At 45.4% G+C, this 58,633-nt stretch overlaps 1 protein-coding gene across 1 annotated transcript; it reads right to left on the reverse strand.

Moving 5' to 3' along the window:
- Nucleotides 1-341: 341 nt before the first annotated feature.
- On the reverse strand, nt 342-21,184 carry Tollip (toll interacting protein). The gene is made up of 6 exons (XM_050137835.1): nt 21,021-21,184; nt 12,699-12,848; nt 11,751-11,933; nt 10,471-10,623; nt 9,218-9,308; nt 342-3,353 (listed from the first exon to the last, which is right to left on the reverse strand). The coding sequence occupies exons 1-6, from the start codon at nt 21,051-21,053 to the stop codon at nt 3,139-3,141; spliced, it is 825 nt and encodes a 274-aa protein (XP_049993792.1). The 5' UTR covers nt 21,054-21,184; the 3' UTR covers nt 342-3,138.
- Between the last annotated feature and the right edge of the window lie 37,449 nt (nt 21,185-58,633).

Below are 58,633 nucleotides of genomic sequence, written 5' to 3' on the forward strand. Positions count from 1 at the left end.
AAACTGAGCACCTGGTTCACATTGAGCCTCAGGCTTGTCTTCGCAATCACCTTCAGTGCTGCTCAGCACAATCCTGTACAAGGGAGTTTACTGGTTCCCTGTACTAGTATAAAGTGATCTTTTTTTTTTTTTTTTTTTTTTTTAATTTTTCGAGACAGGGTTTCTCCGTAGCTTTTTTTTTTTTGGTTCCTGTCCTGGAACTAGCTCTTGTAGACCAGGCTGGCCTCGAACTCACAGAGATCCGCCTGCCTCTGCCTCCCGAGTGCTGGGATTAAAGGCGTGCGCCACCACCGCCCCGGCTAAAGTGATCTTTGCTAAAAAACACTCAGGAACAAAAATGGTAAACATTTCCTTATAGGACTTTATTTTTCTATTTTATATAGACCACTTATTAAATAAGAAGGCTGAAAAGTAAAAATATATCATATAATCAAAGAAAAATCTGGACTTGAACCTCATCCCCAAGATAACCACAGACACAGAGTTCTGAGAACCATTCCCACCAACCTCCAGACAGTGTTTCAGATGACACCAGTATCTGTAAAGAGTGACCTAGGAGGGGAAGGGCAGAACCCAGTTACACAACACTTCTCTCAACCGGGTAGGCATCATTCACATGGTGAGATGAAAGCCAGTGGCCATGTCAGACCACAGACGTGCAGCAGGTTACAACTTCAGTCAACCAGCATGTCCAGAGAAGAAAACAGCCTGGGCCATACCCAGACCCATACCCAGACCCATATCCACCCTTAAGAGCTGGTTTGAGGGCAGGGGCTCCAGTGATCACCTTGTGAAACTTTGCTACCACCTTGAATATTGAAACTTGGCAAGAGCAGCAGTGTCACCCAGTGAGAGCCTGGTCCCCACCCAGAAGCCTGTCTACATTGCTATGGCCTCTGCCTCGGAGCTACTCCTTCCAGCTGTAACAACTTTTTATCTCAAGAAGACTCAGGATGGGATGGAAGGCCAAGCAAGCCACACTCTGATGTCTAGGCTCTGAGACAGTACTGCCAGCACTGCTTCTTCCCTTGCACTAGATGGGCTCTGTCACATGAAAGTCCAAGACAAGACAGCACAAAACCTATTAGAGTGGGGTCTCATTCAGGTTTTATAAAATGTGATCTTTCTTCAATCTATTAAAAAAATAAAATGTTCATGACAAAGGGAAGAGTCTTTGTTCAGCTCAAGCCTTAAATCTGTCTTAAAACCATCACTCTGCCCCATCTGAGCAAACACAAGTTAGTGAATGCTGCCTCTGAGTGCACTGGGGGGCCGCTCAGGGCTTGGTGGCAAATGCTGATGCTCCCCCAGAACCTCACATGAACAAAGTAGCCCTTGCTCAGCCCTTATCTCCTTAAGACAGAAGCTGATGCACATAGCCACACCTGAGACCTAGAGACAGGTGCTGAGATTCCTGCTCTGCAGAGTCTCAAGTCTGCTGGTAACACCAAGTGGACCACTTAAGGAGGTCCTGCCTGCTTGACTCATCCAGACTACAAGAGGGCATCTGTTTCTCAAGCACAAGGTCACACAACAGTCTAGCATGGAGACTTCCAGTGCCTGGCTGTGTTAAAGTGAGTGGTTCAATTTATTTAACAAACATTGGTCTTTCTTCTCCATTTTGCAGATAAAAAGAAAGGTTTAAAAACCTACAACTAAAGAAAAGTGCTTGTTACCACCATCCGGTGCTCACTATCACCACATATTGCCTTTAGGCTTACAAAAATAAATACTTATGAACAATACATTTGACAAAAAGCACCCCCATGGATGATAGAAAGTAGTATATTTTAGCTGACATTAAAACTTAATCTGTGTTTTTAGAGGGGGAAAGACCCAAACCGAAGCACTAACTTTCTTATTTTAAGTCTTTCACAAAAAGTCCCAACTACTACAAGTTACTTCATGCCCATATTGGTGGATCACATATCCAAAGGCAGGGTACAAACTCTTGGAAAAACAAGAAGCAACTGCAATGTAAGGCAAAACTGTAACATCATAAACATGATGATGCTTGCTAGCTTCTTAATGTTACCTGTACAGTGTATCGATTTTGAGAAAGTTTTCAAGGTTCTGAATCTTAGGACCAGGTGTCACCCATTCTGTCCCTAAATTGATCTATAGCCAGGTCATGGGCCCAAAGCTTTGCAACAAAATACAATATACGATGTCCACTAGACAGGTACAGGCACCTCTACCTCCATGAAGGTTTAATTGAAGCATGGGATTTCTATCACTCAAGCAGAGCTACAGTATGGGTCAACAAAGTCTGCTGCAGGTCAGTAGTGTCATGCTTCCTGAATGCCTTTTAGTAGTAAACACAGTGCCACACCTGCCCATCTCTCTCCTTCACTTGACTCTGGGCTGTATGATAAAAGCCTATCAACAAGATCAGCCCCTGGAGTAACTCCATAGTGCTGGTACTAAACAGAATGAGGTGGAAAGCAGACTCTAGCAGTGAGGGCCTAGGTGGGGCCTGTCTAGCTAAGCACCCGGTCTGGACACCTTCTATATTCAAGCTGGATTTCTGTGGCTGAAACCTAGCCAGACAGTGACAGGTGATCTAGACAAGAGGACAGACCTGCTAGATATGGCTGGGAAGTGTATCTCATTGGCCCAGGACTAGGTGAGGGCCCAGGTTCACATACAACACCAGAGTAAGTTCTAAAAATAACCTGCAAATAAGTGCACATGAACCTAGTGCACCATCAACAACCATCCCAGTTAGACTGAATAACTTCATGACATCCATCAACTCGGGAGGATGCTGTACAAACTCCAATGTCCTGGCAGGGGGAGCTGCTTTCTTTAAGAATGCTTTCCAGAACAGGGTGAGAAAGGGAAATGCAGGTCCCCAAACAACAGGACCACTGGTCTGTGCAGTAACAGGGCCATGCCACCATCACCCAACTAGAGACAAGGAGGGAGCTGTTCCCTACCAACAATGAAGAGGACTGCCTGCCTAGAACCAAAAATCCACATGCATCCCCAAAATAGGTAGGAAGGGGCAGCACAGATGTCCAAGGAAGGGGTACGTGGATGGTCTTTCATTGGAATCTTTTGGGGATGGTGACCCTGGAGAGCCTTGGGTGGGCAAGTCCAAGGGTCAGTGGTGTGAGCCACGGGGCACAGGCGGGTCTAGGACTCTTCACCCATTTGCAGCAAGGAATTGATGGCAGCATCCTTGTTCCCTCTCTGGGCTTCAAGCACAGAGCGGATTACTTCCCTGTCCATGTTGGGAAACATGTCCTGGATAGCCTTGAGGTCCTCCTCATTACAGCGGGGCTGAGGAGCCACAGCTGGTGGGGGCATGGCCACAGGAACCATACCAGGGCTGCAGACTGCAGGCATCCCTGAAAACAAAAGATGAAGTTTGGTTAAAAAGAGGGGGTCAGCCGGGTGTGGTGATGCATGTCTTTAATTGTAGTGGTTGAGAGGTAGCAGGTGAATCTCTAAGATCATGGCCAGCCTGGCATACAGGGTACGTTCCAGAACAGCCAGGACTAGAGAGAAACCCTGTTCCCAAAAGACCAAAAACAGTGGGGTTACAAAGCTGCAGTGCCGAAGGAAGAAACAATACATTTGACTTGCCTCAAAGGTAAAGGCTACCTTGAGTCTGACTTGGAAACAGACCCAACAAGAAGGCCTGTGGCAGATGGGCTGGGCCATCCTCCTTACCACTGAGGTCTCCTCTTCTGATGTATTTTCTTTCTGAACAAAAATTCAAGTTGGATCTTTCCAATCAAAAGTTACAGGAGCAAAATGACAATTTGGTAGCCATATGTGTTACTTCAAGAACTTAGAAGACTCCCCATAGACAGGAGTCCTTACTAAGAATTGGAACAGCAAAGTATTATTGCTTGTTTCACCCCACACTCCAAAGTCTGCTTCCGTCAACATTCTAATTTACTTTTACAACCTAGCAAAGACATTACAGTAAAGTGATATGGGGTGTCCTTCTGTATATGTGCTGCTTTTATTAGTTGATGAATAAAGCTGTTTGGGCCAAAGGCTTAGCAGAGTAAAGTCAGGTGGAAAATCAGAACAGAGATACAGAGAGAGTAGGCAGAGTCAGAGAGATGCCATGTAGCTGCCAAAGAGGATGCCAGAATGCGCCAGAACCTTACCAGTAGGTCACAGCCTTGTGGTGATACATAGATTAACAGAAATGGGTTAATTCAAGATGTAAGAGCTAGCTAGGAATATGACTAAGCTATTGGCCAAGCAGTGTTACAACTAATATAATTTCTGTGTGATTATTCGGGTCTGGGCAGCCGGGAAACATAAGCGCAATCTCTGTTTACAGTAAAGCTACATACAGTAGGTACTAAACATTTACATTTCAGAAAGGCTGTTAGCTTTTCACAATGAAGACAATACACATATCAGAAAATGCATCAGTTTTCAGCAGCCTAAGGTACCAGGGGAGCTAATTCTTTTTCCATGTGAGCAACGAAAGGCTGCTGGCAGAGGGTTCAGTACTGATGCTACATGGATCCCTGCACCCTGTGCTAGATGAAGGGGCACAAACTGAGAAACAGAAGGTTTCCTAAGTACCTTGTGGGCCAGGCCTTTACCTTTGTGCCTTTGTCCTGACTGACCTGGGTAGGCTGCAACCACATATCTTACAAGCTGTTAGCATAATGCCATGATGCTCAGCCTTTCAGTGATAACAAAGAAGGGGACAGAATGCCACCTTCACTGAGGATAGTAGACTGTATGTTGCCTGGCCCAGGTCTAAGACAGCAGTCTGTTCCTAAAAGGCCTCAAACAACCTTAATTGGATGGATAAGTGCCTGTACACAAACACAGCCACTACACAAGGAAAGTACATGACTACAAACAGCCCAGGTAGCACTAGAGAGATGGCTCACAACCAAAAATATAAACAGCAGCTCCCTTGGGGTTCTGTTCAGATTGTTTCAACATTTTTTCAGCCTAGCTGGGTACAGGGAAGAAAGGACTGAGAACTATTGTAAAACCTACAGACCAACTGCATGGGGTCAGCATGGGGGAGCTGTCTACAGCCATCTGCTCTTATAAATCAGCTCCCTGAGGAGCAGGTCAATACATACAAAGAAGTAAGACTGACCCTGGTATCTTTCTTCCTCCAGAGTGGATACCAGAGTTCCAATCCAAGTTTGACCTGTCACCATGACTAAGTGTGGACCCGTTTATCAAAACTTCCTTGAATTTGTGAGAGTAGATGTGGAGTGACTAGCCAACTTTGTAGGTAAAAGATGGACAGGAGCCCTGCAGCCTTGGGTCCCAAAGAATGTCCTTGTAGGTTCAAGTGGGTATAGGAAGAAGCCATACATATGGAAATAAACCCATAGCCCCACTCTAAAGCACCTTGTTCAATAAGGGCCAATCAATGGCATTATATTGTGATGTGACAAGGTCCTTCCTCTTCATCCATGGACACAAATTGATGGTGTAGGAACAATTCATTTCCAATAGAAGAACATTTAGCTACAAAGCACACATTATGGAGACAATGGGCAGGCACAATTCAGTGAAACAAGAGTCTCTTCCCCAATAAATAGAATGCCACTCAGAAAACAAAATCAAGGGAGCTTTCCATTCAAGAAGAACTGTTGACAGCACAGACAGCCTGGGCCCCACAATGGCCTCACAGCAACAGGCCAGAACTGACACCAACAGCCAAAGATCCTTGAGGCTTCTCCTGCTGGCTACTTGGGCTCAGGAGCAGGCTGCATAGCATGGGACATTTCTAAGTTCTCAAATTAGTGGATTCATAAACACACAGCTAACCTTTGATCCTCAGCCTTCAGCTTCAGCTCAATCTGGAACCTCAGACACAGAGAACAAAGTCTATGTCTCCTGATATGCAGAGGCAGCTGGTACCTATTGGCTATGCACTGCCCCCTGGGCTTATGGCAGGGAGGACCAATGGACAATGAGAACAGGCTAACTTGTGAGACTTCTCATTCCTCTTCTATTGCTCACAGACTTATTTCACCTCAGGATCAGGTGCTTGAGTGCAGTCCTTTTTCATGCATGGTCTGTGTGCATGTACTTAGCACCCTGAATAGTCAAGGGTGTGAGTCTTTCCCAAGAGAGCAAACTCTGCAGGACAGCAATTGGCGCTAATGTGAAACAAGAAGTATCATGTGACTTGACCTCACTTTTGAGAAGCCAGAGAGCAACAGGAATAAAAATGCACTGGTGAACTGCTGCTCCTACTTCTATGGCCTGAGATACCCTGAAAGTAGCTACATAAACCAGATGGCAGCCCCTGTCAGTCTCTATACAGGACACCCCAAGTAATCTGATAGGATGGCTCTGTCATCACAAACACATAGGAATGATAAGAACCAAAGCTGGGCATCAAGTTTCAGTGAAGCAGAATGCTTATTAACCCTCCCAATGATTAAGATAAATACAAAACAAACAAACAAAAAAAAAACCTCAAGAACTTTTCTAGAACTTATTCTATTAGTGGAAACCTGGGTTCAAAGAGAAGTGGCTAATTCCAGCATGGAGGAAGGAAATGCACAAAACAGCCAGAGGTTTCCTGTGTCAAAGTCAGGAAGCTCACACAGCTTGTGAGACATCAAAAAGCATTCAGACTGAAGGGCTGGCCAATCTGGAGTCACTGAGTGACAAAACAAGATAGTAACAAATTATAGTTCAGAATACAGAACAAACCTCAAGCCCACACTGCTATAGCTATCAGTGGACAGTTCAGTCTGACAAAAACACAGGCGGCAACTGTGACCTTGAATATAAGCCTTGGGCAGATACTAGAGACCGAAAAGGCACACTGTGAGCAGCAGTAACAAAAGAGCAGCGTTCTAAGCAGTATTCGGGTACACCTGGCTAGATAGACAGGGCAACACAAAGAACTGCAGGGCCTGTCACAGGTTTTGGGATGACCTAGCTCCACTAGCCCCATGGGCCTGAGCCCCTTCAGAGAACAAATGGGGATGAACCTGGCTGCAGTTCTGCAGTAGGTTCCCCTTGGGAAGTGTCCTCACTTCCTGGAAGCATGCTTACATGGGGACAAAGCAGACATCAGAGGCTGGTCTCCAAAGGAAAAAATATTCTTTTATTTCTGTGGCTGCCTTTCCATCAGTAGGAGACTGCTTCTAACTTTCAAGATGTACATCAAAAGCAAGGATTAAAGTCTATTTATAGAGGAGTCTTCCCTAACAAACATATTCTAGAGCAGTCTAGGGGCATTACAGAGAAGGAAGGACAGGAAACTGGTCAACAACTTTTATCTTTTATTCAGAACAAGTTCTGATGTCAGTAACTGGACATAAGTTTGTCTCTGCTGCCTCCCTACCCATATGCCCACCTAAAGATATGCTCAAGTTCAACCTGTTTGCCTGCAGATAGGCCTTACTTGGAAAGAGGTGTACCCTTGTTAGGATGAGATCATAAAGGAGCAGAAAAGTCCTTGTCCAGTGAGGATAAGAGACAGAAACACATAAAGAGGGTGGTGACCACAAGAGTCTAAATAAAAACAGACTGGGGAGATGTGGCCAGAAACCAAATAATGCCAAGAGCTGGAAAAGGTAAAAAGGGCCCTCTCTGGAGCTTCAGAAGGGATTGTGGCTCTCGTTTTAGACTTCTGGCCTCAGAAACTGGGGGAACATACTTCTGCTGCACAGTCCCCACCTGTGACCCTTTGTTTCTGCTACAATAGGGTACCCTTTTTGCTCACTGCATTCCATTCCACTTGGCTCTCCCCACTCAGATCTCCAACTCAGGACAGCTCAATGACAAATTCTGTACAAACCAGTGATGCATTGCACAGAGCACTGATGGGACTGCATTCCAAAAAGAAACCTGGGAATCACTTTGGGAATCCAATCCTCAGACCTCATGATCCAGTCACTGAACTGGGGTCAGGACTCCAGAGAACACACATTCTGAGACCCCATTCTCAGATTTCTAAGGTTCTCTCATTGAATAACCACACTGTTTTACAGTCCTGGGTCATGCTCCATTTAACTGGTTTGCCCTCTATTACAGGTTGTATATTCTGGTCTCTGTGGACTGGTAACAGGGGTCCAGAGGCCTGGTGACGTACCCTCCCTCTCCTTTGCAGAGTGCTGCCCTTAGTTCCTGCAGGCAGATTTCTCTCAGGCAGAAGGCCTGAGCTATGTCAGGGCTGTTTTCAGGCTATATGTGGGTGGATCTTATTCACAAGTCCTGCACTATCTTCTCTAGCTCAGCTAGCATAGGGACTGAAAGGTTAACAAGTCACTCCATTCTGGTTGTACAGGACTCTCAGACCCCACAGTGCTGAGCCATAGCACCTCTATGCTGTCCCAGCTCCAAGATAACACCCACCCTGAGCACTAGCAACCAGGGACCATGCAGACCAGTTCCCACCCAGGACCTCCTATCTCCTCTTGCCCTATAGATCCAGCCATCCCCAACTGCCTTAGCCTTTGATCTCCTTTGGGTAGCAGGATCACCACAGTCTGCTTAGGCTACAGTTCCCTGGACTCTGGCAGAGAATGGGGGTCACTGCAGGCCTGCCCTGATGTCTACTCTCAGAGCCACAGTCTTTCCCGCTGGCTGAAGCAGCTATGGTCTCACCCGGCCTGTCCTGTTCTAGTGGGAGAGCCAGTTGGGTACTAGGCACTGTGAAAGTCAAAGAAAGACTAGAAAGAAAAAAAAAAAACATAAAAGCTACATCTTGACTTTATGACCCAAGCAGATGTTAATTTACATGGGTAAATACTTTCAAATGAGTCATGTTTTTTAAGATGCAGTATGCCAGCTGGGTACTGGTGGTGCATGCTTTTAAGCCCAGCACTCAGGAGGCAGAAGCAGGCGGATCTCTGTGAGTTTGAGGCCAGCCTGGTCTACAGAGCTACTTCCAGGACAGGCTCCAAAGCTACACAGAGAAACAAAAGAAAAAGATGCAGTATGCCCTGCTTAACAGGAACCAGGTTTTCTCATTTCAGTGACCACATAAGAAAATGTACAGGACCACATTTCTACACCCCCAAAAACTACAACTCACCTCACATGTGCCAGCAGTAGGGAAAACACCATTTCCTATGTATGCATAAATAATTCAGGTATGACACTGGAGTCAGTTTCAGAAGGCTCTTCATTTGAAGTAGCCATCTTCACACAATTCTACCCTACCTAAGCTTCAGAGGGATGCTGGGCCTCACCCTCCTCAGTCCTACTCTGTCTCAGGATTGCCTACCAAAGAAGAGGCACACACCTGCAATGGGCACATAGCCGACACCCTGCTGGTACACAGTTGGCATCAGAACCACAGGCTGAGGAGGCATCATCATGGCAGCTGGGAGGGACTGAAACACAACAATGAAAAATATGGGGGTCAAGGAGGACCATATCATATGTAAATCTTGTTACTTCCATTTGCACAGTAACAGTCCTAGCCACAGCCCAGGCATTAACATCAAGAACACGGTGGAGTCCTAAGGCAGAATGTAGTGGCCTTGGCCACTGGCTTCATCTGCACCAGCACTCCAGCACACCACCTCCCCTTGGCTGGAAGACTTGGGCTAACACATGCTATAGAGTCACAGAACTACAGCTACTGAAATGCGATCTAGAATCGCTCTGGGCTAGGGGGACAGCTCAGTTAGGAAAGTGCTTATAAGCATAAGGACCTGAACTCAACCCTCAGCTCCCATAAAAAGTCAGTTTGGGTGGCACATTTCTATAATTCCATGGCGAGGGAGGCAGAGAAAGAAAGATACCCGAAGCTCATTGGCCAACCAATCCAGTGGAATAAATGAGCTCCTTTCAGTGAGAACAAAAGTTAGGGTGTCTATCATTGACCTCCTCTGAGCTGCCACCACCACCACTCTTCACACAAAGCTCACTTCGGCGTCTATTTTGGAGACTGCATCGGTATCAGTAGCTTCTCACAGAAGTACTAACTGTTTTGTTTTGTTAAAATTTATTTATTCATTGCGTCTTAGTATTTTGCCTGCATGTATGTATGTGCATCATATGTGTACCTGGTGCCAGTGAAGGTTAGGTTAGGGGATCAGATTCCCTGGAACTGGAGTTACAGCTGGTTTAGCCACCATATGGTCCTGGGAATCAAACCTGGGACTTTCTACAAGAGCAGTCAGGTTCTGCCCTGTTGAGCAACCTCTCCAGCCCCAGCTCAAATAATCTTGAACTGTAGGTGAGCTAGTACAAAATGGACCTATGTTACATAAAATGCCTGTTAAAAATAGGTAACCAACACTGAACACCAGGAGACACATGCAGGATGGTCAAGCTGAGGAGGGCTGTATACAGGGTGCTTTATACGCCCATGTTCTCATAGGCTCAGTAGCAACTAAAAGGAAAAGGGCCTGGGTAATACAAAGGAGAGAGTAGAAGCCCAGACCCCCAACCCTGCCTCCCATGACTTCCCAAGGTTCTGGGAGTCATAGCTCCCTCAGGGAGGTACCATACTTCTTTGAGTATGGCCTCTCCAGACAGTGGACTCACCGTGTAGGACATGACCAGGTTGATCATGCCCTCCTTGTCATCACCCTGCCTCCCACTCAGGCTATACCACTCGTCCTCTACTTGGCCTTGCTTCAGGGACTCAGGGATGGTGATGTGGGTCCAAGCTATGCGGTCGTCCATGGAGAAGGCTCGCTGAGGAGGACAAGAGTGAAGTGACTTTGTCATGGCCCACAATGACCCATGTTATGGAGACTAGTTTTCCCTATGGCTGTAACTTGACCTGGACTGTTATTTGCATCTTCTGTCTTCTTGACAGGACAGGGTTTCTCCTCACTGCTCCAGTTTCCTTCAGGGAGCTTCCCATTAAACTACAATCCCAGACCTCCATGGATCATCTGTAACCTGACCACCACTTCTACCTTCTGAGTGACCACCATAAGACCAGGCCAAAGGATGGGAAAGAATCTCTAGGCTGTCTTCCTGGCTCAGGGATGAGTCCTGTCTTCCCCAGTTCTTGTGGACCTACTTCTAATCCACCAGATATAAGCTGCAAGTCTCAAGCCAAGTAGGTACAGAAGAGGCAAGAGCTCCAACCCATCATTCACAGCCCCAAACCTCCTTTTCATAAGTTCCTACTATTGTGAGGACACAGAAGGAGAAAGGGACAAAAACAAAACAAAGCAAAACAAACTAAACAAACAAACAAACAAAAAAAAAAAAAACAGAGGCAGAGAGACAATACAAGGAGGAGGTTGCATCCTCCTAGCTGGGCTGCCCATGCCCAACTCCTCTCTGGCCCACAATGTTCTCATTCTCTTCCTACCACCCTTTGCTCTGGTTTAAGGAGACAGGAACATGTTTCTAGATCTAAGCTACCAGAAAACACCTGAGTTTCTAGACTGCCCTCAATAAGCTGCATATCTAACTACTGGCATGGCCATGGGACATTGCTGACAGAGCCTATCACTCATGCCTGCAAAAACAGTGCTCCCACCACTGGTGGAGCCTGATTTGCTTGAAATTTGACCTACCTATGAACAGTTATTTTCATATTCTGCCCATACTTGTATCACTGGTGATGGTTCCCAATGGACACTGTCAAAGGAGCTGAGAGAGAAAAGCTGTATCTTGTCATCCAGTCACAAAATGCCAGGTGTCCAGGCAGGTTACACCCTGTCACCTGGCCACTAAATGCTAGGTACACAGGCCTGAGCACCAGTAGAGTAGTCTTATGACCACAACTGCTAGGTACACTGCAGCACCCCCAAATCTACTGGATCCCAAACTTGGCAGATCTGTGACACTGGGATGTCCCTCACCTCATCGAAGATCTCAAGGTAGAACGAGTCCACACCTGGGGGCACGGTGCACTGGATGACCTTGTTCCAGCGAGGGTTCTTGGCACCATTGTGTGCTGTGGGAGTTTCATAAACAGCATAACCCAGACGCAGGCGGCAATAAGGGTCCATGCGAGTCATGCCGTAATTCTTTGCCAATTTTGCCTGAAATAACATCAAGTTTAGAAAAGGAGGCATCTACCAGCAGAAAGGAAGGCAAGTGCTTACCAAAACTGCTTATCTCATAGGTTATTTCCCACTGCATGAAAAAACAGCCTTCAAGTTCACCTAACCTTACCAGTAACCAGCTCCTAAACGTGGTGCCAGTCACTGCTGGACTCACACAATTCTTGGAACCTGGCCACCCCTGGCAGTGAGCAATTTAGACAAGACCTCTAATCTAACTGTGCACTGATTGTGCACATGTTAGGCCTTAGAATGCAGCTTAAGTTGAGCAGAAACCATAGTTTGCAGGGCAACTGTAAACCTCAGCTGCTCCAAAGGGGTTAGGGAAATCATCCTCATGGAGGACAGTACCCAGCATGGACCAATAGTGATTGATTGTAAGTATCTTAGACAGATCCCTGGGAAATCAATAAATATCACCAGATATTTTTCAGGAGTAACTAGAATCAAAAAAGTTCTATTTGGCCGGGCGGTGGTGGCACACGCCTTTAATCCCAGCACTAGGGAGGCAGAGTCAGGCGGATCTCTGTGAGTTCGAGACCAGCCTGGTCTACAAGAGCTAGTTCCAGGACAGGCTCCAAAACCACAGAGAAACCCTGTCTCGAAAAACCAAAAAAAAAAAAGTTCTATTTGTCCACATGGGAAATGAGTTGTAAAGGCTGAACTCCCCAGTCCCATGCCCAAGCACAGCCTACCACCTCTTCTCCTCAGTCCCACAGTCTTCAACAGGAAATTGAGACCGACCTGTACTACAGTAATGCTGAGGCGGCCCACAGTGCCAACTGCTCCTCCATACTGCAGCTGCTGGGCTGCCTGGGCATCCAGCTGGATCTGCTGCTGCTGCTGCGTGGGCGTTATACGGAGGAAGTCCTGGGGGAGCTCACCAATATACACCTTCCGGAGAGGAAAAAGAAAAGAGTAGAGTCAAAGCATGTAGCTGAGCAATCTCACAGGACAACCTACTTGCCTTGAGCCAGTGTCACTCAGGCCCTGATGACCTCCATGCACACACTACTTCCTATCCTGCCTAGCTGTGGGCTCCCACTGATATGCATCAAATAGATTTCCAGTTTCTGCAGGTTTTTCAGCTCACAGCACCTGGAAAGCACCTGTCTCTGAGTGTTCTGGGTGCTCTTTTCAAAGATCCCTGGAAAAGGCAGATATGATGGCTCACTCCTGCAATCCTAGCACTTGGGAGACTGAGCCAGGGGAGTACTGTGAGTTCAAAGTCAATCTGGGCTACATAGTGAGTTCCAGGCTACCTTGGGCTATACACAAGACCCTGTGTCAAAAAATAAATAAAGCAAGCAAGCAAAAGTCCCTGGATCCCTGAGTCTGGGCCTTTATCATTTCCCCATTTATGAATTTCCAGAAAATATAGACTAGTCAGAAGTTTAGAACCAACCAAAAATATAGCCCAGAGTTCTCTGTGGGCCACCCCTGAGCAGTTGGTCTGATGATGTTCCCACTGCTCTTTTCTAACTTAAAAAACAAAAAAAACAAAAACAAAACAAAACAAAAAAACTAACAATGCCTCATTGTCAGGTAAGGGATATGTCTGTGAGTGGTAACTAGTCAGCAGCAGGTCCCTCTGCACCTCTGGGGTCACTTAGTTCAGAGCCAGGCTCTCACAGGCAGAGGCTTCCTGGAAAGTAGCTGTGGCCAGTGACACCCTCTCCTACCAAGAAAGGTACAGCTCTCAAAGCCCAAAGCCTCTCTGGGATGGACAGCCTTTCCCAAGGCACATCACACAGACTTCCAGGGAGAGGGAGACCAGGAAAAGAAAGGGTGATGGCACAAGAGTCAAGAACCAGAAACACTTGGTTTCTCCCAGAGGAATTCCTCACTCGTACCTGTGCTAGTTGCAAGTAGTTTAGAGGGTGCACCTCCAAGAAGTATAACCAGCTTTATCTATACATTAAAAGTGGGTTATTAGCAAAACCAGACTTTCTTCAGCCAGGTTCTTGGGGTTAACCTATATAGGTCAAGTTCTTGCCATAGGAACAACTACCAATTGTATGCCATGTATTACAGCTGTAGGACCATAACAAGGCACACCTGTGTCTCCTAGGGATACACCCAGAAGGGCAGACAGGCCAGTAGGTATTACAGTAATAGGTCATGATACAGGCAATCATGGGAGCAGCTTCAAACATGGAAGTCAGGAAAGTCATGTGGAGCAGGTCAGGGTTGTTTTATTTACTTACTTATTTATTTAAAGTGTTTCTTAACTGTCCCTTTCTTGGGACTGGAACCTCCAGACACTGTGATTTCATATTATACTCTTTCAGGCTTTCATTAAAGAGAAAGAGACTATTGGGGGTGGGGAATGGCTAGGATAAAATGTGGCAAGAGGTGCAGCTATGAGGAAGAGCACTTGCCAAGCACACACAATGCACTAGGTCCAAAGGTTTAATACCCTTGCCCTAAAAAGATCAAATTCAAATGTGCTATTTTTCAATAAGGATTTAACCATAAAATTATAAATAGGAAAGGAAAATTTTAACAATGTGAGTTTAATAGTGTTACTAATGAGTAGAAAACGACCTTATGGTAGAGAAAGCTAACTCACCCTGCCTTAGCGAGGTGAACCATCATTCAAACAAGGACATGACATACCACCCTGAATAATGTACCTCCTCAAAAAAAAAAAAAAAAAAAAAAAAAAGCAGCCAAAGTAGAGATGGTCAAAGGCAAAGGCAAGGTGCTGAAGGTGCCCACAGCAGGGAAGGAAAAAAGCTGAATCTGGAGCATGGACTGAAGCCAGTTTCATGGCAGTAACAACGGTCTGTGGCAAGGGCATTAGAGGAAATGGAATGATAAAAGGGGAAACTTTTCTCTATAGATTTTCCTTAAATATAAAATTATTCAGTTCACAAATTTAGTAGAAAAAGTTTTGTCTTAACCCAAAGAGGGAGCAGGAAGAGATGGAAAGACTTCAGTCCAAACCAGATGACAATCAGGTTATACAACCAATACTTGCTTGTCCTGGGAGGGAAAAGACAAGCCTGCCTGTTGCTGCAGATCCCTCATGATTTGTCTAAATGAGGACACCTCATGCTATACCTAAAGGAAGCCACCACTGTCAGCATAGTAAGGAATGCTTCAAGAGCAAAAGGTGAATCCAGGCATTGGTGCAACTCCTGTAAAGCCAATGACTCCGTGGGAAAATACCATCAATAGACAGCTACTTTTAGTGAAGCTGTAAAATACAGGGCTAGTGCTAAAATGTATTCTTGCCAAATATTCGTGGAGGAAATGTTTGGCCACATGAAAATATATTTTTTTATCAAGGCTTAAAGACTTAGGAATATTAAATGATGAGTTCTGTTAACAGACTCAGAAAGGATCTTTTTTACAGTTTTACTTAAACTAAGTACAAACTAACAAATGATTTTAAGCATGTGTGTTAAACAATTTCCAGGCACCAGTCCCATGGAAAAGCTGCAGGAGTGTAAGCATAGGTATGCTCACTCCTTGTGGCTCAGGAAAGAGAAAAGAACCACCAAGCAATGTCTGTCTTCCCTTGTCAGAAGCATCTGTGTGCCCCAGACCCATACTCCTCAAAAGAAATGGAGTATTTCTGTGCCCTAAAACAATGCAAGGAAGCCCCAGGACCCTGTCCAAAAGGAGGGGCCAGTATGCAGGGCACACTTGGCTTCACCCTCGGCTCTGTGTAGCACTTGATGGCAAGTAAAAGTAGGAACAAACTGACTAATTTAGTGAATGAGGGCAAACACAACACCCAGTCCTTGCATCTGAGACACAGCCTATGGAATTTCCCCACAGTCAGAGAAGAAAGTTGTCTCTCCTAAGGTTGTCCAAAGGCTTTTGGCCTGCCCAGCATATCTGGGACAACAAAAAGGCAAGAAGCCACTACTCTAGAGTTTGGGGGGGGGGGGAGATAAACAAGAACACAATTACTTCAATGGGTGGTTGTACAAATGCGTGTGTGTGCATCAGTGTGAGGCAGTGGCACCAGAAAGGCTAGAGGAAGCAAGGGAGGATTTTGAATAAGCACCAGTTCACAGTTTAGTGCACCTTTGGTAGCTGGGCAGAGGTGGATCTGTTGCCTGGTGCCAAGGCCAGGAGAACTTTCTAGAGTCAGAGATCACAGAGATTCCTACACACAAGACTAGCTGGTGCTGTGTCTCCCCACAGTCACCAGAGCCAGCCCCAATCCCTGCCTTCAACAGGTACCTAGCAACTACCATACAATCCACCTATACCCAGATACACCGTCTCTCTGATGTTAAAGCAGAAATGGTATCTGAAAAGGATTTGATCACAGAAATAATTATGTTTTCTGAGAAATGAAAAATAATTCATAAGGACCCAGAATCTCACTAGTTCATTTCCCACACACTGGGCCTGGTGCACTCTCCATACATAAACTTGGCACATCCTCACAAGCCCTGACAACAGTTCTATAAATGGTAACTGGATCTCAGTCAGAACAGAACTGCACTTAAAGGCATTCAGCGATTTACACTGAAACTCTGAAGAGAAGTAAAATAGTGACTGGGATGACAGCGGGGCAGACTTAACAAAAGACTGAAAAGCTCCTGCCCACTGCAACTCTTCACAGAGCCCCCAGGAGCTACAGCAAAGGATGTTAAAAGATTCTTACTTCAAAGTAAGGCAAAGGGATCCTGACAATAGACTAAAGAGGATTGGGAAGAAAATGACACATCTCAGATCTGAGCAAGTACTGGCTACATAAAAACACTGCTGCTCAAAGGAAAGGAGAACCATCACATATGGCACAACAGCACCAGCTATGGTTTTTGCACAGATTAAGAGAAAGAGAGAGAGATGCAACCAACTTCATATCTACAATAGTGTATGTTGAAACCCATAGGGTAACTCCCTAGAGAAAAGAAATACACCAAACCTTTACCAAACTAGTGAAGAAATTACTACTGAACTGAATTTTAAAAGATCTATGTTCAATGAATCAAAGCAAGAATAGAAACATGTAGGACAAATGGAAGCCTAAAGTGTTAAAAAAATGTATATATTATCCTATATAAAATAAAGCTATTTAATAGATTCTAATAGAAACTGATACTTCTTAGATTTGACTTTTAAGGATACAATTGTATGATGCTGTAGGTAGATCCCTCTTAAACATAAATGTTGAATAAAATGTAAAGCAAAAAAAAATGAAAGAAAAACCCTGTCAAATAATTACTAAAAGGAAAAATAATTACTAAAAGCCATACTATCATACAAAGTAAAAGGCAAGAGGTCAGTGGAGGTCACTATGTGGTGGCTACAGACTGATGTAGGAATGCTAGACTTGTACCCAGGCATAGCCTCATCTCAGAATCCAGAGCAGATATTCCCAGGGACCCAGAGATACAGGCCTAGTGGCCATCTAGTGAGCACAACCTCTTGCTCAGGCTCTGCTCTGTGAGGATGCATGGACACAAAGGCTGCTAACTCACACAGGAGGACTGAAAGCTATTGGTATGCAATAGCATTAAAAAAGAAAGCCAACATGTGCCCTAAAGAAGTGAACTCCTTCCTCCATTACTAGAAAATAAGAAGCCTATATTTTGCCTTACTTTAAAAACTGTTTGGGGACGACCCAGGCACCTCTGGCTGATGGGAAAATCTTATCTTTAACAACAGACCAAGTTACCAAGTGTAGAACATATTATCAAATTCAAATACCACCCTTTGGGGGCTGGAGAGATGTTCAGAGGTTAAGCACAGTGGCTGCTCTTCCAGAGGACGCAGGTTTAATTCCCAGCACCCACATGGTTCACCTCCAGGGAATCTGATCCCCTCTTCTGACCTCCATGGGCACCAAGAATGCACAAGGTACACTTACATATACACAGGCAAAATGTTCATACACATAAAAAAAAATCTAAAAAATAAAAAAAATCATCTTTTGCCATCTCTAATCAAGTCACTGGCTCAGCCACAATTATCAGAGAAGAACAGGACTGATGGGCTCTAGACAGGCATGGGCACTAAGGACCACCCACAGAATGAGGAGGGCCAAGGCTCACTGGTTAACCAGCATCTCAAGCAGGACAAGTTAGCAACTGCCAGACTCCACAGAACACATCTGTAAAGAAGGACCTTCAAAATGTCACCCTCTACATCTATCTGGTGCAGCCTCCAGGCAAGCAAGACCTTCTGCATGCGTCCCCACAAGAAGCAGAGTCCTTAAAGTCACTTGGTGCAGTAAAGGATAGGTGTGTGGACTAGGTAGCAAAAGGGGTAATTTCAAAATACCAGCATTTTCAAAAGCGAGATGGATACAGGTTAGGGTGTAGTGCCCTATGGTGGCTACTTAAAAACAAAACAAAAAACTAAAAATGTAGGGAGAGGTTAAGAGCATTGCCTGCTCTTCCAAAGGTCCTGAGTTCAATTCCCAGCAACCATATGGTGGCTCACAACCATCTGTAATGAGGTCTGGTGCCCTCTTCTGGCCTGCACCACAGACAGAATAAATAAATAAAATTAAAAAAAAAAAACTAAAAATGTAAAATATTAATGTCCCAGGGAAAAACATTCCTTTACGACTATGTGGAGTGTTGGCTGTCCTCCTCACACCTGCCCCCCTAAACTCTCAACCAAGAACAGAGAATTCCCCACTCCCCTTGCCCAGATGAGTGTTCCCTGCCTTCTACAGCCTGCCAGGACACTGTCAGCCCTTCCCTACTCATCAGAGGTGAAGGGTAGTTGCAGAGACAACTGCCCAAGCCTAAGTCCAGGCTCCTGGGATGGGATCTCTGAGCCAAGGTCTAACTCCCTGCTGGGTCTACACACAGAAAGCTTTAGAACTCAGTACTGAACAAAGTACTTTATCTATGTTTGGAAGCCAGCATTCTGCTTATCTTTACAGCTCCACAGCCCTGAGGATGCCACGAATAACAGAGCACTACCACACTCTGACAGTTCTACTAGACCCTGACAACTGGCTTAAAAAAAAAAAATAACAACAACAAAAGCAAAAAACAAACAAACAAAAAAAACCTTTGCAAATATTAATGAATCCAGAGGCATATGGGTAGATTATTCTAGGTGAAGGAGTCAGTGAAAAGATGAAAACTGAGAAAGAAATGCACTCTGAGAAATGCCACTTGCCAGATGAAGGCCAAGACCTATTCTGTAAAAGACCTGACCATGACCCATGCAGCCCTCCCACACCAAGTTCATACCTTCCTGCTTTCAATGGTTCGGAGCACAGCCCTGATGGTAACCGTTATTCTCTGGCTTACATGGGTCATCATGCATAGCTGTGTCCCCATGTTGCACACTTGTAGCTCACTATCTCTCCAATTGCTCTAAATATTGTGGCTACTAACACTACAATGAAGTCTGCACATCCCACATAAAGCCTGATATACTGGTCACTGATGACAATTTTCAGAGCCCAGACCCCCTTAAGGTTACAAGTCATCAAGAGTGCTCCTAAAAACCACTCAGCTGCCTATATTTATTTCTATGACAATGTGGTCCCTAGAACACTGGTCAAGTGGAAATAGCAAACGTCAGGACTTGACTGCACAGATTCTGTTAGTATGGACGTCACCTGACACTCCCAATTACTCATCACAGTGTTTTAGTCCTGCTCTGTACACACCGCACCAGGGTTTCCCTCAGCAGCTTCTTACTCAATTAATGACAAACAATGAGCTCACCACAGAAGTAAGGACACCCTCAGACCACACAGTAAGGAAGGGTCCACTCTGCCTGGCCGTGTGTCCACTTAGCAGGGGACATGAAAAGGGCAAGTACTGGCTCCCTTCCTCTTCTAGCAGCCACTACCAATCTTCTGTAGTTTGCTGAGACACAGTGAGGATGGAGAAGGATCACTGAACATGAAGGTAACTCCAACTCTAGAAAGCTCACTACCGACTGAAAGGGGGTCAGGGGGTCTGGCTTCAAAGCCCTCCAAAACAAAACAAAACGTACCTTAAAAGCATCTAAGCAAGCCTAGGGCTTTCTTCAAAGTCAGAAATCAGTCAGCTGCCCCAAGGAATTATCTGTTACACACACACACACACACACACACACACACATACACAGATGTATGTCAACACCAAGCTGTCAGGGTGAGGGACTTGGGAAACTTGCAAACACATTCAATATTAACTTCAGAGAAAAGACGGTGGATGGAGCCATCAGAACTGTGTTCTACTACACAAAGCCGCTGTTAGCCAACAACATTCGACCCACACCTGTCTCAGAGCTACTGGGAGGGCAGCCACACGAGGGGTAGGGAAGACAGGCAGTGTCGTGGAGCCCACGGCAACCCTGAGGAGACATCACTGATGGCTCTCCTAAGTTCTCTGCCCCCTTCTCACTGACAGATGAACAACTGAGGCCTGGAAAGGCGGCCACTAACTGGGCTCAAGAGGCAGTACCCTATTCGCTACAGGTGCAGCCAGAGGAGGAAACAGGCACAACTAAGGGCTGACTACGAAGTGGGATCTTTCACCACCTCCGAAACCAAGGTGACCAGGTCATCTCTCCTTTTGGGGGACCGAGGGTGTCCGGCTCCACTCCTCTGTGAGACCATGGGAACCAAGGTTCCTATCAGTTTGGGAAATTAACGGGGTCAGGACCACTCTCCACGCGGGGAACCAAGAGTGTCAGGGCCCATGTCCATCTGGGAGACCAGGGGATTGGTTCATCTGGGAAGCGAGGGGTTCAGGGCCTTTTTTCCACTTGGGGAACTAGGGATGTCTGGGTCCCTCTCAGTCTGGGGAACCAAGGAGGGTGGGAGCCACTCTCCCTTGGGTTGAACAATGGGGTCAGGGTTCCTCTGTGTGGGGGACTAAGGAACTGAGGGCCCCTCTACATCGAGGGGCCCGGAGGCTTCAGGACCCGTGGGCATTCTGGGAACCATCAACCTCTCGGCCTTCTTCCACCCGCGAGACCCTCAGGACCAGAGTCGCTACTCTGTAGGGTACCCGAAGGTGAGACCCGCGCAGCTCCGGGACCGTCGAGCAACTCGCGAGGGTCCCCGCGAGGAGCTGAGAAGAGGAGCCCGATCCCAGACTCCGCTGCCCTCGTCCGGCCCTCGCCCAGAGAACTCACCGGCCCGCGCTGCGTGCTGACGGTGGTCGCCATGGTGCTGCGGCGGCCCTGTGCCTCGCCGACTGCACGGAGACCCGCCGGAAAAGCTCTTCCGCCCCCCACCACAACCTGCGTCGCCGACCGTTGTCCCGCGAGGCAATCTGCGCCTCAGTCAGCTGACAGTCGCCCCGCCCCGCCCCACCCCGGCCTTTCCAAAGCGCAGGCGCTTCTCAATGGCTGACCCCGCCCCTTCCGGCTCATTCGCGCATGCGTGCTCCGGGCTCGGAGGGGGGCGGGTTAAGTCTTCCTTGTACGCCTGCGCAGTGACTCACTCCTGGAGTCTAGTAACCCCTTAAGATGGCTGCCAGACTATCTGCGCATGCCTGAGCCTGAGCATTTCCTAGCGTGTGCCAGCCTGTTCGCCCACAGCAGGCACCCAGAACGGGGACGTTCGTCTCCTCTCCGTCGAGTCACCACAGCGTCTAGTCCCCTAACTGAAGATAGCTATATGAGACCACCACCTGCAGGTGCCTGATCCGCTAGAAAAAAGAAAACTGGTGTTTGGCAGCTTGAGAAAACAGATGGCGGTAAAACCAGCTACGCTCAAGCCCTTGAATTACCTCAAAATGCTGTGGAAGGAAGAACATTTATATTTAAATTTTAAAAAAAGAAACCAAGCCGAAGGAGAGGCAAGAGTGGGCTGGAACACTTCCACCTGCCTTGGATTTTTGCTAGATGAATGGAAGAGATGGAAGATGGAGCCCTAGGAAACCCAGGCCACCCACTCTTGCCTCTTCAGAGCACTCTCCTCAGAAGGACGTCTGGCCAGATAGACTCGGTGTCGTTCCTGTTCGGAGTTTTACCCTATGATGGTTACCCTCTGCATGTGTGCTCCTGTAGACTCTAGTATGCTTCATCACTCACCATCTTCTCTTGTGTTTCTTTCATCTCTAAGATCATACATTCTACCACAATTATCAGTCTCTTCCTTGATATCACATAGACTGCATCTGGACGCTGTCCCACATGGACAACTGTCTGTCCAGTTTGCACTGGTCTCCAGCTCTCGTTGCCCCAAATGTTATCTCTCTGCTGATGAAACTCAGATAGAGGAGGACTCAAGACTCAGCACCCAATGTGGCAGACAGAGTTTAAGAAACCCATGATCCCTTCCCATAACATTTCCCAGTAAGTCCCCAAAGTCAATCCAATGACACAGTCTGTCAGAGCAAAATCACAACCTTTGCTCTCTGTTGACTTAAAGCTCTCTTAATGGTGGTGGTCATCTGGCAGGACATAACCTTACCTGTTTCTACTAGATTTTCTGTAGATGGCAGCAGCTCTGGTGTGTGGTGGGCTGAGGTAGAATTTGCCTAGGTTACTTTGCAGAAGCTTGAAAACTACCTCTGTTGTGACTACTAACTCTCCACTCAGTGGAGAGGTGTTATGAGTAACAGAAAAAGGAAAAAAGGGCTTAGCATCTCTGTCTTCATCATCTTGTATTTGTCCCCTTTGTTACCTTCATCTTGACTCAGATTTGTAGAATTTTTCTATTGATATAAGACCAAGGCAACCTAAGGTAGAGTTTATTTTGGACTTGTAGCTAGAGTCCATGATGGTAGAGGTAGCAGAGGTAGCAGATAGCGGGTGGCTGGAGCAACAGCTGGGAAAGCAGGAGACAGACAGCACATTAGGAATGGCATCAGTCTTTTGAAAATTCACAACTTACCCCCAGTGACATACCTCCTCCAGTGAGGCCACACCTCCTAATCCTTCTCAAAAATACCAACTGGGGATCAAGTACTCAAACCCAGGCCAGTGAACTCACCTAACTACAAGGTTCTATTCAATTCTTCATGTAGACACATGGACACTCTGGGAAATGTGTTGTTGCTGAGTATAGTGGCACATATCTATTGTCCTGACAAGCAGGAGGTTGAGGCAGGAGGAGGATTGGGAATTTGAGGAGGCCAGCCTTGCTACAAAGCAAGGGGGGAAAGCAGCTATGTCCAAGACTGCTGTGTCCAGGGCTACTTTGGACTCAACCACAGTGACTCAATTATCTTAGGTCCCACGACCTTTTAAGGCTCAGACCAAATCACGAGAGCAGGGTGTTTAAGCAGGACACTAGCTCTAAGCGTGAGTGAATGATTACTTCCAGGATTAAGACAACTGAGTAAACTTCAGGGCCAGAGTAATTTTTCAGAGGAAGGAAAACATGCCCACGGACAATGAAAAGTTACCAAAGTTTAGTCTTCTCTAGAAAAATAAATAAAAGCCACTGCTTCCTTGGTTGAGTGAGCAGCACAGTCACCTCTTCAGGTGGCATTAAGTCCCTCTGCTCAGGAGCTGAAGTCTCAGTAAAGCTTTGCCATTCTTGTTCATCGCTTTGCGTTTGGTGACATTGTTTTTGCTTCTATACTATAAGATCAAATCATCTGATGACAGGTAGTAGTTATATAAACATATAAGATTATCAAAAGCCATCCAGTGTGTCCTTGTGATCTGTGTGTTTTGATGTATGCAAGTTTTACCTCAACGATTTAAAAAGTTGGTGACAAAACATCCCCTATGCATCTGACAGGGTTGCTAGTCTCAATTTATGAAAAAGTCTGACCAATTTATAAGAAAAAAAGTAAAAAAATCAATAAAGGAAGGAAGAAACTAGTTGGAAGCAATATGATTGTCTCCATACCCATTGTTGTAAAATATTTGCCATGGGCTCATGTGTTTAGACGTTTGATCCCCAGTTAGCAACCCTGTTTTGAAAGGTTGCTGAACCTTTGGGAGGTGGAGGAAGTGTGTCATTGAAGCCAGGCTTTGAGGTTTCTAGCCTGGTCTTACTTTCTGTCCACTCTCTGCTACCAACTGATGTGGGAATGGTTTCTTATTAATAAAGAAACTGCCTTGGCCCATTTTATTGGATAGAAAATTAGGTAGGCGGAGTATACAGAAGAGAATTCTGGGAGAAAGAAGGTTAGAGGAGGAGTCGCCATGATTCTCCCGCTCCAGACAGACGCAGGTTAAGATCCTCCCTGGTAAGCCAGCTCGCGGGCTACACAGAATATTAGAAATGGGTTAGAACAATATGTAAGAGCTAGCCAATAAGAAGCTGGAACTAGCCGGGCCAGGCAGTGTTTGAAAGAATACAGTTTCCGTGTAATTATTTCGGGCATAAGCTAGCCAAGCGGCCGGGGTGTTGGGGACGCAGCCCTGCAGCTTCTATTTCAACAACCAACTGCCTCCCTCTCCTGCTGCCCCACCTTCCCCTGACACAGACTGTACCTTCAAACTATGAGCTGAAAGAAGCCCTGCCTGTCTTTTCATTTTGTCAGATGCATGGTCACAATAATGAGAAAAGTAACTAGCACACAACTCTATAAATTCTTAGGAATAAGAGTTATCAGGAGGGAAAAAGGAAGCCCAAGAGAGGTACCTGGCTTCAACAGAAGCACTGACTGCTCCATCCAGAGAAGCATGTTTTGTGAGAGCTCACAGAGGAGCTTGAGTTGCAGAAGCCCATGCACTGTGAATTCATGGCTTAATATACAAGAAGACCTGAACTATAAAGTATTTTTCTTTAAAAAATAAAAGAAGGATTTTAAAGACTCAAATATTCAGGTGCAAGTAGGTGCCAAGTATCATACTTAAGCATAGTTCAAGATTGTTTTTAATCAAACACTTGTTTACCAGAATATGAGCAGGGATAAAAATATATGGGGTAGTTGGGCATGCCAGTCCCTAGCACTCAGGAGGCAGAAGCAAGCTGATCTCTGTGAGTTGATGCCATCTGGTTTATGTAATGAGTTCTAAGCCAGCCAGTGCTATAGAGTGAGACCCTATAGCAAAAGAGGGGAGTGGGGAAAGAAAAAAAAAGCAGAACCATGAGGCACTAAGAACACGGTACAGAGGGATATAAAACAACCCCAGGCACCTCTATTTCCACCTGGGGAGCTGACTTAGGAGTTTGCAAACAGACCCAGGAGGAATTGAGCCTTGGGTGGAAAGGTGTATAAGGACCATGCTGAGCGGAAGCCCCGGGACATTCAGGAGTTCACCCATGACAGGACGCAGAGGCTGATGCTGATAGGTACTAACTGACTCTCTTTTTATATTATCCAAGCATAAGAAATAGATTGTATAGTTCATGTAGCAATATGAGGTGCACTTGAGATGATTGGAATTATAGGAGGCACTAGCCAGGTGTCTGGCATCTCAAGATGTTGAAATTTAGATTTTACTTTATTGAGCCCAGGAGCTGAAAGGGAAGGGGTCAGTCTCAAGCTCCAGATTTTTCACTGGCTGATACTTTGTATCTGAGACCAATGAAATGAAGAATTTTGGAGGGGTGCAAGTTTTGACCTACAGAAGACAAGGTCAGGAATTTTTAGCAGTTGGAGGATTTTAAAAACCACTGTTTTGTGACGAATTTGCTTGCTGGTAGAGGTTTTTGCTGGCAGCCCTTTCTGCAGAACTATATATTAACAACAGCTTTGTTTTCACATGTATCTTGAATTTGTTATCTTATTTCTAACATGGTGAGGGGATTGCATCCTTTGTTGGTCTAGTATGTTCAATAAGTCTACAGGCCCGGTTTACAAAAATGTCTATGTGTATCATAGTTAGGGTTTCTATTGCTGCAATGAAACACTATCACCAAAGAGCAAGTTGGGCAGGAAGGGGTTTATTTGGCTTACACTTCAGCATTGCTGTTCATCATTGAAGGAATTCAGGACAGGAACTCAAATAAGGCAGGATCCTGGAAGCAGGAGCTGATGCAGAGGCCCTGGAGGGGAGCTGCTTACTGGCTTGCTTCCCATGACTTGCTCTGTGGCAGGTAGTGTGGTGCAGGTAGTGTGGTGCAGGTAGCATGGTGCAGGGTCATGTGGGTCCGTGAAATGAAGACTCAGAGATACTTTGAGAATGAACTTAGCCTTAGCGGTTGCAGGGGCTTCTAGTCTCGGTGGACTGAAGCAATTTCCTTTAGCCCATAACTTTCCCCCTATGTTTACAGAACGTTTCTTCCTATGTTTCCACTTTAGCCACTAGATTTCCATACCTCAAAACAACCTGAATGAAGGCACCAAAAGTACAATGCCAAGTGCAAATACCTGATTCAGGAGGTAGCACAGTTTTTTCCTAGGTTTTCCCCTAACCAAGTTTTGCACAGGCTTTGTGTTCATGAAAAACTCTAAGACAAGATCCACATAGGGCAATAAAAGGTATCTGTAACGCAAAGGATGGAGTAGGGCTGGGTGATAACTCCCGGAGCTAGGCCAGGTATGACCCAGTGGGGGTATAGCTAGTGGGGGTGGGGAGTTGGGGTAGGGAGTGTTGTCTGCTAACCCTCTGATGCCAGGCTGGCAGGAAATTCTGCCACATTGCTCAGCCCACCTTATTATAGAACCCAGGACTAGCAGCCCAGGAATGGTACCACCTACCATGAGCTGGACCCTCCCCCAGTGATAACCAAATGAGAAAATGCCTTATAGCTGGATCTCATGGAGGCATTTTCTCAACTGAAAGTCCTTCCTCTGATGATTCTAGCTTGTGTCAAGTTGACACACAAAACCAGCTAGCACAATGGGTATTTGCTTGCATGTATGTCTATGCACATGTATGCTTGGTGTCTGTGAAGATCAGAAAAAGGTCCCCTGGGATTAGAGTTATCAGCAGTTATGAGCCACAGTGTCTGTTCTAGGAATAGAACCTGGGTCCTCTGAAAGATCAGCCAGGACTCTAACTACTGAGCAATCGCTCCAGTTTCCTCTAAAGATATTTTAATACACCATGTGCCCTTGTGTCCCCAATCTACTTTGATAAATTCCTAGGTGGTACTCTTTTACTTGCACAAATAAGTGACTTCTCAGGCTCTGTGTTATAGGTGGTACTGAATAGGCAGTATTGTCTGTGTGCTCAAGAAGTGAAGAGTTTGCCTGTTCATTTGCACTCAAAATGGTGCCAAACGCTGCTTGGAAGTGGAGTCACCCAGAGGGCACATAGCCTGTGGTTCCCACTATGGTATTATGGTAAACGTAAGCAAGTTAACTGAACAAGGCCACTGTGTGACATGAGAACAATCAGTCTGAATACTGTCTGTGCTTTTTGTTGTTGTTAATTTGACAGAAGCTAAAGTCATCTGGGAAGAAGAACCCCCTCAACTGAGAAAACATTTCCATCGGGTTGGCCTATAGGCAAATCTGAGGGACATTTTCTTGATTAATTATTGATAGTGTGCAGAATGGGGCAGCCTACTGTGCGTAAGTCCTTGACTGGATAGAAAAATAAACTTAACAAGTCATGAAAAGCAAGCCAGTAAGCAATGTTCCTCCATGGCCTTTGCTTCAGTTCCTGCCTTCGGGTCTCTTCTCTGTTTGAGTACCTGACTTGGCTTCCCTAGATGTTGGAATATGATTAGGACCTGTAAGCCAAATAAAGCCTTTACTTCTCAGGTTTGCTCTTGGTCATAGTGTTTATCACAGCAATAGAAAGCAAGCCAGGATATCGTTCAAGCCAAATAAGGTTTTCATCCCAACTAATATGACAGTCATGGGGTCAGACTAGCCTCAGCTTCATAGTCTTATTCTTTTTTTTTTTTTTTTTCCAAAACAAGGTTTCTCCTGACTGTCCTGAAACTCACTCTGTAAACCAGGCTAGCCTCAAACTCAGAGATCTAACTCTCTCTGACTCCTGAGTGCTGGGATTAAAGGTGTATACCAACATTGTCTCATATTCTTTTTACAAGAGAATTTCTAGAATTCTAATGATAGACTTGACTCTGATTCTTCAGAGTATCCAATCCAGAGCAAAATCCCATTCCCAAACCGTCTCCCATAAGTCTGATACCATCTTTATTGGGAAAAGACTAATTCTGGTGTTGCACAGAGGAACACATGAACAGAGTGAGAGAATTTGGCAAGGTGATTTCTTTTTGCAAAAAGAGTGTGCCAGAACCCAAACAGAGATATTGAGCACACTCACCAAAATGATCTCTGTCATTTATTCCCGACATAGGTGTCATTCCATTGGTGGGAGCTCAACTTTACATCCTGATGCCATTGGCTAATAGATGTAAAGGGGAAAGGAGAAAGTTTGGGAAATAATGAACTTTTATTGGAGTGATTACTTTTGGCAGAAAAATATTTTTCATGTCTTTGTTATTCATTACATGTTATTTATTTTGTGTGTGCACATGTATACAGTTGATAGTATAAACAGAATTAACTGCTGGGAAAGGAGACTCTAACTAGCTGAGCTACAATGCAGAGAGAAGAGGATTCTTGAACTGTTAAGTCACCCGCAAGAACTCCGGGATTGCAGCCTTTATATTAGAGTGAGCTTTTCAGTAATACAATGGCTTTTGAGGTATCTTTGATCCTCGTAAGTAATTCATCACCCATACTGCTGTAAGTAACCTCAATAAAAACTCATCAGTTCACCAAACTGAAGTTTGGTTCAAATGTCACGTCGGTCTATTGTGGGTTCTTTTTCTGGTGCAAGCAGGTGTGTGTGTGTGTGTGTGTGTTGTGTTGTGTTGCATCTCCCAAGGGAAAATCTGTCTCACAACTGTGAGTATATGCCTGTCATCCTGCATGTGCGCATGTGTCAGAGGACCATTTGTGGGAGTTGGTTTTCTCCTACTACAGTGGTCATAGGGATCGAGCTCAGGTTAGGCTTGGCAGCAGGCACCTTTACCAGCTGAGACATCTGGTTAGCCCACGATACTGCCCTCTTAAAGTCTCTCTTCAGTTTCCATGATCTGTGTTGTCCTGCACAGAAGTGAGCCATGACCTTGCTTTGCTCAACTGCAGGTGTGCTCTTGGAAGTGGCCAGAGGATTTTGGCATACCCAAGGCTGAAACTGCCCAGTCCTGTCTGTACAGCTTCCAGAAAAGTCAGAAGTGACCATCCCATCCTCTTAATTAGATATATTTTTTTGTCATAGCAACTAAGTGGTTTAGTCCCGGTCTACTCCATCTATTAGTCCTCTGCTTATGCCGAGTCCCATGTCATCCTTGAAGGTAGTTTGTCACATAAGATGCCAATCCCAATGTCTCACTCACCCCAGCAAGGAGTATATCCATGTGCTCATCACTCTGTACTGGAATCCCACTCCAAGAGTCTGTTTCCTGGGACCACTTCTGCTACCAATTACTGTATTAGTAGGGATCCCAGCAGGGAACAGATGGCATGCCCAGAAAGATAATTAATGGGGACACTCCGTCCTAGCAACCACAAAGTAATATGCTGATAAGACACCTAGAAAAATCCGCAGATCTAAGGATCTGTCAGAGAAGTGAGGTCACAGGCAAGTGCCTCCACCAGATACACCAGAAAGACAGACAAGAAAACAAAGAATTGTAACTCAGCAAAGCAGAAGCCACAGGAGAACCTGGCACCTAGTTGATGAAGTGCAGGAGGCCCAGCTTGCCAAGAGAACCTGATGTGAAGCTACGTGCTTTATGAGACTCACCCTCCAGGGCTCTACCCAGTTCTCCCTGGGGAGATCTGAGAAATACCTCCCCAAGCATCCACAGTAAGGTAGAAAGATTCTGTTGTAAATTGTGCCACAGGTTCTGCTTTTGTTAAAGTCTGTCCCCATGAGAGAATAGTTTACTAGTACTGACTCAACCAGGGTGTTACCACTCCATCTGGCCTGTGTGAAACCCTGCTCTGCCTAGTTTCCCATAAGAGAAGAGAGACACCTAGTTTCAGATCTGTCAATGTCACACAACATGAAGTTGTGTGGGAACCTAAGAAGCTCTGATGAGGTTGACAGCTCTAGGCCACAAGCTCACTGACACAGAGCCCTCAGCACAGGACCGGTCTCTTGGCAATGGGTACTTCCAGTACACTGTGCCACCTTTTCCAACAAAGATTACAGGGCACACTAGAAAGCAGAGAATACCACCTGGGTGAGAGAGAAAGAGAAAGAGGGAGACAGAGAGACAGAGCAAGCATAGCCAGACCTAGATACAGTAGGAATGTTCGGATACTCAGAATTCAAAACAACTATGACTAACTAATATCAAGTTGTAATGGGATCCGGAAACATGAAAGGGGTGGGAAAGGTAGGCAGAGAAAGGATCAAAAGAAAATAACACAGAGAAAAATTATCATAGAAGTGAAAATTGCTCTATTGCTGTGGTGAAACATGATGACCAAAACACAAGTTGGGGAGAAAAGAATTTATTTGGTTTATTCTTCAGCATTTCTGTTCATTACTGAAAGAAGTCAGGAGCTGATGCAGAAGCCATGGAGAAAAACTGCTTAATGACTTCCTGATCATGGCTTGCCCAGCCTTTCTTATAGAAACCAGGGGTGGGAGGCAGCAAACTCTACAAGAGCAGGACTGAGCCAGTTACCTGAGCTGGAACGGGCCTGGGACAGTGAACTCTACAGGAGCAGAAGTGGATCCAGATCAGGGACATTTGCAGAAGCAGGAATGGGCCAGCAACCTAAGCCGGAGTAGACCAGAAACAACAAACTCCACAGGAGCAGGTACAGGGGAGCAACTGCTGAGTGAGTGGGCCAGAGCCGGGTGTGAATCTAGGACCTCTAAGGGAGTAAGCCTGAGCCAGGACCTCTGTGGGTTCAGGCGTTGGTCTGGGACCTTTGAGGGAGTAGGCAGGAACCAAAAACCTCTGCGGGTACCGACGTGAGTCTGAGACCTCTGAGGGAGTAGGCCTGAGCCAGGTACTCTGTGAATCCAGGTACACACAAGTCTGGGACCTCCAAGGAAAAGATCACAGCCAGAGACCTTTGCAGGACCAACCACAAGCCAGGGACCTCTGCAAGAGCAGATCCAGACCAGGGACATTTACAGAAACATGTCTGACCCAGCAACCTAGACCAGAGCAGGCCTGAGACAGCAAACTCCACAGAAGCAAAAAACCCAGAATAGCCAAAACAATCCTGTACAATAAAATAATTTCTGGAGGCATCACAATCCCTGACTTCAAACGCTACTACAGAGCTATAGTACTGAAAAACAGTTTGGTATTGGCATAAAAACAGACAGGAGAATTAATGGAACTGAATCAAAATCCCAGATATTAATCCACACATTTTCTTTCTTTTTATTTTATTTTTTATTGATTTTAATTGAACTCTACATTTTTCTCTTCTCCCCTCCCTGCCTCTCCCATCCCCCCTTCAACCCTCCTCCAAGGTCCCCATGCTCCCAATTTACTCAGAAGATCTTGTCTTTTTCTACTTTCTACTTCTCGTGTAGATTAGATCTATTTAAGTCTCTCTTAGTGTCCTCATTGTTGTCTAAGTTCTCTGAGATTAATCCACACACTTTTAAACACCTGATTTTTTACAAAGAAGCAAAAAATCAAATAGAAAAAAGCATATTTAACAAATGGTGCTGGCATAACTGGATATTAACATGTAGAAGAATGAAAATAGATCCATATCTATCACCATGCACAAAACTCAAGTCCAGATGGATCAAAGACCTCAATATAAAGGCAGCCTTATAGAAGAGAAAGTGGGAAGTATACTTGAATGCATTGGCACAGGAGACCACTTCTTAAATATAATCCCAGTAACCCAGACACTGAGAGAAGCAACTAATAAATGGGACCTCCTGAAACTGAAAAGCTTCTGTAAAGGAAAGGACACGGTCAACAAGACAAAATGACAGCCTACAGAATGGGAAAAGATCTTCACCAACTCCACATCAGACAGCGGTCTGATCTCCAAAATATACAAAGAACTCAAGAAATTGATCATCAAAAGAACAAATAATCCAATAAAAAATGGAGTACAGATCTAAACAGAGAATTCTCAACAGAGGAACCTAAAATGGCCGAAAGACACTTAAGGAAATGTTCAACATCCTTAGTCATCAGAGAATTGCAAATCAAAACAACTCTGAAATTCCATCTTACACCTGTAAGAATGGCCAAGATCAAAAACACTGATGACAACTTATGCTGGAGAGGTTGTGGGGAAAAGGGAACACTTCTGCATTGCTGGTGGGAATGCAAGCTGGTACAGCCCCTTTGGATATCAGTGTGGCAATTTCTCAGAAAATTAGGAAACAACCTTCCTGAAGACCCAGAAATACCACTTTTGAGTATATACCCAAAGGATGCTCAATCGTGCCACAAGGTCATGTGCTCAACTATGTGCATAGCAGCATTGATTGTCATAGCCAGAACTGGAAACAACCTAAGTGCCCTCAACCGAAGAATGGATAAGGAAAATGTGGTACATTTACACAATGGAGTACTATATAGCAGAAAAAATAATGACATCTTTAAATTTTCAAGTAAATGGATGGAGCTAGAAAACATCATTTTGAGTGAGGTAACCCAGACCCAGAAAGACAATTATTATATGTACTCACTCACAAGTGGTTTTTAAACATAAAGCAAAGAAAACCAGCCTACAAATCACAATCCCAGAGAACCTAGACTACAATGAAGACTCTAAGAGAGACATATATGGATCTAATCTACATGGGAAGTAGAAAAAGGCAAGATCTCCTGAGTAAATTGGGAGCATGGGGACCATGGGGGAGGATTGAAGGGGAGGAGAGAGGTGGGGAGGGGAGCAGAGAAAAATGTAGAACTCAGTAAAAATCAATTTAAAAAAAAGAACCCGGGATGGCCCCACCCACCTTGGGCTGGGCCCTTCTTCGTTGACTACTAATTGAGTAAATGTCTTACAGCTGTATCTCATGGAGGCATTTCTTCAACTGAGGCTCCTTCCCCTCTGATGATTCTAACTGTGGTGGCAACTGAGAAGGTGTGGATATTTCTGATGGGGAAACCAAGAGAAGAATAAAGAGTGAAAGGAACAAGCAACATCTGAAGCACATGGCTGAAAATTTCCCCAAATCACTGTCAGATATCAAGCTACAGACACAGGAAGCTCAACAAACATTAGGCAGGATAAGCACAAAACAAAATCAAAGAGATATTTCCTAAAATTCTTGAAAGTGGAGGAAAATCCTTCACACAGAGAGCAAAGATGATAATTATACACAGTTTTGTTTCAGAAACTGTACAAGGAAGAAGACAGTGATGTGGAATGAAATTCCATGCTGGGATTGAGTCTGAGTTCTAAAATCCCCCAGAAAGCAACAGGAACACCCACAGCGGCCCTGCCCTGCCGAGAACACTGAAAGAAGTTCTTCATTCTCTTTTTAGCCTAGTTAAATTTTGAAGTGCTGGGAATGAAACCCTGGTTTGCATGCATGGAAGACAAATACTGTACCAAGTAGCCTATTTTTCTTTCTTTCTTTCTTTCTTTCTTTCTTTCTTTCTTTCTTTCTTTCTTTCTTTATGGAGGAAGGATATTGGTTAATTATAATAAAGAAACTGCCTTGGCCCATTTTATTGGTTAGAACATAGGTGGGTGGAGTAAACAGAAGAGAATGCTGGGAGAAAGAAGCTGAATCAGAGAGTCGCCATGATTCTCCCACTCCAGACAGATGCAGGTTAAGATCCTCCCTGGTAAGCCACCTCGTGGGCTACACAGAATATTAGAAATGGGTTAGAACAATATGTAAGAGCTAGCCAATAAGAGGCTACAGATAACGGGCCAGGCAGTGTTTAAAAAAATACAGTTTCCGTGTAATTATTTCGGGGCATAAGCCTGCCATGTGGGAGCCAGGGCTGCCAGAACACAGCCCTGCCATTCCCACAACACTTTCTTTCTTTCTTTCTTTGTTTTTTTTTGGGGAGGGGGTTGTTTTGTTTTGTTTTGTTTCGAGACAGGTTTCTCTGTAGCTTTGAAGCCTGTCTTGGAACTAGCTTTTGCAGACCAGTCTGGCCTAGAACTTACAAAGATCAGCCTGCCTCTGCCTCCCGAATGCTGGAATTAAAAAGTGTGCACCACCACTGCCTGGCGTGACCTATGTTCTTAGCCCCAAAATACTGATGCAAGTTCTTCAGGTGGTGGGGGGAGTGATGAAGTCAGGAATTCAGGCCCCTCTAAAGGAAGAAGACCCAAGAAGAAACTAGGGAAGGCTAAATAAAAACTTCCTTATTTTCCTTATTTTTAGTTGATATTTAGTTTAGGTAAGAGTTGTCAGTCCTGGTGAAACACATTGGTAATCCTAGCACTTGGGAAACTGAAGCAGAAGGATTGTGAGTTTGAGGTCAGCCTGGTCAGAAAGGAAGGAAAAAAAGGAAAAAGAAAAAAGACAAGCTTAGACAAAACCAAAAACAAGACTGGTAAGTTTATTCAAATATAATTATGATGGTGTCTTTGAGGATTTCAGTCTATATGTAGTTTTTATGAATGGCAGCGGCCATGCAAGTTTGGGAGAGGAGTCAGAATTATCTCGTTTATCGTGTCCATGCCATCTGTGAGGCTGTCTTATGCTAGCTGTAAACATTTGTCTGTTGTGAACTACAGGGCAACCACTAAGAGTTTTTTCTAAGTACAATTAATATACATTTTAGTTCTCAATTTTTGTAACAAATACATAATAGAAACAATTTAAGGGCAGAAAAAATTATTTTGGCTTAAAGTTTAAGGAGATAAGGTCTACCATGGTGAGAAATAGTGGAAGACTAGTATTCTCCAAACTGCTCTATAAAATTCAATTTCTCAAAAGGGCTTATATTTATTAGAAATATATATATATACATATATATGAAATCTCAAAAGGGATATATACACACACACACACATATATATATACATTCACATATACGTGTGCACATACATAAAAATAAATATCTTCTGATAAAAACAGAAAAACAATTCCTAATAGAGTTGGCCCAATAAATAGTTGAATTCAATATCTGTATCATGTTTGTGAAATATGACCAGGAAGTCACCTCTACAGTGACTCATTTGGGAAACAATAGGTATGTTGAAAGCGGAGCCTCTTAGTCAGCCAAGTATGGCAGAAAGGTACCCAGCAGACTAGGACAGCCTGACAGGGCCCCGAGTAGCAAGCAGTACATCAGAAGGTGGAGTTCATCGGGAAGAAGAATGGGCTAGGTGGGCCAAGAAAAGAAGTTTCCCACGTGGGTAGGGAACAACAGTAGGAGCCATCACAGGCACAGCGATGTGCTCATGACAGATCTTCAGGAGTGGACAGATGTAAGCAAAAGTGTAGCTCTACACATGTGAGCAGGGAAGTGTCTGCCCATACAGGTGAGTGGGTGAGATGGCCTTCTGTCTAGATGAACCAGTGAAATGTCAACCCATCCAGGTGAACAGGGAAGGTGATGCCCTTTACAGGTTGTTGGAAAAGAATATTCTTAGTGTCTTGCAAAAAAACAGATGAACCAAGTCAAAGTAACTTGGCAAGACAATTTTTACTCTTACAAAAGGATACACCGAGACCCAAACCAGATGAGTAAGTACAGTGGGGCAGGGAGCTGGCTTAGTTCTTATCCTAACCCAAGTACTGACTGTGTCTCATCCCATTGGTGGACGCCCAACCTCACAGTCTGACACAACTAGCTAATTCACAATCAGCATGAAGGGAAAGTGTGTGACAGAGAGTCAAGTTTCAGGAATGTCTAGTACCTTGAATAAACAGGAATGTACACAAGAGTTTCACAAGATGGGTGGGTTTATAGAATATGGGCCCTTGGTGGGCTAGCCATTGTTTGATTTTAGAAAAAAAAAAGACTTTCTCACAAGGTGAACAGGGAAGAGGTCATCGCCTCATCATCCACTACTAAATGTCAAAGGGAATCAATGGAGGGCATCTCATCTTGATTAGTGAGAAAGATGCCTTCCCATTCTGGTGAGCAGAGATATTGCATTTGGCAAAACTACACAAGAGGGTGTAGTGGAGGCCAGGAGGCCAGCCAAATGTGTCCCTGTCCTTAGTGTCCATTCTGTAGGAGTTCTGACTTGAACATCAGTAGTTTCTGCGAATTGCCTGCCATTGCTTAGACATCTGATGCCAGTACTCAGAGCCTCATGCTTAAGGAGATGATGAATCTTTATGCTGCCTGCAGAAGTCTACTCTGTCTCATATTTTTGTTTCTATCCCAGGCTTACAGTGGCACAGGTGCCTTTATGTTTATGGGACAGCAAAGCATTCAGAGAGCCCGGATACATTTCCTGCGTATCTTTAGGTTGCATACACGGGTTCTCACTACATAGCCCAGGCCTACCTGTGCTCAAGATCCTCAGCCTTCCTGGTTCTGAGATTACAGGCGTGTGACCCCTTGCCTAGATCAGTGGACTTCTTCAGTGCTGAAAATGTTGCATGGAATTTTTGAATACTTAACCGTGTTCCAGGCATTGCTCTAACTCAATCCTGTCGTCTCAGCGAATGGACAGCACAACCATGTAGCAGTGTGTTTTGAGGTCATCTGCATCAAGCAGATGAAAGATGAATGTTTACAATGTCCAAATTCAATAAATAATTCATACTCGCACAACATGCCACCAACTACTAAATATCAAAAGGAATATAAAGAAGTAACAGCTAGATGAATCTGTGTTGTAAATTGATAGCATAGAGGTGAATCCCAAATGCTTCCCAGATACATCAAGGGGCTCTCAAACTCACCGATAAGAAGATAAATTATGCAACAATGAGAATCCACTTGTGTTTATCAGAATAACAATTAGAGAGGGAGGGTGGCTAGCACGGTGGCTGCTGTGGAGAGGGGAGGATTTGGGGGAGCGACAGAAAGCATAGAATCTCTAAAACACGATATAGGCTTGCTTAAGGAAGTCAAAGACACCCTAATGAGCTCCCTTGGAGTCTGTTCGGTAAACACTCTCACAGGGACTCACAAGGGAACACACTTCAGACTGTTGCACCGTTGTTTGTGTAGCAGGAGTTGGTAGCTTAATTATCCCTCTTTAGAGGCCCGAATAAGCACAGTGCTATGGGTATTCACTATGGAACACTACAGCAGGGAGAAGCAACAAAGCAGATGTTTACAGAGCAACTTGCATACTTTTATTTTTAATCCAGGAAAATAGGTTAGGCAGCAGTTTTCAGGGCATTGAGTATCAGGGGAGGAAAGTCAGATCTCCCTGTGAGACAAGCAGCAAGCAATGAGAGCCCTATAATTGTCCCTGTTTACTGCCTGGAGAGTTTCCAGGCTATGGCACAAAGGGAAACTGAGGCAAAGACTGGGACTCCCTCAGTTGAGAAGACCATAAAGGCTTGGATTTTCTGAGGACAGAATCACGGGGCAGAGTTCTTCACAGAGAACAAGCAACAGAGATCTGCAGAGACTCTCTGAGACTCAGTACAGATCAACACAGGCATCTCATGCAGTTACCCCAGGAAAGAAATGGAGTTAACATCGTGGGCTCACAAGGGGCAGGAAAAGCTTCTCCACTGTCAGTTAGACTAAGAGACCACATAGAAGGAGCTCAGAAAGGTAACAGGCACCTTCCTAAGAACCTATGAGTTGCTTCATAACAGAAGATAAAAATCCTGAAGTTTATACACTAGGTTCAGAGCTTTGAAATACTTGGAGCCAAAACTGATGGACCCGCAAGAAGTGAAACAAATGCCAAATTATATCTGGAGATCTTAACACCCCTCTCTTAACATTCAATAGAACAAAGAAAAAGGTGGTGAGGGTGTAAAGGACCCCAACAGCACCGTTCATAAAAAAATGTCAGTTTATAGATTAGCCAACAACAAACAGAACATGTAAGTTGCATATCAAACATTTACAAAAGCAGACCATATTCTGGACCAAAAAACAAGTCTGAAATCATAAAATTATAAGAAATATATTCTCTGGTAAAAATGGAATTAAACTAGAAGTCAGAATATGAGAGAGCACAAGAGAACAGGAGAGAGGAGGAGTCTGGGGGTTCAAGAGATGTTTCAGGGTTGATACAGAGCTTGCTGATCTTGCAGAGGACCTGAGTTCTTTTCACAGCACCCATAAAACAGGTAGCTCACAACTGTTTGTAACTCCAGCTCTAGGGAGATATAGCACCCTCTTCTGGCCTCCTTGGACACTACACTCATGCACATACCCACACAAAGACATACCCATGCTTGTAATTAAAAATAAAATAAAAATCTTTGGAAATATTTTTAAATAGATCTTGAAAGAAATCAACAACCAAATCATGCACCCTGAGAAGACAAGTGGAGTTATATACATCTGACAGATTGGGAACAAGAGAAAGAAAACATAAGTTATTAATACCATATGTGAGCAAGGAGACATCACTACAGCTTAACAGAGCTGACTCGTAAGAGATGTCAGAGATAACTTTTCTTGAGTTAAATGTAGCAAAATAAAGCAAATTCTTTGTTGTCTCTATTGTTGTTTGTTTGTTTTTAAACAAGGTCTTATGAGGCCCAGTCTGTCTCCTCAAAATCCCTAGAATGCTAAGAATGGCTTTGAACTCATGGTCTTCCTGTCTGCACCTCCTGAGTGCTGAGATTACTGGTATGTACCATCATGTCTAGCTCAGACAAATTCTGTGAAAGAAGCTACTGACTAAAGCTTTCTCAAAGGGTAATTGACAACATGACCAGCCCTTGCTTGTTAAAGAAGTCTAAAAACCTTTCCACTGAGAAACCTCAGACCCAAATGGTTCCCATGGTAAGTTCTAGAAATAGTTTAGAAAGAACACTAGCTCTACAGAATATAGCAGAGAAACACTTTCTGAATTACTCTGTAGCCAGAAAACCAGTATCATTTTTGAACCTGGATGCCAAGGTATCATTTTATAAGATACAGTCTTGTTATGTTTTCCAAGTACATATGTGTAATCAGAATTTCTGTCCTACCTGGTCCCACAGTCATTCAGTCCCAAAGAAACACACAGAGGCTTATATTAGTTATAAACTGTTTGGTCTATTAGCTCAGGATTATTATTAACTAGCTCTTACAACTTAAATTAACCTATAATTCTTATCTATGTTTAGCCACATGGCTTGGTACCTTTTCTTCAGTGCATCATTTTCATCTTGTTTCCTCTGTGTCTAGGTGGTGACTAACTCTGCCTTTCCTCTTCCCAGAATTCTCTTAGCCTGGTTGTCCCACTGATACTTTCTGCCTGGCTACTGGCCAATCAGTGTTTTATTAAACCAATATGAATGACAAATCTTTACAGCGTACAAGGGCATTTCCCACAGCACATATGCTTCGTGTATTTCAAGCTTGTCTCCAGCTTGAGGGCAACCTCTTTCCTCAGATTTCCAAATGCTAGATCACAGGTGTGTGCTTCTACAACTGGCTAGGAAAAAAAAAGGTTTTAACAAAAATTGCCTGGATGTGGTGTCACACGTCTTTAATCCCAGCATGCAGGAGGCAGAGGCAGGTGAATCTCAGTGAGTTCAAGACCAGCTTTGTCTACCTAATGAGCTCCAGGTCAGCTAGGGCTACCTAGTGACACTGTCTCAAAAAACTGAAACAAAAGCATTTAGGGATGAAGGGATGGCACCAAAGACCTGGATTTGGTTCCTAGCATCCACTCAGTTGACTCACAATTGCCTTTAATTCCCACTTCAGGGTACCCATTGCCCTCTTCTGGCCTCTAAAGATACTAGGTATGCACACGGTGCACATATATACATGCAGGCAAAATATTCATACACATACAAATAAAAATAAATAAATCTCTTAAAAATTAAAATCATCTTGATAATTGCAAGTATTAATATATAGAAATGTCAGAACATGACCAGAGAGTGTCATCTTTCTCAGGTATGCTGGAGTGATTTCCATCTAAAAATCATCATTCAGTGTAATCTCTCATATGCTACACTAAGAAGGATGATAGTTGGCTGAAGAGATGCAGAAAGAAGCTAGAGGAGAGTAAGAAAAAGCAACCCATACCTGGTTAGTAGTTAATTTTTTTTTTTTTTTTTTTTTTTTTGCGGAGTAGGATTAGAAAGGACGCCTCCTGTCTGACACTGAGCAGCAAGCAAGGCAGGTGGCAGTGAACAAGGGACATTTTGCCCAGGTGCAAATGCCACTTCTGCCACTCTTATTCAGGGCAATAAAAGAGGTCAAGCTCAGACTAAGTAGACAAGAAAAAGAAGCACACGTTGTCTTAACTGAAAAATAATAGGAGCAATTATCTCCATTCACAGATAAAAATATATGTGAGAAAACCTACAAAATAGTTATTAGAATTCATGAGTTTTACCAATTGCAGAATTTGAGAAAAGCAAAAACTATTGTTGTGTTTCTGTAGCAGTAATATTCAGAAATTAAACTTAAAGGTACGATTTACAGTAACTTCAAAATTACTCAGATATAGGCTGACCAGATGGCTCAGCAGGTTAAGGTGTTTACTGTTAACACTGATGACGTGAGTTCAATCCCCAAGACCCACAGGGTAGAGAAAAACTGGCTCACACAAACTGTTCTACAGTCACACCCCTTCCCCACACACATGATAAATAAATACAATTTTTTAAAAATTAAAGGGAACAAAAAGACACTGGAGACAAGAAAAATATTTGCAAATTATTGATCAAATAGAGTTTTCATGCAGAATATATCATTAGCTCTTTATAACCAATAGCAAAAAAAAATCAACATCTCAACTAAAATGGGCAAAAGATGTGGACAATGTATAGTGGCACACACTTGTAATCCCAGCACTAGGGAGGCAGAGGCAGGAGGATCATGAGTTCAACGCCATTCTCTGCTGGCTGTCCTTCAAGCTGTGGACAAACATTCTGTTCAGAGGCTTGGACCAGCTTCATCCGTCAAAGCCTCGATTTGAACTACAGCACTTCGTAGCATACGTGGCTTCTCATAGGATGGTCACAAAACTGTCCATGCTTCCTCTCGTGTCTCTGGGATGCCTCAGAAGTCCCACCCACCTGATAGCAGAACTGACCCTTTGCTTTAGCCTGCAGGTTTCTGGGGCTGGTGGCCTCAACAAAGCCATGTCACAGACTGAATCCTGTCTGTCCCAAATTTGTGAGCCGAAGCCCAGACCCCTAACACCTCAGAACGTCACCGCATTTGGAGACAAGTTGAAGTCGTTTGAGTGAGAAATGTCCTCCATAGGTTCTGTCATTTGAACACCTGGCACCCAATTGGCCATGCTGTTTGGGGAGGTTTAGGAGGTATGGCTTTGCTGTATAGGAAGTAGTCACTGGGGGTGGGGGTAGGGCTGTGAAGTTTTAAAGCATGACGCTCTCCTCAATATTCTCTCTCTCTCTCTCTCTCTCTCTCTCTCTCTCTCTCTCTCTCTCTCTCTCTCTCTCTCTCTGCTTTGTCCTTACAGTTTAAAATGAGAGCTCTCGGTTTCCTGTTCTTGCCATGCCTCCCCACTGCTATCATGGACTCTTATTGCTCTGAAACCAGAAGCCAAAATAAACTCTTTCTTCCTTAAGTTGCCATGGTCACAGTGTTTCTACTACAGTAATGGAAAAGTAACTAATCCACGCTCTTGGTGGGCTTCTTCATCTCACTCTTGTACATTGTCTGCATTGTAAATTGGCCAAGATATTTTTTCCAGAACAATGACAAAGGCACAGTCACCACTTGGGGGAAGGGTGTTATAGGAATTCTTGTCTTGGGGAGATGCAAACAACTGTCTACCCTGTCCTTATAGAATACAGATGACAAGCTGAAGTATGCTTCCACCAGAGTCCAGCTTGATTAACCTGTGAGTGTATTAGACTTACTTACAGAGCGTGGGTGAGCAGGGTTACAGGGTGTGGGTGACCCCAGATCAGCCACATACACACACTGGAAAATCTCCCCCTGGCACAGATGACGATGTCCTCTTAGCTGCATAAATGGGATCCTCACTTTGGTTAATCTTTCACAGTCTGTATGTTCCAGGACCTTCAGAGACCACAAATCCAAGAATAGAGCTATGCAGAGCTGGTTGGGAGGTGCAGGAGAGTTCCTGGGATTAGGTAAGGGTCCAGGGACTCTCCCCACAAGCCCTCCTCTTTTGGGAGTATCTATACAATGCTGACAAAAAAGTTCTTTCAAATGTCCTAGCCAGCCATGGAAGGACAGGCTACAGGGGAAGTTTTGCCTCTAGGAGTTGGTCCCTAGAGGACAGACTCATTCTGCCTTTAAATTAAGAAACAAGAGACACCGAGATGGAAAACTACAGCAGTGCCTCTTAAAAAGGTTCAGCGCCCATTTGGGCTGCTGTCTGGGGCCAAGCACAGGGAATGTGGTTCTCTCTCTCTCTCTCTCTCTCTCTCTCTCTCTCTCTCTCTCTCTCTCTCTCTCTCTCTCTGAAACAGGGCCTCACTCTATAACCCAAGCATCCCTCAAACTCATGGCAATCCTCCTGCCTCATCCTGAGTTCTAGGATTATAGGTATGGAACCCACCACAGTCATCAATCTTGAATTTTGACCCTTCCTTTTTTATTGTTATTTTTTTTTCTGTTTTTGAAATCTGATCTTGCTATATAATCTTGCCAGACCTTGTGCTCACACTATGTAGCCAAGGCTAGACTTGACCTTATGGCAACTCCCCTGCATTAACCCTTTGAGTTCTGGGACTACAAGTATGTACTAGTAAACCCAGTAGTGTGGGCTTCTCGAAAGCATGGGCTTGTCTTGCCGATGGAAGCTTCTGGTGTGTGAAGGGTCAGATCTTCAAGGTGTAGGGAGAAGCAAGTAGGGGAGCCACTCCTCTCTTTCCTGGTTTCTGTATCCTTTCCTGTGCTCAGCCCCATAGTAAGGTGTCCTAGGAGCTTCAGTTCAAGCAAAGTGAGGTCTCTTCCTTTCAGGGACAAAGCTAGGTATTTTTCCTGGGTCCCAAGATCCCTTCTTCCCATAGCTGCTCCCTCCCCATCCAGAAAAGGACAGAAGCCAAGAACTCCTGCTTAGGGCTATACCCTTCTGTCCCTTCTTCTTAGGATTTGGTCACATGGCCTGAACTGACATTGTGTGTATTCTAGACCAGAGGTACTTTATAGCTAAGAGGAAGAGCGGAAGCAAAGCCTCAACAACTTTCTGAGGTTTCCTTGGCAGGCCTTTCTAGAGCACTGGGCCTGTATAGGAGGGAACTTGTGCTGGTCATTGTGGAAGCAGAAAGCTTGAGATGGATGTGGGATGTGGCTATAGGCTTTGTGAAGCTTAATACTGGCCATCATCTTGACAGTCTGAAATCATCTACAGGGACATTTCACATTCAAATCATAGCACTTCCCCTTTGCCCTTGATGGGGTTTTCTGGATGTATTCTAATATTAGAAGTGTGATGGCAACCGGTGACTTTGCAATTAATATGGAAATGACAGGGTAACCGTTGACCGTTGACCGTTGACCGTACCTGGTCATCTCATGAGTGATGCTAATCCTCCCCAGTTTCAAGTGGCCCAGCTGTAACAGAGTTTTACAGATACATCAGCTTCCAGCCACCTTGCAGTTTGCACCATTTTCCCTCTGCCTGGCTAGCTTGCTTTGTTTTGCACCGATGTTTGCCTGTGACCTGAGGTGCCTGTCCTTTTCTAACGACCTTTAAACTGTCTTGTTCCTTTATTTTTCTGCTTGTAAGTCCTCTCCACCACCTGAAAATCTCTTGTTCATTCAGCAAGGCCCAGCCTTGGGGGCTGGCAGGACAGCTCAGGAAATAAAAGCTGCTACTTGCTGCTAAGACTCAGGACTTGAGTTCCATCTCTGAGACCCACAGGATGGAAAGAACTTATTCCTACAAGTTGTCTTCCGAACTCCACATTCATACCCTGGCATACATGCATACACATCCACACACTGAAAACATAAAAATAACAAATAAAAGATAAAAGATAAAACCAGACCTGGGTTAAGACTGTCTCCACAGTCCTGGGCAGCTTTAGTGATTGGCTGGGACCCAGGCTCATGCCTTATGTCTTTGCACCAGTACTGATGTTAGTCGTCTTGGAGTCTGGCAGGAATATCCCCACTCACAGACTCACATGTACAGGGCTGAGTGGCTGATGAGCATATAGCTAACATCCATGGAGAAGCTCTAGTAAACTCAGTCCTCCCCACTCCTCACAAGAGCCTCATGCTCCGCATAGCACAGTGTCCCTTCTAGGGCACTGGGGCAATGCGTGGGGATGCAGTTTCCCATGTTAATTTGTAGAACATCTCAGCCATGGGGAAAACCACACCTTTTCCTCACAACGCTCTAAGTGTGGTGGCTAATACATGCAATCCCAAGCACTCCGAAACCGAGGCAAGGAGATTGCTGTGAGCACAGCGTGGGCTAGAGTGTGAAACTCTGTCTCAAACAAAATAAAACAACAAGAAAAATAAAACAGACCAAAAAGGCAACAAAAACCAAAGCCATGTGTCTCCTCCTGATCCCATGTGTATGCATGTGTGTATGTGTTTATTCGTAAGTGTGGGTGTGGTCACATGCATGCCATAACGTGTGTAGAGAGAGCTCAGCAGACAGCCTCAGATCTCTGTCACTGCTTTCCTCCTTGTTTGAGACATTCTCTCTCTCTCTGTGTCTCTCTGTCTCTCTGTCTCTCTCTCTCTCTCTCTCTCTCTCTCATGTTTCTGCTGCTCACTCCAGGCTAGCTCCCTGAGCTTCTGGGACCTCCCGATTCTGCCTCCAGTCTCACATTAGAGTGTTTCTGTGCCCAGCTTTGCATAGGTTTTAGGAATCTGAACTCAGGTCCTCATGCTTGTGTGCACGCACCTTATCCACAGAGCCACCTCCGCAGCCTTTTCAGACTAAGCCTCGCTCACCGGCCTGGAACTTGCCAATTAGACTAGACTGGTCAGCTAACAAGCTTTGGGATTCTCCTGTCTCCGCCTCCCCAGATCAGGGATAACAAGTTTACACCATCATGTTTAGTTTTTTATTGTTTTTAATGTGTATGAGTATTTACCTGGGTGATGCATGAGAATACAGTACCCATGGAAGTCCGAAGAAGGTGTCGGGTCCCTTGGAACTGGAATTACAGACACACTGTGCTGCCGTGTGGGTGCTGGGAACTGAAAACAGGTCATCTGGAAGAATGCTCTTAACTACTGAGCCACCTCTGCAGTTCCAATACTCAGCTTTTTACGTGGAAGCTGGAGACTCAACTCAAAACTTCATGTTTACCTGGGAAACATTGTTTACTGAACCAAACAAGTTAAACAGCACAGATTGAGGATTCAAAACTCAATTTACTTCCATGTAAAGTGACCAGGCACACACACCATGGGAATTAGAACATTCTGTCCTGGAAAGAGGGGTGAGGGTCCTAAGACCCAGGAAGTTCGGGAAGCTGACCGAAGGTGTAAAATGCGGAGAGCTCCCCAACTCCTGGGCTCACATCTCTATCCAAGATTCTATAGGACCCAGTAACAGCCGAGAAGAGATGCCTCAGTGGCACTACCTGCAGCTTCTGCTCCAGGAAGCAAGCTTTAGACTAAGTCCGTGGCTCACCAAGCTAGATTTGGGTGGAAAAGATTTCTTCGATCTGTCCTTGATGCCTTATCTACGGTGAACAAATGCTTTGCTCCCGTCCTCCCCAGAAAAAGTCCCAACAACAGGAGGGAGAAAGGAGGACAGCCCCACAGAACTGGATGTATCCGGCTGTGACTCACGTGACTCAAGGGACTTCAGAATCCCTGGGAAAGATTACTGATAATGTCAGCTGACTGCGGAGGGACGACGTCCACAATCAACTGTGTCCTCTGATCCTAGCTCCATGGGAGGAGACGTTAGGGACAGGTTGGGAAGTGGGGATTCCAGTCCTGGAGTTTCTCCAGTCACCTCCTAGGACAACCTGCCTCAGAGAATGCTTGTTTCTGCAGGATCCCACAGTGTTGAGCCTGCCTGTTTCAAGGCTCCCTCCTCCCACCCCGTATCCTTCATTGTCCCCTAGCCTTCTCGGGACAAAGTTCCTAAATAAGAGGGAGGTGGGGCCCCAAAATAGAAACCATGGTCCTGCCTGCAGAAACCAAGCCCGGGGTGGGGGAGTGAGGGGTGGGGTGGGGGAGCGGGGGAGGGTGTCTCTAGCGCCACCTGCCGGCCGAGGTGTGAAAGTCCTCTTCTCCCACCCCGAAGCTTGCAAAGAAGGGAGGTGGAGCAAGCTTGGGCAACCAGGATGGGGGTGGGTATTTTCCAGCTCTTGAGGCTCCCAAACACCTACCCTCACCTTTTCGATTATTCTGTCTCTGTCTCCCTGTCTCTGTGTCCGTCTTCGTCACTAGTTCTCTCAGTTCGCCTCCTGCCTCCTTTTTAAAATGCCTTCTATTGATCTTCTGTCCCTCTTTCCCCTTCCTGGCCTCACTCCCACAGCAAGGAGAGGCCCAGTTCCTGATCTCCACTGGCACCTTGGCTTTCCTCATTTACTCTCAAGGCTTCGTTTTTTAGGAACTAGAGGTTGTCTGGAGTATTCCTCTGGCTTAGAGTCCCCCAGTGACTGCTGGCTGTGTGACCCACTGGCAGCATCAGGCTGCAATGGACACAGCCTTCAGGATGGGGGCTGTTTGTAGCTACTCAAGCACTCATAGTAATTGTTCCTTTTCTGAGTCTCTGGTCATTAGCGGACAGAGACATAGCAGTCCCTGAGAGGACAAAGATGACCACCTGGGCTCTGTACCCTGCTTCCATTGGCACCAGTCTCACACACCACAACTCTCTGTCCCTAGGGCACTGTCAGGTGTCGCCCGGGACCTGGCATCTCAGGACATGGAGGACAAAGCCAGAGCAGATAGGAGAGACATGATAGGCCATGTGGGAGTGAGCAATAGAGAGTACATACCTATGTGCCTGAGGTACGTGAGGTGTTCCCTACATGCTTGTGTGTAGCTGTGGTACAAGATTAGGCCTCATATATCTGTGTAAGGATTCTACAAAGGGGCAATATGTGCATGCGTGTGCTCATTTCAAGCACATGCACGAGTATGTATATAGGCACAAGAATATGTGCTGTAGATACAGGCAAGCATGGTGGAATGTGGGTGTTCTGTTGTGCATATGTGGTTATGTAACACACATACATATCTGTTTTGTGTGCACATACATGCACATGTAGTATGCACTGGGCATATGTGGGCATACAGGTATGCAGCTATCAGAGTGTAGTTGTGTTTTGGACATGTGTGCATTGTGTATGTAGGTATAAGGGCACACGTGTATGTGAAGGCTTTCTGATTCAGAGTGTGGGACTCTTCTTGTTTCTGAGGGGACCTTGGCCAATGACAGCCACCTATCAAGAGACAGGGGCTAAGAGGACTCAAAATCAGTAATACACCAATTGCATGTGTGTATGTGTGTGTGTGTGTTAGCACCACACCATGACTGTCTCAAACGCTGTGTGAGTGATTGTCCCTCAGGGGAATGGTGGAGCACAATAGGTGGACCACAAGGGATCACTTCCGACATTGGTATGTTGAATTAGGAGCAGCAGGGCTGTGTCCCCGGCACCCGGCCGCCCGCATGGCTAGCTTATGCCCGAAATAATTACACAGAAACTGTATTCTATTAAACACTGCCTGGCCCAGCTAGTTCCAGTTTCTTATTGGCTAGCTCTTACATATTGTTCTAACCCATTTCTAATATTCTGTGTAGCCCACGAGGTGGCTTACCAGGGAGGATCTTAACCTGCATCTGTCTGGAATGGGAGAACCATGGCGACTCCTTGACTAAGCTTCTTTTTCCCAGCATTCTCTTCTGTCTACTCCGCCTACCTAATTTTCTGTCCTATGAGGGCCGAGGCAGTTTCTTTATTATTAGCCAATGAAAGCAACAGATAAGATACAAGACCCACCTCCATCATTGGTAGAAATACCTTTTGGGTGTGTAAGATGTGAAGGGTAGGTACCAGAAAATGGATATCAGACATAAAACATGCAACCCTGGAAAGTGGAACAAAGAAAGTTCAGTTGATACAGTGAGAGCTAATACCTTAGATATTTAGCAGCTGTTGTGATAAAACACCATGACCAAGGCAACTTATAAAAGAAAGCCTTTAATTTGGCTTACTGTTTCAGAGGGTTCAAGTCCGTGATGGTGGAGTGAAGAAGCAGCTGAGAGTTCACATCTTGATCCACAACCATGAGGCAGAGAGAGAGAGAGAGGACTGAATCTTTCTGAAAACTCAAAGCCTACCCTGAGTGGCATATCTCCTCCAATCTAGCCACACTTTTTAATTCTTCCCAAACTGTTCCACCAATTGGGGATCAAGTATCTAAAAATATGAGTCTATGGGGACCATTCTAATTAAACCACCAAAGTTGGAGAAAGAAAAAGACCAGCTCAGGGGACAGGAAGTAGTAGATGGTAGTGGCAGATGCTAAGGCACTGGGAATCACAGAACAGGGTCCAGGCCTCGGTTTTTACTGAAACTCTTCCAAACCTGAGAGTGTGGGGAAAGGGGACCAGAGCCAATATGCTGTTTACAATAGACACAGTAGAAAACAAACAACAAGACAGGAAAGGGAAAACAGAGATTAGGCAACCAGGCATGAAGCCAAACAGAAAACAACCATGCTTATAAATACGTATAAGAGGTGTTCATTTAAACAGTTGCATGTGGGACTAGAGAGATGGCTCAGTGGTTAAGAGCACTAGTTGCTCTTCTACATGGCCTGAGTTCAGCTTCCAGCACCCACACCATCTGTAGCTCAAGTTCCAGGGGATCTGAGGCCCCCTTGTATTCTCTGTGGGCAACAGACACATTTACATACATTCAGACAAAAATTCAAACACATTAAATTATATATGTGTGTATGTATATATGTATGTGTATTAAATGTCAGCTATGGATTGATTCATAGTCACAGCTTATCAGGTAAAGGATCTTGCTGCCAAGCCTGACAACCTGAGTTTGATCCCTGGAACCCCACATGGTAGATTGAGAAAATTGCCTCTTGCAGATTGTCCTTTGACCTCGACAGGGGAGCTATGATATGAACATGTGCTCTCTCTCTCTCTCTCTCTCTCTCTCTCTCTCTCTCTCTCTCTCTCTCTCACACACACACACACACACACACACACACACACACACACAATAAAATGTAATAACAATATATTCTAAACTACTAAGTCAGATGTGATAGTGCATATCAGTAATCCTGGCTGAAGGAGCAGAATTTAAGACCAGCCTGACTATATCATGAGCTCTATCTCAACAAAACTAAACAAACAGGGACTCACACCCACAGACAAAAACCACGAACAAACCAAAAAGTAAAAACTCAACAAGAGTAGAGGAAAGCGAGGAGAGGATGGACATTACACACGTATTTACTGCTTATGCCTATAAATTTGCAGCTATTGAAATGGATAATTTGTAAGACCATTTGGGGGTCACATCAGGCTCATTTGATAAACTGACCATCCGAGGAGCCAGACTGACTAGATAGAGCTGGGACAGATAGTAGATAAACTTGGACCCCTGCCCCCGAGGTTTCAACTTTCCAACAGGACCCAGAGAGGTAGAAAGCTGGGATGAAGGCAACCAGGAGAGTAGAGGGTAGTGACTTTGCCTGACACTGACACTGCGGGGACCCGACAACAGGCTTGGTGAATATCTAAGTAGTATATTCTGTCTAAATATGAACACAGTGTCCCTAAAACTGTGGACAGCTCCCTCGGTCCTGGATCCCACACAGTCACAAACGAGACAGAGAAGCACACATAGACATAGAAATGGACACGCACAAAGACAGTTCACATGTCACACACCCATGTATAAACACAGACATACACACGTACACACAGATAGACACATAGATACAGACAGTCCACATGACACACACAGATATATACATAGAAGCACAGTCCCCATGCCACACATCTATCTATAAACACAGACATACACATAGATAAAGACAGTCCACATGTCACACACCCATACACACATACAAACATACACATAAGGCATGCACACAGTCCACATGTCACACACCCACAGATACACACATAGATACACAGACAGTCCACATGACACACACACACAGATATACACATAGATACACAGTCTACATGTCACAAACACAGATATACACATAGACACACAGACAGTCCACATGACACACACACATACACAAACATACAGATATACACATAGACACACAGACAGTCCACATGTCACACACACAGATATACACATAGATACACAGTCTACATGTCACAAACACAGATATACACATAGATACACAGACAGTCCACATGTCACACACACAGATAGACCTAGACAACATTCACAGTCTCACACACAGGCTCAGAGAAAAACACAGAGACACATATACATAGACATGCATACAGACAGTCCATATGTCACGTATTTCTACACACACACGAAGAAATATACCACAGAAAAATACCTCAGAGGAGGTGGACACAAACCAAGGAGGTCCACTCTGCAGTTTATGTTAGTCCATGTGCCACATACGCAGGAGGTGTCCCCCCACCCCAAGGCTGCCTCCTATGACCTGTCCCCACCCCTCCTAAGATAAATGGTTTTCTGGGCTTGGAACTGTGGGTTCTCTACACTTGTGGAAATGCACAGAGCTGCCTTTGTGCTTCCGAAATAAGACACTAGGAACGGGACCCAGCGGAGGATGAAAATAGCAGCTAGTCATGGTGGGAAGCAGGTTATCTCAGCGCGAGGGCGGCAACTTTAGGAAGTCTATTATTGCACCAGCTCCACACACAGAGCTGAGAAGTTCATCAGGAATAGAAATCTCTGCCTTAGCGGCCCAGCATGTGGCTCAGAGACGCCGCCCCCAGCAATGGCCCCTGACTTCTTTCGTGTCAGATGGGCAGGGCCATTCCTTATGTCTGAAATAAAGCACAAAGGGGAATTTAGGGAGATTCAACATGTTCAGCTCCAAGTTTTGGACCCATAGCTGCAGTGTTTTTCTCTGCTTTTAGTTATGAATTAAATCCTCCCAGATTGTCACGATTTCTGTACAGTTCTTCTGCATCTCTTGCTGGATTCATCTATAGGTGTTTGATATTTGGGGATATCAGGAACATTGTCTCCACCTGCCAGGGGTTTGATGCCAACATGAAAACAGCGGGTTTTGTTCTGTTCTAGCTTAGTTTGAGTTTAGTTTTGCCTGTTGTGGTGGTGGCAATGGTTTGTTTGCTTTGGACACAGTCTAATGTAGCTGGGGATGACCTTGTACTCCTGGTCTTCCTGCCTCCACCGCTCAAGTGTTGAGAGTACGTGAGAGCATCACCCCCAGCCTGGCTCACAACTGTTTTTTCCTTTTTCTTTAGTAGTTTCATGTATATGTGTGTAAGGTATATGTGTATATCTGAAAGTGCACTGGTACTTGTGGCGGGGGGGGGGGCATGTGTCCATGTGTATATAAGTGCATGTGAAGGCCCAAAGCTGGTGTCAGGACTCCTCCTTGAGCGTTCTTTGTTTTGTTTTGTTTTGTTTTGTTTTGTTTTGTTGTTTGTTTGTTTTTTGTTTTTCGAGACAGGGTTTCTCTGTGGCTTTGGAGCCTGTCCTGGAACTAGCTCTTGTAGACCAGGCTGGTCTCGAACTCACAGAGATCCACCTGCCTCTGCCTCCCAAGTGCTGGGATTAAAGGCGCGCGCCACCACCGCCCGGCTCCTTGAGCATTCTTATGCCTGTTCTTTGTGCTCTTGGATTTGACTTGTCTCCTCACTAGCCAGCCTGCTCCAGGAATCCCTGTCTCTGCCTTCCAAGGCTGTAATTATAGGTGGGCCACTGCACCCACTGACACTTCTGATGTAGGTAGGTCTTCTATCTGTTGTTTCATTGGTTAATTAATAAAGAAAACTGCTTGGCCTGATAGGTTAGAACATAGGTAGGCAGGAAAGACAGAACAGAATGCTGGGAGGAAGAAGGGAAGTGAGGCAGACGCTATAGCTCTCCTCTCCAAGATGGACGCAGGTTAAGATTCTTCCCAGTAAGCCACCACCTCGTGGTGCTACACAGATTATTAGAAATGGGTTAATCAAGATGTGAGAGTTAGCCAGTAAGAAGCTAGAGCTAATGGGCCAAGCAGTATTTAAAAGAATACAGTTTCTGTGTAATTATTTCGGGACATAAGCTAGCCAGGCAGCTGGGAGCCAGGTGGCAGGAATACAGCCCGCTGCTCCTTCTACACACTTCTGTGGGTTCTGTGGACCCAAACTCCAGTCCTCTCATTTGAATGGAAAACACTTTACTTGCCAAACCCTCTTATCAACCTTACATTGATTTTTTTTACTGGTGCAAAATATACATGATATAAAATCCAGTCATTGTAAGTGCATAGCCCAGCAGCAACAGGCACCTTTACATTGCTGCGTGGCCATTCATCTCCAGATTTTCTACTCTCTGAGCTAAAGCTGATCCCTCTATGTTGATTTCACAGTTTGCTTCAGCCAAGTGTGCCAAAGAGCCACCCATAGTCCAAGGGCTTGAACAGAACTTTATTTTCTCATAGTCTTAGAGACTAGAAGTCAGAGATGAGGGTGTCAAAGGGATGACTCCCTCAAGGCCTCTCTCTTTGACTTGAGATGGGATCTTCTGTCTTCATACAGTCATCCTCCGGCTGTCTGCGCCCTGAAATGCTCTTCTGTTGGTGTGTGTGTGTGAGTGAGTGTGTGTGTACACACACAGGCATGTGTGTGGGTGCAGTCATGTACGTGGAGGTCAGAAGACAACCTGTGTCTCAGTCCTTGCCTTCTACGTTGTCTCTGTTCCTTGGTACAGATGGTAGGACAGCCTGCAGTCTTCCGTGGTATTCTGTGTCTCTGCCCCCATCCAGCCACGGGGCACTGAGATAACAGTTGCGTGCTCCCATCCCCAGCTTTATGTGGGTTCTGGGGACTCGAACTCAGGTCCTCATACTTGCACGGCAAGTGCTTTACCCACGGGACCATCTTCCCAGCCCTTTTTTTTTTTTAAAAAAAAATGTTTTATTAGCATATAGCAATTTTTAATATTTATTTATTATTATGCATACAATATTTTGTCTGTCTGTATGCCTGAAGGCCAGAAGAGGGCGCCAGACCTCTTTACAGATGGTTGTGAGCCACCATGTGGTTGCTGGGAATTGAACTCAGGACCTTTGGAAGAGCAGGCAATGCTTTTAACCTCTGAGACATCTCTCCAGCCCCATATAGCCATTTTTATAAAAAATTTCATTATGACATTTCATACAGGTATATAATTTAGATTGATCATATCCATCTCCTCATTATTGTCTTTTGTCCCCTCCGACTCCCACTGACTTCCTTTCTTCTCACAACTAATACCTCTTCCACTTTCATGTCTTTAATTTTTCCCCGAGGACCCAGTGAGTTTCGTTATGGTGACTTATAGGAGCAGGAGTGCCCTGAAATCCTTTTCTTCCAAGGGCTCCAGTTTTATCGGAGGACCTACCCCAGCAACCTCTCTATAACTTCATGGCGTCTGACCTGGCCCCATCATAGGGTCACAGTGTGCAGTACTGGGGTTAGAGGCTGGATTTTCCATGTGTCCAACTATGTCACATGTGAGAGCAACACTGCTTTTTCCCTGTGTTCTCCTGAGCCCAGGATTGAAGGCAGGTTCGTCACAAGCCTCAGCTCCATTCATCACGTCAGGGGTGGCTATGTGACTCAGCAGGGTGCTTGAAGAAGTTTCCTCTAGTCCTAGTTTTGTTTTGTTTTTTTTCTTATGAATGAATGTTAGGCTTTATTGAAAGCGTTACCAGCATCTATTGAGAAGAGCCAACAATTCCTCCCTTCCCTCAGTTTACACACGAGCTTTGCCAATGAAATCTCCAGGGGTCTTTTGTCCCAGCATCCTGTGCACTGTAAATTCCAGGCACATATCCTTTCGTTCTCTGGAGTTCCTCTGCCCTATCACAACCAGCTCTTCATTTCTGCTGCAGTGATGGGCATCGGGGTTGCCTTTAGGACACAGGCAAGGTTGGGGTCTCTCTGGCAGGTATAGGGATGTGTGGAGGACATGTAGGGGTTAGGGATGGGTCTCCGGGGAGTTCTTAAGTGCAAGGATTAGAACAACAACATGGGGTTCCTGACACTTAAAAGCTCCCTGGGAAGACAGTGGCAGCTGCCATGAGCCATGCTGCTACTCTAAGAGCTATAGGAGGGGCAGCTTTAGATGCCTGACAGATAAACAAATCACCTGAGTGAATGAAGAAGTAGCTCCTTCTTGTGGACTGAAGAACCAAGTCCCGTGTTAATGTCAGCTCTTCCCATGTTAATTTGGAAATTCTGTGCAATTCTGGTGAAGATTCAGGACCCACGTAGTGGAATCAGACAAGCTGACCCTAAGGTTCTGGCAAAGAACCCAAAACCCCTGTATCTGAACAGCCAGGGTGGAAAACTTGTGAGGGAGGCCAGACAAAAGGGCTCAGCAGGTAAAGGCACCTTTTGCCAAGCCTGATGGCCTATGTTCAACTCCCAGGGCCCCTGTGGTGGAAGGAAAGAACAGATTTCCATAGGTTGTCCTTTGACCTCCACTTCCATGCTGGGCATGCATACATGCACACACAAATAAAACAAAATAAAAAAATTAAAGAAGAGAACGGAAACTTGTAAGGGAACCAGATGGCACAGACTTGAAAACTCTCTGCACACCTCTGGGAAAGATGCAGACCAGATGTTTGTGATAACTGGATGCTACAAGTCATGGACAGAGTTATGTTGAAATAACCCACAGCCTTTGCAAGAGAGTGTAGACCTTATCCAAGGTGTGCTGGGCTGTGTGCGGCACGCAGAGCCCTCAGGAGCAGATGCTTCACACACCATGATGTCGAGAGGTGCTGGGAAGAGAAGGACACCTTGAATCTGGGCCAGACTCCCCCATGAGCAGGACAAGGCAGGGAAGCACTGTTTTTAAGTGGATTCTTGAGCAGGTCAGACGCCTGCTCTGGTTCTACCACCTCTCTCATGTTGCCCTGTTGAACCAAACTTTTACAAATATCTGTATTTGTTTGTATATTCCTATTATGTATCTATAAGAGTTTATGTGGACCATTTGCCTGTAGGTACCCATAGAGGCCATCAGAGAGTGTCAGAGCCCCTGGAACTAGAATTGCATAAGGTCATAAGCCACCCCTGTGGGTGCTGGGAACTGAATTCAGATCCTCTGCAAGACCAGTAAATGTTCTTAACTGCTGAGCCATCTCTCTAACCTCCAAGTAAATCTTTTCTATTGAAAAAAAATGAGTTTCTAGAGTAAACTGTGCCCAAGGTCAGTGAAGCTGACAACTCTACTCTGAAGATAAGATAGCCTAATCCTTCACAGAGCCTATGCAACTCTCTTGTGTTTCTGAGCTCTGCCCTCTAGACACTTAAAACCGAAAACCCACATAAATAGCTGTGGGCTGTTTTTATTAATAGTGGCTCGCTCTCTCTCTCTCTCTCTCTCTCTCTCTCTCTCTCTCTCTCTATCTCTCTCTGTCTCTCTCTCTCTCTCTCTCTCTCTCTCTCTCACACACACACACACACCACACAAATGTACTTTGTAATACATATACATATTGGTCTCCAATATGTCATCCTCCTGTCTCAGGCTCCTTGTGCTGGGATCACAGACATAGGGTATCATACCAGGCTTTAATGGGGAGGATTAACCATGCTCAGCACTGGCAAAATTGTTTTCCTGTGCTTGGCTGAATTCTGAATGCATGGTGTGGCTACAGAGGTGGACCACTGTCAAGGGTATCTTCTGGACTCTGGAGATCTAGATGCTTCCATTTATTTTTCTTCAAAATGTCAGGTATAGTTCTTAGATCATGGAATTATGCTCCAGACTAATTAAGAATACTCCTGACTGGGCCATCAAGGTGAGTCAAGGTCCTTGTCACCGAGCCTGAAGTTCTGAGTGAGACCTCCAGAACTCACATGGCAGCGGAAAGAGAGAACCAGCTCCTACAAGTTGTCCTCTGACTTCCACGTGTGTGCCACAGCATGTGTACACACACACACACACACACACAAGCATGCACACTATAGATAAATAAATGTAATTTTTAAATTTTAACAAGATTTTTTTTTAATTCACTCAAGGTGTGGTGGGACACACCTTTAATTCCAGTGCTTGACAGAGAGGTAGGTGGAGCTCTATGAGTTTGAGGCCAGCCTGATTTACACTGCGAGTTCCAGGGTCACAGTAAAGAGACCCTGTCTCAAACAAATACACCGCTGCCAGGGTCAGGACAGACATGTAAGTGTCCTGGAAACGTTGCCAGTTTTATAACAGTTACCAAAAAGTGCCAGTGACCCCCCCCCCACACTCTCTGGCTGATTTCTGTCCAGGCTCAGCACACACTCTTCAGAGCTTGTAGTGAACCCTTCCTCACCCTGTTCTTTAAGCAGAAAGACAGCTGGGAACCTTAGTCAGTGGATCTGACCTCACCAGAACAGCTTTGCTGGGAGGCCAGCATGGGACTTGATCCAGATTCTGCCTTTCTGCCTGGTCGTGAATTAATGCTCCTTTGGAATAAGATCGCAGATCTTTCCATGTCTTTGGGAATCTCTCCTACAAACCCCATCCCCTTCACATCCCTCTTCACAGCATCTTAAACTCATCCTGCTTCTCCTACTGCAGGGGTTCAAAACCTAGGCCCAGATCCTTCTTGTCTAAGCACATAGGTGCAGATGTGTGACCCTGCTGGGATCCCAGTGAGTGTCAGATCGTAACACCCCCCCCCCCCCCCCCCCCGCGCGCCAACACATACACAGTCAGTGCACAGGCAGGGCCCTGTGTGGGACACTGCACTCGTCTGGGAAGGGGCTTCTGTTATTCCTTATACACAAGGCCAGCTGATAGCAGGGAAAATTTGTATCAGATACAGTAGGACCCCAGGAGAACTCAGTCCACGCCAAGCAGGGCTGGGCAGTGTCCAGGAAGGCCTCTCTGAAAACAGGCAGAGGCCGTTTGCAGTTCCTTCCGTGGCAGGTGGTACAATCTGAGTAGATCTCCAGGAAAGCCATGAGCACTCATGCTTCTGTTCTCTGGGAAGCAGCCTCTCACTGCCTAGCCCTGCGGGGCCCTGGGACCCTGGCTGGTGGATCAGCTGCTCCATGTAGTTCCCACCCCCTTTCTCATTAGAATGCAGATGAGGGACCTTCAGGTTGATGATGGATGATGTATGTCAGGCCCCGGGCTGACAGCACAAAGCCCCGTCCTGGTGGTGGCCCCGCACCTGCTCCGTCTGGTCTGACACTGGGAGATTGGGCTGCCTGCTGTGGGGGTAGGTTCAGCGGCCAGCTGCTGGCCAGCCTTCTCTTTGTCTCTCACTCACCAGACTGTGGGATTCCACTTCTCAGTGGAGGGACCTGGCCGGGATGATAGGGTCTGATCAAAAGCTGGATAGCGAGCCTTTTCCAGGAGAGCCACATGCCTCTAGCCCTGTCCTGCAGGGGCCTCTATCATCTATGCCATCTTTTACCCTGTACTTTGTCTTCCTGTTGGTCTGGGAGCTCCCAGGACACTCGGAGACACTGGTAGGCCAGTCTGTCACTCACGCCCAGGGCAAAACGGACCATCTGCTTGCCTCTTGCACTGGCCCACAGCCTCTGGAGGGTGAGGTGCTGTACCAAGAGGCCAATAACTTCCAGGCAGTTCCAGGATGATCTTGCTAGGATTGTTGCACTAACTCGATCCAGGATCCAGGAAGGTGGAGGAGCCGGTCCTTCCTAACCCCTGGGCCTGTGGGAGCAGATATCACCCTTAGGCCTCAGCCTGCAGCTTCAGAGCCATCTCTGCCCTGGCTGCTCTGGGTCTTCTTCCTCGGCAGAGGGTGAGTGTGGTGTCGCTCAGGGCTCTGCAAGGGTCCAACCCAAGCCCTCACCTGGGGAGGGTAACAGATCTAGTAGGAGCACCTGCTGCTTAGAGTAGCTCTTTCATCACTGGTGACACCCAGATTGATACTGGGATCACATCCTGATGGTTCTGGAAAGGTCCATGGCCTAAGTGTTCCTGAGCATGGGCTTCCAGGACCATATTTTTCCAGTTCGCATATGTTATACTTGACCCAGTCCTATCCTCCACTCCTTGGGAGGGCCACTGCCCCACAGGTATAACCGGCTTGGGCCCCCACCCAGGGGTCTGGGTCCCTGATCAACACTGTAGGGTTGTACAGAGTTGTAGTGGGCTATGGGGAGTCCTAAAGATCCACCTGTGTCCAATCCCAGCTTCTGTAAGGGCATCTGTGTGACAAAAGGACTTTTACAGACGTAATCAAGTGGTGGAGCTCAGGGTGACACTGTCCTGAGTTCCCGCGGCCCCTGGACAACATGCTAATAAAAGAGATCAAGGAAGAGTGGACAGAAAGGAATGGGCTGTGAGAATGCAAAAGGGGAGGCTGGAACGATGTGGTTACAATCAAGGAACACAAAGAGGAGGCCAGAAAGACATTGCCCGGGCTTGGCCTCACCTTTCATGGCTCTGGTCCTAGGCCTGGGAGCAGTTGAGCAGTTGGAGCAATTTCTCAAACTCTCTCTCTCCCACTCTTTGTGTCTGTTTGTCTGTCCTGGTATGTATGTTCTGTGTGTGTGTGTGTGAGCGCACAAATACACACATTCATGTTTATTTGTAAGTGCGCGCGTGTGTGCATTCATACTCGAAGGCCAGATGTTAACTTTGAATGGTTTTCCTCAGGCACTGTAAGCCTTATTTTGTGAGACATAGATTCATGCTTGGTCCCAAACTCACCAGTTAGGCTAGGTGGGCTGGCCAGGGAGCGTGGGGATCTTCCTGTCTCTACTCTATAACCCCAGTGCAAACGCTTTGACCACACACATATTTTTGGTTTTTTTTTTTTTTTTTTTTTTTTCGGTAGGGTGTCTCTGTTG

This window comes from Alexandromys fortis, unplaced genomic scaffold (genome assembly GCF_014885135.2).
Source record: "Alexandromys fortis isolate MF-2015 unplaced genomic scaffold, M_Fortis_MF-2015_v1.1 scaffold_3, whole genome shotgun sequence".
Taxonomy (NCBI): Eukaryota; Metazoa; Chordata; class Mammalia; order Rodentia; family Cricetidae; genus Alexandromys; species Alexandromys fortis.

Coding starts and splice junctions, on each gene's coding strand:
- Tollip (XM_050137835.1), bottom strand. CDS start 21,053: ATGGCGACCACCGTCAGCACGCAGCGCGGGCCG. Junction 10,624..11,750: donor ACCTTGAGATCTTCGATGAG/GTGAGGGACATC, acceptor TGTCCTCCTCAG/CGAGCCTTCTCCATGGACGA. Junction 3,354..9,217: donor CGGCTATGTGCCCATTGCAG/GTGTGTGCCTCT, acceptor TTTTGTTTTCAG/GGATGCCTGCAGTCTGCAGC.